The following is a 72,089-nucleotide window of genomic DNA, read 5'->3' as shown; positions in this document are numbered from 1 at the left end:
CACAGTAGTGGCTTCCGTGGTACGTATGTTTATCTGAAATACCATGCTGGTGCCATTAGCGGAGTAGGCGTTGGCATCCATGTCCGCCAGGTGGACAGCCCACTTGCTTGGAAGTTGAGGGTTCCAGGACATGCCGTTGAGGTCTGTGGTCCCATGGCATGACATGTGTGCAGATAGTAGGGGTGTGACGTGTGCAGGATGTGTGCTACATGTACAATGTATGTAATGGAATCCTAGATCTGTTGTCCTTCAGTACGTGAGTGTGGCACTTACTCACACCGCGTTTCTCTCTATTTCAGCTTTGGCAGAGGGCACTGACCCACAGACGACGGAGATGACTGGTGGCAATGCTTCCGATTCAGAGGTCACGCACACGCAGGCTGACACTAAAGGGGACAGCCCCGGAGAGGGGGACAGGACCGTCCCTGAGGACTCGCATGTGGAAACACCATCGCCCTCATCCTCAGAAAGTGTTGGTGAGTCCGCACTGTTGGCACAGACAGGGAGTGGGCAATCGACACCTTCAGTCGGGACACAGCACACAGGGCCCACACTGCCACCCACTGCAACATGTACTGCTCGTGCTCGCCAGAGGAGGGGGAGCAGAGTTGCCTTCGGTGCAGGAACCACCGCCCCTGCCCCAGTGACACAAAGTGCACTTTGTGCAGAGATTGTTGCTCTGCTGCGACAGCTGTGTGTAGGGCAGACCAACATGATCAATGCATTCCAAACCACGATAGGAAGTTGGGGCAGGTGGTGGCATTCATGGAGGGTATGCATGGCGATGTTGCTGGTCTCCACAGAACAGTTCAATCATTAGCAATCACTGTGTCCTCAGCCATTGTACAGTCGCATAGACAGGGTGCTACTTCTGTACAACCATCCACACCACTTGATGTTACAGGGGAGAGTGAGTCTTCGGACCAGGCCTCTTATTCTGGTTATTACACTAGGAGCAGCCACAGGCAGCAAGGCAGGGCACGGAGGGCACAGACACCCTCCCCTAAGCCTGTGATCTCTTTATCCGAAGACGACGTGACCAACATTGGAGTTGACAGACAGGATCATGTAGGGGTGTGTATGGAAATGGATTCACATGCTACACAGCCATCCCCCACCAACGTGACTCCCAAGCCAAGGCCACCTCCCAAGAGCAGGGACACTTCCAAGTGCAGGGACACTCCCAAGAGCAGGGACACTCCCAAGGACAGTACCAAGGAAAGGGTACCTCCCAAGAGCAGGGACACTCCCAAGGACAGTACCAAGGAAAGGGCACCTCCCAAGAGCAGGGACACTCCCAAGGACAAGGACAGTACCAAGGAAAGGGCACCTCCCAAGAGCAGGGACACTCCCAAGGACAAGGACAGTACCAAGGAAAGGGGCACCTCCCAAGAGCAGGGACACTCCCAAGGACAAGGACAGTACCAAGGAAAGGGCACCTCCCAAGAGCAGGGACACTCCCAAGGACAAGGACAGTACCAAGGTAAGGGCACCTCCCAAGAGCAGGGTAGCTTCAATGGAGAGGGACACTACAATGGACATGTCTGCACCCAGGGACAGGGCACCGGAAAGGGATCAGGGCCATTCCAGGGACAGGACACCTCCGACATCCAAGGCACATCCCATGGCCAAGGGTTCTCCCATGGACACAAGCACCATCAAGGACAGGCATATTTCACCCCTGGCTGCACTGAGGATGATGTTTAAGGAACGTACAACACATGTATCAGCGGTGGAGTCCCCCCATACCTCTACTCTCATCCACGGCCCGCTAAAGCAGAGGAAGGAGTACACTGTTGTTGCATCCCCCATTACACATGATGCAGAGGGCAGAAGGCAGGCACACAGCAAACGGCAGGCAGGGTCCAGCACGTCCCCAGAGAGCACACCAACACAAGCACATGATGCACCTTTGATGTCTGGTGATGCCACTCCACTTACCAGTCCAGGCATGTCCGGGGTGCCCCTACATTTCACAAAGAAACGGAGACACACACCAGTGAGACCTGAACACCCCAATGTCGCTCCAGTACAGCTGTCCCCAGCTCCCAGGGCCACCCTGCCTCCTGGCCCATACAGCCCTGTGGCTCAACATTTCAGTGGTCCTAGTGGCTCAGCTGCTGTACACTCACATGTGTCAGGTGCAGGCATGGTATTTGTTGGTCAGTGTACAGGGACATGTCCGGCCAGTGTGTCTGGGTCTATGGCACATGTGTCAGTCAGTAGATCGGTGGCTGTGTCTCACACTCCTGTTGCTGGTGCTGGCGGTGTGTCTGGGTCTATGGCACATGTGTCAGTCAGTAGATCGGTGGCTGTGTCTCACACTCCTGTTGCTGGTGCTGGCGGTGTGTCTGGGTCTATGGCACATGTGTCAGTCAGTAGATCGGTGGCTGTGTCTCACACTCCTGTTGCTGGTGCTGGCGGTGTGTCTGGGTCTATGGCACATGTGTCAGTCACCACAGCTATGGCTGGGTCTCACACTCCTGTTTCTGGTGCTGGCGGCGTGTCTGGGTCTAGGGCTCATGTGTCAGTCAGTAGATCGGTGGCTGTGTCTCACATTCCTGTTGCTGGTGCTGGCGGTGTGTCCGAGGCGAGTTGTTCAAGCAGTCCACCAGATTCTGTGGTGTGAGGTCTAGTTGCCATCAGTCACATCTCATTTAAGTTTGTGTGTAGATTGACGTATGTAACCACCTATGTTTTATTAGTCTCCTTGTGACGGGTCGCTTGACACACATACTTGGCTAGCCAATGATGTACCTGCTGTGTTGTCCACACTGCCCTGTTGCTGTTCTGATACTGCATTCTGCCCTCTCATATGCTGCCAATGATGTACCTGCTCTGTTGGGCACAATGCCCTGTTGCTGTTCTGATAATGCATTCTGCCCTCTCACGTGCTGCCAATGATGTACCTGCTGTGTTGTCCACACTGCCCTGTTGCTGTTCTGATAATGCATTCTGCCCTCTCACGTGCTGCCAATGATGTACCTGCTGTGTTGTCCACACTGCCCTGTTGCTGTTCTGATACTGCATTCTGCCCTCTCATATGCTGCCAATGATGTACCTGCTCTGTTGGGCACAATGCCCTGTTGCTGTTCTGATACTGCATTCTGCCCTCTCATATGCTGCCAATGATGTACCTCCTGTGTTGGGCACAATGCCCTGTTGCTGTTCTGATACTGCATTCTGCCCTCTCATATGCTGCCAATGATGTACCTGCTCTGTTGGGCACAATGCCCTGTTGCTGTTCTGAAACTGCATTCTGCTCTCTCATATGCTGCCAATGATGTACCTGCTCTGTTGGGCACAATGCCCTGTTGCTGTTCTGATAATGCATTCTGCCCTCTCACGTGCTGCCAATGATGTACCTGCTGTGTTGTCCACACTGCCCTGTTGCTGTTCTGATACTGCATTCTGCCCTCTCACGTGCTGCCAATGATGTACCTGCTCCGTTGGGCACAATGCCCATGCTCTTTGATTTTCTGATATTATGCACCTATTATGTTGAATAAAGCTAATGTATCATGTTTAGTGGTTTGTCGCTGTCATTCCTGGTTGTGTACTTCAATTGTGTATATTTTGGTGCGTTCGTCAATGTATTTCCTGTGACATGACACTCCCCCTCCCAACGTCACAGCCCTGCCAGGTACTCCCCTTCCGGAAGTAAATGGTGTGTAGCGTACCTGCGTCGTCGTCGATGATGGTCCATGACTTTCTGGTGGAGGATCGCGAAGAGTATCGGAAAAGCGTGTAGCGCTGGGTCCATGTGGGCGAGCTGCTTGTGGTGGTGGGTATCTTCGCAATGTGTGGTTTGTTAGCTGTGGGGAATCCGCCATGTTCAGGCAGGTTGTTTTTCCGCAGCGGTTTTATGTGTGTTTCCCGCCATCGTGATTTGGGACACGGTCGGAGACGTCATTCCGTACGGCGGTGTCTCTGGATTGGTTACGTCCGCCGCGGGGTCGGGTGTAATTCCGCGGCGGTGCGTTCTCTTCCGCCGCGTACAGAGTTTTGACAGTTTTTCCCATCCTAATATGGCGGTCGGACTGTCCGCGGCCTACTCCTGGACGGCGGACGGCCTTCCGTCCGCCATCCTAATGAGCCCCTTTGTTTTTTATTTATTTTTTGGGCCAGATTTGTGCACCCAGCGTGAATACTGATGAAAATATAAAAAATAAATGCTTTTTTTGGCAGGCGTAGAGGGTCAGGGTGTTTCTACCCTGTCCCCTTTTCTTTTTCTAAAAAAAATGTTCTTACCTTTTTGCTTGTGACTCAGTTCAACCGAGCCATAAGATGGCTGCCAACACTTCAAGGTTTGAAGTGTTGGCAGCCAGTCAGAATCAAGCTCATGCTCTGGAGGGTTCGTGGATCCACCATGGTCACCAAATATATAATTTTTTTTAAATATGAATATTTCAGGAGCTACTGAACGGATTTACACCATTTTAAAAAAGATAACCCTTTCTGAACAAACAGCTAACTTTTTGTCAAATTTGGTGTAATTCCGTTCAGCAGTTCGGGCTGTAGCTTTGTCTAAAGTTTCCTATGGAAATTAACTTTGAAAACAGGAGCTGACCGGAGCGCCCCATTAGTTTTGAAATTTTCGCAAAGATTCATCAACTGGCGCCCAGAATATTGGCAAACAGAAAAAACACTTTTCCTATGGAAACTAGGTCCTTACTATAACTACCTACTGGCGAGCGGCAGTAGGTAATATGTATATATATTACCTACTGGCGGCAACATTCTATTGGTAATAACTTTGGCGCCAGTTGATGAATCATCTGGAATTTCTCAAAGAAGATGACCCGCTCCGCTCCGCTCCTTCCCTGAAAGTTTTGGGGTGATTCGTCAAGTGGGGGCTGAGAAAAAAGGGGGGTCCCAAAATGTGTTTTTCCCCATAGGACGATTAGACACGGCTAAAGCCCGAACGGCTGAACGGAATTACAAGAAATTTGGCAAAATGGTAGAGTCTGATTCGCAGATCACGCTTTTGCTCAAATGGTGTAAATCCTTTCAGTAGTTCCTGAGAAAATCAAAAGAAAAAAATATATATATCTACAAGCGCGCACCGTGCGCGCACGAGAGCGGAATTCTGATTTGCTGTTAGACGTCTGTCAACATTCCAATCGGTCAAAATCAGGAAGTGTTGGCCGCCATTTTGTGTCCGAGGCAGAAGAGAGCGCAAAAGATAAGTGGAGAATGTGAAAAGGGGCAGGGTAGAGATTCCCTGACCCACTAGGCCTTCTCAGGGGGTCCCTGAAGGACCCCGAAGACCCAAAAAAACTATTTTATTTTTTTTCAAATCGCTGGGTGCGCGCAAGTTGCATGCACCCCTGCGGCAGACGAGAGCCGTAAACAAAAGTGGAGAATGTAAAAACGGGGCAGGGTAGAGACTCCCTGACCTCTTAGGCCTTCTCAGGTGGTCCCTGAAGGACCCCGAAAGGCAAAAAAACATTTTTTTTTAAATCGTGAGGTGAGGGCACGTTGCGCGCACGTTGGAAAAAAACCCCCAAAAAAAGTTAATTAACAAATTTGACTATTTATATGTTGATTGAAGATTTAGACTATATTGTTCAACTTTATCCAAATCATAAAAACTAGCTGTGCCGTTGCATATTACAGGATACAGTCAATGTATTACAATATACAAAGGCAGTTTGTGGAAAAATAAATATATAAAAAATATAAAAATTGATACAGAAATTAGCATTTTAAAAACCTTTGAAATTCACTTAAAAAACCATAGGTTTCACACACGTTATAGTTAGGAATTAGCATTGAAAAAACCTTAGAAATTCTCTGAAAAACCGATAGGTTTCAAACACACGTTATAGTTCGGAATTAGCATTTAAAAAACTTTGTAAAATCACTGAAAAAACCAAAGACTTCACACACGTTATAGTTAGGAATTAGCATTGAAAAATACCTTAGAAATTCACTGAAAAAACCATAGTTTTCACACACGTTATAGTTAGGAGTTAGCATTTAAAAAACCTTGCAAATTCACTGAAAAAACCATAGGTTTCACCCATGTTATAGTTAGCTGGACATTTCTCTCATACAAAACCATTGAAATTCCCCTGTTATAGTTAGTTCAGCTAACTATAAATTGCGCGCCCGCAATGCACTGCTGATGACGTCACATATTACATCAATCATGACATGGTCAGTGACATCACTCATGACAACACTGATGACATCTCAAATCACATCCCTGATGACATCACTGTTGACATCATCCTTGTGGCAGAACTCCTCTCACTGTTATATAACCTTTGATACACACGATCAAAAATAGAAACTAAAATAAAAAAAAATGGAATACCAATTCCAGTTAGAACAACCTATTCAGTAATTTCAAAATCTACATACACATCCAGTCATTCACTAACAGTTCTATATAGGCACTCATACATGTACTCACTCATCATATGTACTCATAAGCCTGTATATCCTGTTATACACCGACACTCATCTATAGAGTTTCTCACACACAAAGTCACACATGCAAATAAACGATCAAACATCCATTTACTTGCATATACAGCTGTACACCCACCACTACACTAATTTCTACAGAATCGTACACATACTTACTCTCTTAAACAATCACTTATAGAAACGCATACTTATTTATAGAGGAACTCTTACAATCTCTCGCTCTCACATATACTCATTTATATACATCAATACTCACATATACTAGTTTAAAACATATGTAGTTACTCATAAAGATACTATTGAGACAGTCTATCACTCACTAACACACCCATACACACACTCATCCACCCATACAGTCCTGCACACATGATGTCTTCAAAACACATACAAACAGTGAGTCAGTCATTCATGCATCTGTGCGCTAAGTAATACGCAAGTGGAGGCAGAATTATGACCCCGAATCCAAAGCTACTTACAAAACTGCCTTGAGGAAATTTCTTAAACTAAAAAAAGTCACCATGAGAGATTATTTCTCACTTCAAATCTCTAAAGCTAAGAACTCCTCCAAAACCATTTTTAATATTGTTAAAGAGTTTGTAAACCCTCCCGCCAGGGCTTCGCAGAACCCCTCTAGCCAGGCTCTATGTGATGGATTGTCTGATTATTTTCTAGAGAAAATCGATAAAATTAGTACCTCTTTCCCTGCTGAGGAACACTTCCCGGTTCCTCCTGACCTGGCTCCGGAATCGGCTTCCCTACAGTCTTTTAATGAGCTGTCTCACGAGACCGCACTCAGGTTATTCACCCAGTGCAGTTCAGGTTCGCCTTCTGACCTTATTCCTGCCAAGGTCCTGGGTGACCTAGCCCCTATACTGGCTTGCCCCTTTCTTTCTATTTGGAATGCCTCCCTCCATCATGGCATATTTCCATCTATTTGGAAGGAAGCCCTCTTAGTCCCCATTTTGAAAAAGCCTGATGCCGACCCTACAAAATTTAACAACTTTCGCCCCATCTCCCTCCTTCCCAAACCCGCAAAAATTCTGGAGAAGGCTGTCCAGCTGCAACTGACTGAATATCTTGAAAACAACTCTTTTCTACACGACTATCAATCTGGCTTTAGAGCGGGCTTCAGCACCGAAACTGCTCTCTTGGAAGTAGCTGAGACCGTCCGTGAGTGTGTGGATAGGGGCGAGGAGGCCATGTTGGTTCTCCTCGACCTATCCGCCGCTTTTGATATGGTTTCACATAAAATCCTTCTTAACCGTCTAAGGCAGGCTGGAATTGGCGGCTCTGCATTAGCCTGGGTTGAGTCATTCCTCACTGGCAGTACGCAGAGGGTGGCGCTCGGACCTTTTAAATCAGAGGGTAAACCCCTGCTGTGTGGTGTTCCGCAGGGCTCTGCCCTGAGCCCTCTGCTTTTTAATGTCTATCTCGCTCCCTTGGCTACAGTGGTGGAGTCCTGTGGGGTCAGGGTGGTCTCTTATGCTGACGATACTCAGCTGATATTCTCTTTTAGAGACCACTCTGACTCCACCTTTGCCAACTTCCGCCACTGTTTGGAAAACATCTGTGCCTGGATGACCATCAACCACCTTAGGCTTAATACTGATAAGACAGAGGTCTTATTTTTTAACCAGAAAGTTCCAATATCCCCCAGCCTGTGGTGGCCCACAGCGCTTAACCCCCCGCCCTCCCCTGTCCAATCAGCACGTAACCTTGGCTTTCAGTTCGATGACTCACTCTCCTGTAAAACGCAAATTAACAAGGTCACCTCAGCCTGCTTTGCGAAACTTCGCATGATTAAAAAGATTTTTCCTTACCTCCCTTTAGACGTCCGTAGAACTATCACTCAGGCCCTCATCACATCCCATTTAGATTACGCCAACAGCTTATACGCTGGTGCCCCTCAATGATTGATCGTCTCCAGATCGTGCAGAATGCGGCAGCTAGACTGATTGGAAATATCCCTTACCGTCAGTCGGTTGCTTTTTATTGCAAAGAGCTACACTGTCTCCCCATTGCAAGCCGCATTCAATTCAAGATTCTCACCCTCGCCTTTCGTGCCATCAACGGTCTAGGGCCAGGATATCTGAAAAAGCGAGTGGTAATATCTCAATCAGTGAGAACTCTGAGATCCAATAATCTACGTCTCCTGACTGTACCTCGCTTCCGACGATCTAGAATGGGCGGCAGAGGGTTCAGCGTGACGACCGCTAAACTATGGAACTGCCTCCCACTTGACCTCAGGTTTTGCCCTTCAGAATCCCTTTTCCGCAGTAAATTAAAAACGTGGCTCTTCTCCAGAACATGATTCCAGTCCTTCATTCCTCCTGCTTCCCCTCTTTAGTCGTGAGTTCCTGTTTTTAGCGCCGGGACACCCCTTCGGGGGTAGCTGCGCGCTGTATAAGCTACTTAAATAAATAAATAAATAAATAGGAAATATTCATTTGGTAATTACACCATGATTAGGCATATGCAGCGCAAGCATCCCAGGAACTATGCTGCTGCAGAGATGAGAGAAATGGCCAGTAACCTTCCCCAATCTTCATCCAGCACCTCCAAAAGAAAGCAACCCACTCCATCGGGACCAGACACAAGGGAGACGATGCCAATCATCCAACCACGGTTTGGTGAATTCAGGGTCACTTGTATTTTTTGTGGTAAGACCATCAGCTATGGTGAGCAGAGCGTAAAGCTCATCGTTCTTGCTGGTGACAACCACAATTGCCCCAAAAAACCCTAATTTTTTCCTGATTTCTTTTTTGCTCCAGTTGAGCCGTTTACAATTCCCTGTTTTTTGTTTCTCCCCATAAAAAATACAAAAAAAATTAAAAGTGTTCAGAAAAGCCAAAAAAAGTAAAAAATGTTCAAAAAAACACTAAAAAAATATAAAACAACAAAAAGAATAAAAAAACAGTTCTTTTTAGAACTACCTCCAATTTATAAAAAAATGCTACATTTTTAAAAAACTCTGTCGTTCTTTTTTTTCCATTGTACGCTCCCCGGTACGCTCCCCGGTGCGCATACCGGGCGCTACCCCCGCGAAAAAGCCCTTTTATGGCCCCCACATCAAAATTAGGGGGTCAGGAGGGGTCTACCCTGCCCCCTTATGGTCATTTCCCCCTTTGTTTTTGCCACCACTTGTGTCTCGATCCTACCGAGACACAAGATGGCAGCCGCTCCGGACTGTTTCGAATGTTGACAGACACCCGAGAGCCAATCAGCTTTCCGCGCGCGAACTCGTGGTGCGCGCCGGGTGCGCTCCCCGGTGCGCTCCCCGGTGCGCGCCTATGGATATATATATTTTTTTAACCTAAATTACTCAAAATCCACTGGATCACATATCTTGAGACATAGCAAAGGCACATCGGGCTACCAGTCCCTACAATTTTGCCAAGTTTCGTGGGAATCCATTCAGCCGTTCGGGCTAAAAGTGAGTCCAACCGCCCAATGGAAATTAACATGGGAAAAACACGTTTTGGGACCCCCCTTTTGTCTCGTCCCCCGCTTGACGAATCCCCCCAAACTTTAAGGGAAGGAGCGGACCACCGCGAGGCAAATTTGAGGAAAATTACAGGCAGATCCCTCAATCTGCGCCAAAGTTATTCCCAATAGAATGTTGCGGATTCCCTATGGAAAACAATCCTAACTATAACTACCTACTGGCGACCGCCAGTAGGTAATATATATATATATATATTCACTGAAAAAACCATAGGTTATAGACCATATATAGTTAGGAATTAGCATTTAAAAAACCTTATTTTACTCACACAAAACCATTGAAATTCCATATATAGTTAGTTGCACTAACTATATATTGCGCACCCGCAATCCACTGCTGATGATGTCACATATTACATCATTCATGACATGGTCAGTGACATCACTGATGACATCACTGATGACATCTCAAATGACATCACTGATGACATCACTGATGACATCTCATTTGACATCAATGATCACATCACTGATGATATCATTCATGTGATAATACAATGCATCTCCTCACACTCTAATATAACCTCCGTTACACCCAGTGTTAAATACAGAGTATAATTTTTGAAACCATTGACACACCAATACTAGTTACTACATACGCACTCACTGATTCCTATGTCTACACACACATTCACTCATTCACCCATACAATCATTCATACATACAATCACTCATCTTTAAAACACTATCATATGCACTCATACACCTATACAGACACTCACACTCTGCCACTCATCCATGGAGTTACTCACACACCTAGTCAGTCCTGAAAAGAATCAATCACACTTCCATTTTCTCATCTATACAGTTAAACACAGAACACCTTACATTTTTGAAACATATACTAACACATACTTACTCTCTTATACAATCACTGATACAAGTACACATTGATCTGCACAGAGTCACACACCTCCCAGCCAGCCATACACACACTCAGTCTCCCATACAAATACTTGTGCAACCAATCAATAACCCATATAGCCACTCATATAGCTACTGATCAACACATGCAGCAGCTTGCACAACAACAGACATACTGATGCACACTTTCAGACAGTTTAGTCACTAACCCGTGCATTCAGTAGGACGCATTTAATCAGTCACTCATACAGTCAATCACGCACCTACTAAAACCTTCATTCAGACACTTATACATCCACTCATTCTTCAATATGTAAAACATATTTAAACTTTACAGAAACACATAATCACTGGATGATGTCATCAGTGATGTCATCAGTGATGTCATTTGAGATGTCATCAGTGATGTCATCAGTGATGTCACTGACCATGTCATGAATGATGTAATATGTGACATCATCAGCAGTGGATTGCGGGTGCGCAATATATAGTTAGTGCAACTAACTATATATGGAATTTCAATGGTTTTGTGTGAGTAAAATAAGGTTTTTTAAATGCTAATTCCTAACTATATATGGTCTATAACCTATGGTTTTTTCAGTGAATTTTCAAGGTTTTGTAAATGCTAATTCCTAACTATATATGGTCTATAACCTATGGTTTTTTCAGTGAATTTCAATGGTTTTTTAATAGCAAATATCATAAGCTGTCGAATGTCAAGTACGTGGTAAGTGAAAACATTTTCGTGTTTATGCACACTGATCTGCTTTGAATGGTGCCCCCCCCCCTCATTTCTATTAGGAGTACTCTCTCTTTGCAGATAGTGAAAGGTAGTTAACGCAGGTCTTTGCCCCCATTGTAATCCGTCGTGCCTGCTTCTCTCTCCATTTGATTCATTGTTATCCAAGTATTTACTGTTTTAGAATTAGTTCTCTTTGGTTCATTCTCTATTTACAAACAAACACAGAGTCGCAATACTCTGTTTAGTCTTTGCAGATAACGAAAAATCGTGTAAAAAAAAAGAAAAGGAATCGAGCAAAATCAGTAGGCCACTAATGGGATCTCTTTTTGACCTCGCTAAAATAGAAACATTAGGAACAACCCCTCATGACAAATACAAAACTAGTGAGATGAACTGAACTCCACACAATGATGGCTGCAAAACAGCTCGGCTCCGCCACCCACCCCGCCCAAAATAACGATAAAGAACGGCTGCCATGATTGGTTGCGGAATTACCACGACGGAGCTACGAAATGGTGCTGCTCTCATGCTAACCCCAGCTTCAGTCTGAAACATCCAGAAACACTGTAGACTACCAATTCGATCAGTTCCGGTAGCGCCCCAATGTAACCCGGTAGAGAAGAACTAGCCCTCCCCTCTTTGACTGATGGTTCTTGTTGCCTGTCCCTTCTGTTGTCATTTAACAGAACTATTTAGCCTGCTGAAAGGGGTTGTGTTCCGACCGCTGGTTGGTGGAGACATTTTGACTATATTCTGTACCTGCGTTGTCGCGTAATGCGTCATATGACGCGCCGCGTTAGCGCATCCGGAAGTCATCCGGGGCGCGCAGCGCGTAACGTAAGCATAACAAGTCATGTGACTTGTTAATAAAACTTTTCATTGGTTCATTTTACTTTTCTTATTGTAATGATGAAAGGCTTGGTCATATGACCTAAAAATTACGCTTTTCATTACTTCCGAACATTATTTTTTCTTAAATATATGTTATAATGTTCCAGGCTAATGTACTTTCCCGGAAATTTTACAACTGTCCTGCAAGTAAAATATATTCTTTTTTCGAGAAAAAGAGCGTTTCTTCGTCCCATGACGGAGCCGTTGAGCAAAAGAGGGTCGACCTGCTGTCTTAGTCGCCGATACGCCTGAATATGAGATTCTTATCGATCACTTTATGTTGCAGGAATAGAAAACACAACAGCCCTTGACCATTTATCTTTACTGCGTTCCTTCGTATTATACCTTTTACCCTTCATGTAATTGGTCTGCTTTATTTCACTTGCCTTTTAATGATTCTAAAACAGTGACTATTATTAAAAACTTTACCAATGTATATACTACTACCATGTTTTCTTTTAAAAACCTTTATTGGGAAAATTTCATTATACAAATACGAGCCTATAACCACGTGGGCCGGCCACGGAGCAAACTGTAATCGTATATGATGAATAGACATTTACACAAAGTAAAGTAAAGTACACTGTAGAGGAACGTAACGGGCGGGCCATTAGGTTGCAAGAACTAAGGTGTCTAACAGTTACGGAATCGGTGGACGTACATTTTATAATTAAAATACGACAGGGCCAGTTACAATAAAATTATCTAGATATACATTTGCGGGCAAGTACCATGGGTGACGTTAATTCGAACTTTCAACAGTACAGTAATCAATAACACATCAGAACTTAATATCAATAAGGATGTCGAAATATTCAATCAATTCTCGTCCCCGCCCGCCATGTGCTTCAAAACTGCATACGTATCTCGTGATTTCAAGGTTCTGCAACCAGTACACAACAAGGAGTTACGAGTCCCATTTATTCTGGCGCCATTTTGGGCGAGGACGGGCAGGTCCAGGATATAGTCAAAATGTCTCTACCAACCATCGACTATGATGATGTTCATATGCTGTATTTATTAGAGTAACACTCATCTGTCCACATGAAATTAATTTGCCACAATCTAAACATGTCATTTTAATCTTTCCAAAGTTCTTCTAAATATTTGGGACCGTTTCCCTTGCCTCTGAAGCTCTCAGTGCCACTTCTTTGATGAATGTACTAGCAGGTCAGGGGTTCTCCTCCAAATCTCTCTTTTATGCAGCACTATAATTAATTGGTGCCACCTCTCCATATGACGATGCATGGTATAGTTACCACAACTATATTTTTTTTCGGTTCCTCTGGAGAGTTCATCGTGGCAGATGAAGCGTGTAACGTACCGGGCATTTACCTTTTTTTGCATGTACAGGAAAGGAAAAAAAAATCGAGCGTCCGAGTTCTAAGGTGTCCCAGGGCCATTTTGGTGGACCAGGCCCAAATCCAAAGAACAGCTATCTCACAGGCTAATGGGGCGACCCACGCCGAGTTTCAGCATTGTAGGATGACCACACAAGTACAGCAACTTGCTAGACATCACCTCGGTGCCATCCGGATCTCGGCGCCCCACTGCAGATGAAGTGCCTCTCAACTATGAAACCACCACGGTGACATCCGGATCTTGGCGCGTTGTGCTGCCTTCGGCCTATTCGCACATCGGTCCGCTACTGACGCCATCTCACAGGCTAATGGGGCGACCCACGCCGAGTTTCAGCATTGTAGGATGACCACACCAGTACAGCAACTTGCTAGACATCACCTCGGTGCCATCCGGATCTCGGCGCCCCACTGCAGATGAAGTGCCTCTCAACTATGAAACCACCACGGTGACATCCGGATCTTGGCGCGTTGTGCTGCCTTCGGCCTATTCGCACATCGGTCCGCTACTGACGCCATCTCACAGGCTAATGGGGCGACCCACGCCGAGTTTCAGCATTGTAGGATGACCACACCAGTACAGCAACTTGCTAGACATCACCTCGGTGCCATCCGGATCTCGGCGCCCCACTGCAGATGAAGTGCCTCTCAACTATGAAACCACCACGGTGACATCCGGATCTTGGCGCGTTGTGCTGCCTTCGGCCTATTCGCACATCGGTCCGCTACTGACGCCATCTCACAGGCTAATGGGGTGACCCACGCCGAGTTTCAGCATTGTAGGATGACCACACCAACTTGCTAGACATCACCTCAGTGCCATCCGAATCTTGGCATCTCAACGCCTAGTGGTATCTTCCATACAAAAAATATTGTTACGCTGCCTTTGGCCCCATTCGCACATCAGTCCGCAACTTAGACATCACCTCGGTGCCATCCGGATCTTGGCATCTCAGCGCCTTGTGGTGTCAGTCAGAAAATATTGTTGTGCTGCCTTCGGCCTATTCGCACATCGGTCCGCTACTGACGCCATCTCACAGGCCAACGGGGCGCCCCACGCCGACTTTCAGCATTGTAGGATGGCCACACCAGTGCGGCAACTTGCTACACACCACCTCGGTGCCATCCGGATCTTGGCATCTCAGCGCCTTGTGGTGTCTTCTACACCGGAAATATAGTAGAAAATATTGTTGCGCTGCCTTTGGCCCCATTCACACATCAGTCCGCTACTGACACCATCTCACAGGCCAACGGGGCGCCCCACGCCGACTTTCAACATTGTAGGATGGCCACAGAAGTGCGACAACTTACTAGACACCACCTCGGTGCCATCCGGATCTTGGCGCGTTGTGCTGCCTTCGGCCTATTCGCACATCGGTCCGCTACTGACGCAAACTCACAGGCCAACGGGGCGCCCCACGCCGACTTTCAGCATTGTAGGATGGCCACACCAGTGCGGCAACTTCCTACACACCACCTCGGTGCCATCCGGATCTTGGCGCGTAGTGAAGCTGCAGCAGCTGCAAATAAGCTTCAGACAGTGTTACAACCGCTGCTCAGAACTCTCAACTATGACACCACCTCGGTGCCATCCGGATCTTGGCGCGTTGTATTGCCTTCGGCCTATTCGCACATCGGTCCGCTACTGACGCCGCCTCACGTGCCAACGTATTTTCTCCGCATTTTATACCCTATGCCGCATAACAGGTCATGTGACTTGTTTATAAAACTTTTCATTGGTTCATTTTACTTTTGGTTTCCTAATGATGGAAGGCTTGATCATATGACCTAAAAACAACACTTTTCATTGGATGAAAACTTTTTTTTTCCCCCAAACGATGAAAGCCCCACCTTGTTTCTGGATGTTTCAGACTGAAGCTGGCGTCAGCATGAAAGCACCACCATCTCGTAGCTCAGTCGTGGTCATTCCGCGAGCAATCATGGCAGCCGCTCCCCACCAGAAGCCTGCAGGAGTCGGAGCCCCCAAAACTTTTGATGAATTCTCAAGGCGGAGGGGACGCTTTCGAGAATGGGGTCCAAGACCTAGCAGACAAGCGTCCGATTTCCAAGGTGTCCCAGGGCCATTTCAGTGGACCAGGCCCAAAAAGGAAACAGCCTGCCGCCATTTTGAGAGTCCTGTGACAGCCGCCTATCGCTGCACCGCAAGAGTGGGCGCAACTCAGCTGAATGGCGGATTTTGACACAGTGGACCAAAAGCGGACGGAATGGCAACTGAAACGGTAAAGGGGCGCCCCACTAAAACAGATGAGACTCCACCTGGAGAGGCCCGTTCACGCCGCCTCCCCCGGGGCGCTCCACGCCGTTATTCGGAGCAGCATTGTAGGATACCAAAACCAGTGCGGCAACTTACTGGACATCACCTTGGTGCCATCGTTCTGCTGCCTTGGAACTATTCGCACAACAGTTTGCTACTGATGACCCACCCCCCGCGACGCCCCACGCCGTTATTTGCTGGGTGGCAACTTACTAGACATCACTTTCGTGTCATCTAGATTTCGGCGCGTTCTGCTGCCTTGGAACTATTCGCACAACAGTTTGCTACTGATGACCCACCCCCCGCGACGCCCCACGCCGGAAATCTGGACGTTGTGCTGCGTTGGGACTATTCGCACAGCCGACCGCTACTTCGTTGTTTTTCTCTAAAAATGTTTATATGTTATTACTATTTTTGTTTTCTTGTATATATTTATAAATTATTAAAGTTTTATAATCTTACTACTTTGTCGGAGTGCTATATATTTTTAATGTGACACATAATTGTAAAAACTTTGATGTACAAAGAGTCATCCCTGGAATCTTCCGCTTCACGCTCGGTCCCCTCCCCAATCACAATACAGGATGGTTTTCAGATAATAGCAACGCTTCTGCTGTGACGGATCTCATCGAGTGTGGGCCTTGATCTACTATAACTCCTTTGAAGACGGGTGATTCTTTACAGCTGTGGCCATAAACTACATCTGCAGGGCTAGCTGATAGCCTAGGACCGGCCTGGACAATCGGACACAGAGGAAAAGGAGTGTCAGAGGGTGCGGTAGTGAATAGGGCGAAAGGGAGGTGTCGGGCGGGCACAGGGTGTGATTCTCAGGGAAGAACAGCGCAGATGGGGGGAGGTTTATTACCCATGCATAAAACAGAGAGCGGGGGTGACCACTGCCTGGGGGAGATGCTTGCGAGGGTGGGGAGCCATGCTAAGGATCGACAGCGTGCACAGAGTGGATCTGGTCAAGGCATCTAAAATGGCTGCCGTGCACGACAAAAGTGTGGCATTTGAAAAAAGACAAGATGGCGCACACAATGTTTTTCAACAATTCCTGATTTCCTTCGAATCGAACGTTAACAGACGTTGGGGCATATTACCAAAGTTAAGCGATATTTATCCCTAACGATGCATTGCAAAGATTTTTTTACCGTCAGAAATTATCGCAGATAAACCTTGCTATTATCAAGGTTTATCGCAAATACGATAAAAAACGAGCGCAATGCATTAATATCGCTGAAAACTCCGCGATATTCATGCATTACCGAGCTAATGCTCTTAGCCATGTTATCCACCTCCCATTGGATAACATGGCTAAGAACTGCTCAGGGCAGCTGTTACTTTTTGGAGATATTCGCGCTTATCTCGAATATTTCCAAAAGTTGATAATAGGAGATAGCGATGTTAGCGACTGTTTCCAGTCGCTAACATCTTGGCATGCCCACTTTGCATGTCATTAGTGATAAATATCACTCACATGCAAAGTGGGACCCAAGATGGTCGCTATCTCCTACTAGCCGTCGCTAACTGGTGTTAGCAACAGCTAGGTAATACAGATATAATTTTATCTCCGCGAAGCGGAGCGCTGTTACAGATATATATCTTGTTTTTGAACGTTAATTTCTCAAAATGCACTGAAGCACATATATTGAGACATAGCAAAGGCACATCGGGCTACCAGTCCCTAATATTTTACCAAGTTTCGTGCAAATCCATTCAGCCGTTCGATTATTATTATTATTTTTTTTTTTTGCCCCGCGGGGCCCTTTTAAAACCTCCACATCAAACCTAGGGGGTCAGCGAGGATCTACTATGCCCCCTTATGGTCATCAGCCGTTCGATTATTATTATTATTTTTTTTTTTTGCCCCGCGGGGCCCTTTTAAAACCTCCACATCAAACCTAGGGGGTCAGCGAGGATCTACTATGCCCCCTTATGGTCATTTGCCCCTTCGCTTTGGCCTCCTCTTGTCTCTCGATCCTACCGAGAGACAAGATGGCGGCCGCTACGTACTGTTTGGAATGTTTACAGACACCGGAGAGCCAATCAGCTTCGCTTCGCAAAGCTCCGTAACGCGAAAAGTACGCGAAGCGGTGCGCTGTTACAGATATATATCTTTTTTTGAACGTTAATTTCTCAAAATCCACTGAAGCACATATATTGAGACCTAGCAAAGGCACATCGGGCTACCAGTCCCTACAATTTTGCCAAGTTTCGTGCAAATCCATTCAGCCGTTCGATTATTATTATTATTATTTTTTTTTGCCCCGCGGGGCCCTTTTAAAACCTCCACATCAAACCTAGGGGGTCAGCGAGGATCTACTATGCCCCCTTATAGTTATTTCCCCCTTTGTTTTGACCTCCTCTTGTCTCTCGATCCTACCGAGAGACAAGATGGCGGCCGCTACGGACTGTTTGGAATGTTGACAGACGCCGGAGAACCAATCAGCTTCGCTTCACAAAGCTCCGTTGCGCGAAAAGTCCGCGAACCAGAGCGCTAACCGGTCCGCTGTTACAGATATATATCTTTTTTTAAACGTTAATTTCTCAAAATCCACTGGAGCACATATATTGAGACCTACAAAAGGCACATCGGGCTACCAGTCCCTACAATTTTGCCAAGTTTCGTGCAAATCCATTCAGCCGTTCGGGCTAAAAGTGAGGCCAACCGCCCTATGGAAAACTCAATGTTAAAAACACGTTTTGGGACCCCCCTTTTTTCTCGGCCCCCACTGGACGAACCCCCCCCAAATTTTCAAGGGCTGCTCAGAAACAAAATGTGCCATTTTCCTGAAAATTGCAGCCGATTCCGTCCACAAACGCCAAAGTTATTAGACATAGAATTTTCAAAAAACCCATAGAGAAAAAATCCTAACTATATATACCTACTGGCGACCGCCAGTAGGTAATATATATATATATATATATATATATATATATATATATATATAAATATATGTATATATATATATATATATATATATATATATGGATGTTATAGTTAAGCACAGATTTCCCTCATACAAAACCAGTGAAATTCAGTAGTTATAGTTACCTGAGCTAAATATAACTAATGCCCTCTCAATGTACTGTTTATGACCTCACAAATTACGTGACTCATGACATATTCAGTGACATCAATGATGACATCACCGATGATATCACTGCTGACATCTCAAATGACATCACTGATGACATCATCCTGTGAGTGTAAGGGTTTTTAAAAGTTCATGGGTATATAAACTCTGGGTACTCTGATACTATTTCTAAAAGATATTATGTGAGTGGCTGTGTGAATGTATCCTTGTGTGTATGGGTGTGTAAGTGGCTGTATGGGTGTATAAGTGGATGTATGCGTAACTCTGTGGTTGAGTGAGATGCTGTGTGAGTGGCTGGCTGTTTTAGTGGGTGTTTGGTTAAGTGAGTTGGTGTGTAACTGTTTTTTATTGGAAAGTACGTTTCTGAGTGAATGGCTGTATGGGTGAGTGGAACTATGAGTGCTTGAATGGATGTGAGAATGGGTACGTAAGTGGTTGTACAGGTGTGTGAGTGCTTCTATGGGTGAGTAAGTGGCTGTGTTCAAAGGCTCCATGGGTCAGTGAGTGGGTGTGCAAGTGATTTGGTAGGTAAATAAGTGGGTGTGTGAGTAGCTGTATGGATGAGTATGTGGCTGTTTGAGCAGCTGTATGGGTGAGTGAATTGTTGTGTAAGTAGCTGCAAGAATGAGTGAGTGAGTGGGTACCTCTGTGGAAAAGTGAATGGTTATGTGTGTACTGGTATGGGTCTATAAATGGATATGTGAGTGGTTATATAGGTTTGTGAGTGGGTGAACAAGAGGTTGTATGGGCTGTGAGTGGGTATGTAGATGATGTCAACTGGGATATCATTAGTGATGTAATTTGATATGTCATCAGTGATGTCACTGACCATGTCATGAGTGATGTAATGTGTCAGGTAATAAGCAGTGCATTGCCAGGGCATAAGTTATACTTAGCTCAGGTAACTATAACTGCTGAATTTCACTGATTTTGTATGAGGGAAATCTGAGCCTAACTAGCACGTTTCTGTAACCTTTGTATTTTTCTGAGCCATCACCAAAAAGCATGCATTTTTCTGAAAATTTCTATGGTTTTTAACATTTTATTTCCTAACTATAATGTCCCTGTAACCTTTGTTTTTTTCAGTGAATATCTAAAGTTTTTTAGACTCTATTTCCTAACTATAACGTCCCTATAACCTTTGTTTTTTTAAGTGAATTTTGATGGTTTTTCTTAACTAGTAGTCGTATTTGCAGGTGGAGAAAGGGGTCAGGGCCTCTGACCAGCTCTCAGGAGTCCGCTGCAAGCAACTTATTGGAGGCAAAAGGAGGGCTCTTGGCCCCCAAGGGCCCTAAGCATCCAAGAGGACTTCATCCCCCAACCAGCATGGCCCCAGAAAGTGCATTTGCAGAGTTGGTGATATAGTGGGTGTTAGAACTGGCTATTTCTGGTAGGCTAAGGCTGACGCCAAAGCAAGGCAGAAACCACCATTCTAGTCAGGGCGAGGGAGTCACACGCCAAGATAACCCCTACTCACCCCCTTGGTAGCTTGGCACGAGCAGTGAGGCTAAACTCGGAGGCAATGTGTAAAGCATTTGCGCCAGCGCACAACAGCAACAACATCCTAGGCACACCACAAAAGGAACTCCACACAAGGTTATATAAAAATAACTTCTGTATTGTCAAAACCACATCAGATAGAAATCACACATGTACATTGTGCCAACTGGCATGGGCAATATTCACAAGGGATTATTTTCAAGACAGGGCCACATAGGCCACTGTCATAATCAGCACTTAGTAGAAATAGAAATATTGTCAGAAATTAGAATAAAAGAATATAAAATAACAGTTATAAATCACATCCAGTAACTACTGGGAACAGGTAAGTACCACCTACGCAACCCTAAACACCTTAGGCGAATGTAACGCAGGGGACCAGGACCTCACCAGGACCACCTGTACTAAAAAGAACAACCACCTAAGTATCACACAGCATTTAGGGGTCTAGGAAAGAACACATTACCCATGATGCATAAATATACATTCAGAGGAGTAGTAAAGGGAAACACATGATGCATAAACCTACACATTCAGCGGTGTTAAGAACAAAGCACATGATGCAATAAAAATACATTCAGAGGTACCAGAACAATACAATAGCGCAAAAATCACATGATGTCTAAAAACATTCAGAGGTGCAGAAATAACACATGATGTAAGAAAACACATTCAGAGGTGCAATAACCCTACAATTGCGAAAGCTTACTGTAACAAATTGAAGTCTTTAAGTCCAGTATATGAAACAGATTAGGTTTATTGAAGATAAGATTCAGGTTAGGTAGATAAAATAGAATAAAGTAGATCCAATAATAGAAACCCCACCAGGAGCAGATGGACTCCAGCTCAGCCTCAGATATAACTGTCCCTGCTTTCAAGCATACACAATTGGAACACTATGTGACATCATAGATGCCAGCTGAGCAAGTAATGACAAACACTAAAGAAGGACAGAGAAGAAATTAAAGCAGGATGCAACACTTACAAAGCCACCACCTGTGGCAGTCCCTAGGCCAACTGGCCTTGTTGGGGCTAAGACACCCTGTGTCCAAATGTCAGGGCACGCCGCCATGCAGCGCCAGTCCAAGCACAAGCCTAAACGTAGCAGCTGCCCACAAAGTGCTGGGCAGCTGAGGACTCAAATCTGTAGCCTGGGCTTTCAGTAGCCCTTGAAAATACAACTGCGCCACTCTGAGCCACACAGGCTCTGAACAAATATGCCCCCTGAGCCTAGCAGGCTCCGTAAACAACTGAGGGGGGGTCGTTAGAGCCCCCCTCGGGGGCTCGACATCAAGGAAATGCCGCCACGAGCCTTCTCTCAAGCTCAAGAACCCAACATCTCGCAGGCAGGAGGGGGCGGGCACCGACAATGTGCCCCGACGCCCCCTTCTAGCTAAAAATGGCCCCCAGAGCCTTCTCAGGGTTGTACAACAAATGTTGGGGCCTTCGGTGGAGCCCCCCCGGGAGACTCGAAGAACAAATGCCCCCGGAGCACTCGCAGGGCTCTAGACCAATATTGCGGGCATGGAGCCTCTCAGGGCTCTTCAGGGACCACTCTCGCCAGGCTGGAGCGGCCCGCTATCAAGTGGGGCTGCTCAGGGTGAAGGCACCGGCAAAGTGCCTCCTCACTCCCTCTCCCTCCCAGCCGGCTTCAACTCACCGGCTTCCATTGTAGTGTAGTTCCTATCATCCCAATAGGCTCTGCGCATTGGAATAATACCTACAGCAGTAAAGGCCTAGGCCAGACGTTAACTAGGTCTACTACTGTCGATACTAGACTTAAAGTTTTGGGTTTGCCAGCTTAGCTCAGAGTTCACTAGAAACTTTCTCGAATGTTCAGGAAAGAATTAACTCCCCTGATTAGACAAGAAGGGATTTAGTTTCTGACAACCATAGAACATGACAACTTTGCTCTCCCCTAATCAAGAGTATATCTCGAGAGTCGTGTGAACAAAAGGCAATTTATTTTACTCAGTCAGTACGTGCATTCTTAGTCTCATCAGAATGTAGAGAAAAGGAAGAGACGGGCGTGTTCAATAAAAAGGTGTTATTTATTGATCAGTCTCTTTTCTCATACAAGAGAAATGGATCGATATTATTGCAATACTTATAGCTAAGTAAAGTGCATACATTAAAAGCAATAGTATAAAATAATACTGTAAAAACATTGATATGGTTTCTAAGCCATAAGATGTTTTAAAATGAATAAAATATATTACATACACATATACATTTGACTAAACGTACTCAACTGGTGTTTCTAGATACGCCTACCCCGTGTACCTGACCTAGGTCTAATACGTGGGCGGGAATAGAAAGTTACAGTTTAAGTTAAGTTTGTTTTCGCCAAGTGAATAACTAAAGAATTCTCTGTGAGGGGTCATTCAGTTCTGTACCTGGAAGTTAGGATGAATGAGGAATGGTATCTCTCTCTCTGGTCTCGATATTCCAGGCTGCCTGCGAGGGCTACCCAGAAACGCCGGTGCTGGATTCTCGGCAGGATAAAGCAGCGCGTCTCTCAGCGCGTCAGGAAGGCGGGGCTGCTGCCAGCGGGGTCTGCTCTGCTCTTGGCTTCGGCAAGTATGGCTGCTCCGTCTCGTCACCACGCGTGTGTTTGCATAGGGCAAGATCGGTAATATTTATACCTTTAAGGTGCCGAGATTGACGTAAGGATGGACATAGATACGTCAATAAGGATGTCATACGACTTGCTCGTTAGCACATTCTTTTACTGAAGTTCTCGGTGAAATCAAAACAATGGCCGCAGGGTTTTGCCCAGGTTGTCATAGGTTTGATTTGTTATGAGAACTCCGTATGCCTTATCAGGGGCTGGAGGAATATCGCTTGTCTAATTAGATCGCAAGCGTTATGACCTAATCAGATAACACGTTCCTGTGCCGTAGTGTGACTGCGTCAGATAACGGTATCTGCATCATGGGGGTTTTCTGCCTCATGGGCTGACTGCTAGTTAACTTGTTGGTTTGTTTAACTAGAATAGGGTCAGGAATAGGGGGATCGATTCAGAACCTATAGGAATACATGACACCATGGGGGGGAAATCCTCTCGTTGCTCCGATCCCGCTCTCTCTCTCTCCGGGGCTCCCTCAGCACACAGGAGCCCCAGCAGCAGGCCACGCTTCCTCCTCTCTTCCCGGGGCTCCCTCCAGATCACGGAGCCCCGGGCGGCCATCACCACTCTCCGGCTCTTCTGCCCCGGCCACACTTCCTCTCTATGGCAGGCCCCGCCTTCATCACGGCCGGGCCTGCCTGACTTCCTGTTTTCGAGGGCCGCCAATGGCAGCACGGCCCTCGCTGGGGAGGCGGGCGCATCGCCTCGGATCTCCGGGCCGGTGTTGGCGGTGATTCCACGAGGGCAATGCCGGGTGGGCACCGGCTTCAAATACGAAAGAAAAACGGGCAAATAAGCGGCAAGTCCGCGGCAGCACTAAATGCAGGGTGGGCACCTGCCTGGATCACCAAAGCGCTCCCCAGCGCTATGACAGCAGGAAGCGCTCCCAAGCGCTAGACAAGAATAAAGCGCTTTTCAGCGCTAAGGCACAAATTACAGCGCCTCCAAGCGCTGAGGGGCACAGACAGCACGAGGCTCCTCAGGAATGGCCCCCCTCAGAGACCAGGGACTCAGCAACAAGGCCCTACTAGGAGCAGAGTGCAGGAGGGTCAAGAAAAGGAAGTCCTTCAACCCCCCCAAGCAAAGCAGAGGGGTCCATAAAAACAAGTCCATCCAGCATCCAGGGCCATCAGGCATCCAGGGGCTGGGCAGGACCCAGGGATTCCCCTGGGCCCAAGCAGCAGCACGCCCCTGGCAAGATTCAAGTCCAAATACAAGAACATTTTGGAAGGGGACACAGCCCCGTCTTATACACAGAAAAGTCTTTGAAGTCTTTGTGCAGGCAGGGTGAGAACCAGCTAGGACTGGTTATAGGGAAGTCCTTTCAGTATCAGGGACAGAGGTGACAGTCGCCCAGCGGGGAGGTGGAGCCAGCATTGTGGCAGGCAGGCACAGTCTCATTCACAGTCAGGTGCTATCTCCACCCACTTCCTTGGCAGCAGATGCTGCCTTTCATCCACGGGCTGACTCAGACAACCTCCTGGGGGCTCTGCAGCCCCTGTCACCCTCAGGCCAGACAGTCAATCCACAAGCAGGCCCAGGCACTCTGGGCCAGGCTCACCAGCCAATCACACGCCAGGCACAAATTGCACAAATATGCCAACTTCTCAAAGTGGCACTTCTAGACTAGACACAACCATGCCGCATACACCATTACGCAGCATTCAATCTCACGAGTTCGCACATATCAAACTCGACCCTGCACTCCCCACACATCAGGAACTACCATGGCCATACATATTCCCCATTCATTCCTATGGGAGGGCAGGTCACTTACCACACATACACAGAGAGCACACGCACTTTACACTGTACCACAGTGAAAAAGTGCGCAGAGGTCTAAAATCACCAACACCAGGTCACAGAAACAGGCTAGGAAAAAGCAAAAAGTTTCGGGGTGAACCTGCCAAAAGGGCCAGGTCCAACAGTGGGCATAGGTCCAAAGTCCTCACACCAATCGCGCTATGTGGAAACTACTGGAGTTAATAGGAGAGGTAGTTGGCCCCTAAGGACCCTCTGGAGGCAAAAGGACGTTATCCCACAACCAGCAGTGGGCTAGGAGGTGCGTTTGCAGAGTGGTGGAGCAAGGGGGCATGGCTTCCAACAACCTCTCAGCAATCTCACTTTGTGGGACTTAATGGAGGTAACAGGAGGGGTAGTTGGCCCCCAAGGAGCCTCTGTACCTAAGGGAACTTCATCCCCCAACAGTATTCCGCCAGGTGGTATGATGCAGAGTGGTAGCATCCTCTCAGGAATCCCACAGTGTGGTACTTACTGGAGGTAACAGAACACCTTTGTAGTGTAGTACCTATATTCACAATAGGCTCTGCGTATTGGAATAATATATCCTATATATTTGACGTAGGACTGAGGTCTAATTGGTCTCTATCGAATATACTAGACTTAATTGTGAGTGCCAGCTAGCTCAGAGATCACTAGAAACTTTCTCGAATACACAAGAAGGGATTAGTTTCTGATAAACCGCATAAACATGACAACTTTGTTTCCCAAGAATAAGAAATCTATCTCTAGAGTCGCGGAAACAATAGATAGTTATTTCACTCAGTCAATCGTGCATGCTTTGTTTCACCAGAGGTGCAGAGACATAAAGAGACGGGCGTTTTCAATAAAAGGATTTATTGAACAGTCTTCTTTGTCATGCAGAGGACATGAACTGCTACAATCGTAATACTGGTTTCAAAGTACAATGCGTACAGTACGAAGAGTATTATAAAAGAATACTGTAAAAGCATGATATGGTTTCTAAGCCGTAAAATACATAGAATACATACATCAATAAATAAAGACTAAAAGTACTCAACTGATGCTTCTAAAATAAGCCTACCCCGATGTACCTAACGTAGGTCTAGTACAAGGGAAGAAGTGAGTGAGGTGTAGCTTAGTTTAAGTATTCTTTACCAAGAATCTATCCAAGAATTCTACAAGGGTCTAATCAGCTCCTCTCTCTCAGGACTCAATTTCCCAGCAACCTGCAAGGGTAGCCTGGAAACACTGGAGCTGGATTTCTCGGCCAGAGAAAAGACAGCATCTCTCAGTGCGTCTGCTGGAGGGTTGGCTTCCTTCGGCACTTGCTGCAGCAAAGAGTCGGGCAAGTATATAGTCGAACTGCTCCAAACCACTGTGTGTTTGCCTGGGCATGTGTTGGCATATTTACACCTTGAAGGTGCCTTCTTTGACGTAAGGTTGGACATAACAATGTCATCAAACACTCAGTTCTTTGAAAACTCCATGAGTTCTTGGATAAATCAATATTCAAGCAAGGGGAAGTCCCTGACTGCTGAAGGCGGGATTTTCCAAGAAATCATTGTGGATTTTCGGAACTAGTGGAAGTAGCCCTGCCGTATTTGGACTGCATAGGCTAAGACTAAATATGGTTAGGATTTCTATGCCTATATAAGGATAGGGTGATTTATACTTATATATGGGCATGAAACAGGAAAATTTCACTAGGATCCATATATTCGTATACAACACCAACTCCACTTTACTATGTATAACTTTACTAAATTATAAGCACTTAAACATATCTAAAGCATGTGTTTACAATCCCACCTAAAATACAAAAATGCATTTGATAAGGTTTGCACACGAAAAAATGAGCATTTGACTGTACGCATTTAAGAACAGTGTTTTCTTTCGTATGAAGTATAAAGCATGGAAGCATTAATACTAACTAAATCAATAATGAAATGTACATTCATGAAATGGCTCTTGATAACAGAAAAAAAGTCGAGACCATCCCATAGCAGAATAATATACCGTTTTCGTTTTCGAGGACAAGGTCAAATATTGTCTCTAGGAAGTATTCAAGAGCAAATTTCTCGTTCTCTAAGAATAGTTCTACTTTAAGCAGATTACTTTTTGCCAAAAAAAACATTTATTTTTAGTTCTTTGGGAAAAGTCAAAATTAGCTGTAAAAAAAAATAGAGTACGAAAGCTGTTGGAAGGAGTGTTATGAAAAGTGAAGGCCAAATGCAGAGTTCATGGAACGCTGTGTGCAGATTTTCAAAAGTTATTCTCGGTGTCAGAAGAAAACATCAAATCGTCTAAGCTGGCAAAGAAATCGTCTACCACAGTAGGTGAAAGGCATCACCGTCAGCGTGAGTGTCAGCCGCGTTAGCAATGTTCAAATCAGATGGTACCTCTGTGCCTGTTGTTCCTCGTACCTCACTTCCAATTTGATTTGCTGGTGAGATCTCAATGAACGCCGTCATCAAGATTGGTAGCCGTTTGGGCAACACAACACGTGAGCCGTTACCAGACCCAGTAATGCGCCTGCATCCGTTGGCGCAACCGATGCTAGTGTTAGACAAACATCTAACATGCATTCTTCTCCACAAAGCAGGCATCGTAGCACAGGTAAGATAGAATCTTGCCAGATTGGTCTGAACGAGAGAAACCATGTGGTATTCAGATCTCTTAAACGAGCCAAGCCAAGAATCTGTGTAATTCTGTCACAGTACCGCATGGCTAGGAGAGCGATCTCCATGGTATTCTGGGTATCGTCGGTGACTGGACTTGCCATATCTGAGCAGAAGAAACAAAAATAGAATTCCTGCTACGAGTCCCAAAATGAAAAGCAGGCCGCCGAACACCAGAGTGCACGAAATTTGGAAAAATGCCTAGGACTGCTTCAAATGGTGCTAACAGCCCCCAAAAAATCATCTTAAATACATGTGCAATACTGCTGGTATCAGACATGTTTAAGATTTGACCTAACATTTCTGTGAAATGTACTGGGCAGTTTGTTGATAATAATGCATGTATCTCTGCAGAAGTCCTTGCAACTTGCAGATCATACTGTTCTCTAGACGAGGTTAGTGGCACAGTTTTTTGCAAAAGAATGGCTTTCATTTTGCCTAAAGTATCAATTTGTGTGGAAGAGATTTTCAGTGAAGGCCATAAGGCCGACTCCCTGTCTGCCTTGCTCTTTGGAAGCAATACTTGCATACAACAAGTGACCCTGGCTGACACTTTAACTAGATATGCTTTTCCTGGCAACATGCCACAACAGCTGTGATCATTGAGCATAACGTAGCTGCCATTGGAAAGCTGCCTGAAAATGGGTTCTATCACTGCTGCTGGTGAACCGTGCAGGTGGCAAGAAAGGTTATTTGAAGAACCCTCGCATGCTCGGTGTAAATTAATACATTCGCATAAAAGTGCGCCGCCTAGTGAGTTCTTACAATTTTCTCCACTAAGAAACACTTCCATTCCCCACTCCAACATTTGTGTGTGTATGGTAAATTCCAGGTTGACTTAATGTATTCTTTACCCAACCTTTCATACAGGCCCACTGGTATGTGTTTTAGGCAAAACTGAAACTGGAAAATCGTCACTGGTATCGTGATGGTGCCATGTATTATCCATTCCAAGACAGGTTTCTCAGAAACGGTTAATGGTAATCTTTCCAATTTTTCTATGCTCAGTACCGTATAGTCTGCTCCTCTTTGTGCCAACAAGATTTGTTTATCTGTAAGGTTAAACACAGTAAACACAGGAATATCTTGGGTCTGGCCCAGTTACTTCGAACCCTTGTGTTTTGTTCAGGAATCTATCTTGACAGTTATTCGTGTCTGTTGGCCAGATGAACCATTTTTTTCATTCAGGATTAGTTCTGTTCTGTTGTAAAATCTGTTTTATGTCTACCTCCTCATCTGCAGTGCCATTACTGTCAGGTGTGGCTTTAGGTATGGACGGTTTGTTTAAATCTTTTATCTTAGCTAAGCCAAGACATGATGTTTGTTGAACAGTGTCATTTAAAACATAATTTTTCTAGGATAATGCAGGCTCTGAACAAGGCTTCTAAACCCTGCACCTGCCAGTCTTTTGTGCCCCAGACAGTTTTTGTCTCAATGTTGTCTTTCCAAAAGTTAAACCCTAATGTAGACAGCTGAGCATAAAAGTTTGCAGAATAAATTTGTTTAGTATTGGTCAACATTGTTGTCATTCCTGTCTTATTCTCATTTTTTAAATAAAATGTTTCTGGATTTGTAACATTAAACCCTGAGAAGTACGGAAACTTTTCATAAAATGATTTTGAGCTGCCCTTTGGCGGCGTTGGACAATGTTCCCATTGATTATAAGTAAAAACATTTCTAGGGTTTGCAGATTTGTGCAAGTAATGGTGACCATAATGATTAAAACAATACATTTGTTCATAATCTGATGAACCTTCTAAGTATTCATGTGAATTTAGCTGACGTTTCTAATTCTGTCATCATGTTATTAACAGTTTCAAAGTTCCAATCATCAGAAAATGTGCTGGGTGAGACAAAGTCACTCAAAGAAACCTTAAACTGGTGTGGAATCTTCAACAGTTTCACCGGGCCATAAACGTCATAATCAGTTGAGTCCCATGCAATACCACCAGGTATAGGAATGGCTGTGATGTTCACTGATGACAGGTCTCTTCGCTCACGATGAGATGATTTGTGAGGTTTCAGGAGCCAGTTGATGTTCTTACTTGCTGTGTCCATTGTACTGTATTTTCCATCTATCATTTTTCCCAAGCTTAAAACAAGAATGAGCCAGAGCAGTAGAAAAAGTAAACCTAACACAATCCAAAATTCAACCCATGGTGAAACCAGGTATGTATTTTGAAGTTGATAAAAGAGTTATGTTATCTTTTCTTTGAAAGTTTTATTAACTGGAGTAGTTTCAGGTCCACTGGGATCCTCAGAAAATGTATCAAAGTTGAGGAAATAGCCAGAGGCAGTTCTGTCAATTGTTGGGATTGCATCCGGATTTGTCTGAATCGCTGGAGCTGTTTCTTCCTTTGTCATATTAGTATAGTCGGAGGCTATATCATTGTATACAAGTGTTTCTTGACGAACTGTTATTTGGGTTTCAAGAGGCACAAGTTCAATGGCTTTGTTGCATAGTCCTTCTTTTCTTACTGTAGGTTTATCAAAGGTGATAAGTCTTTCAGTTTGAACCTCTTGGATTGGATTGTAGCAAGATTTGACCGTCTGCTACATCCTGGGAGTCCACTGGGCCTACTACTTATTATCGGCCACATGATGTGGTTTCACCAGGTCGATTGATACAACTCTGTTCTCCCTTTTACCAGCAAGTGGCGTTAGTAACACTGATCTTGTGGATGGCTAAGACAGGTACTGCTTTTCTGTAAGAAGGCCCAAATTCCTTCTTCACCGCAATCTTTTCCCCGACTAGAGCCCCAATCTTTGAAATCTAAACAGGTCTTGCTGGGACAGGTGGTTTTTCTTCAGTGGTCATTGGCTTCTGTATCGTGTTACTCAGACTTCTTCTTGTTTTATTTAAGTCCTGCAAAACAGCCAAACGGTTATTGATATCAATGAGTTTTTGTTCCACCACTGAAGTTTGACAATCGAGGTCTTCGATAATCATTCTTGTACCAAATAGTAATTCATAAGGAGTGATTCCCCCCAGAGAATTTCTTGGCAGATTATTAAGACTACGTTGGACACTTACTAGATGTTTGACCCACCCGTCACCCGAACCTAATACCCTAGCTGTTATAGATTGCTTTATGTCACGGTTTTTTCTTTCCACTACCGCATTTCCCTCAGGATGGAATGGACTTGACTACCGCAATGCAATGCCCAAGCTAGCCATGGCCTCCTTGTAAGCTCGAGAGCAAAACGCAGGACCGTGGTCAGAATTTAGCATTCCGATTGCATATGTGCAATAAAGACTCACAAATCTTGTATAACAGTTCAGGCATCAGCCGAGTGCTGAGGCCGCATCCAAATGAATCTTGTCCTAATAGTTGTGGGACCGCCTTCGTTCATGGTGACGTCTGCATGTAGAAAGTCTAATGCTGTCTAACAATGGTGTCTGAACTGGGCTGGCTACACTGTAGTCATGTACCTGGTGGCTTTTAAAGATGTCATCTCTGTAACAGGTATCACAGTTAATTCTGAATTTCTAAACTTCGACGCTCATTCCTGGCCACCATTACATCTCTTCTAATTCTATTAGAGATTTTAAGATCCCTTGATGAGTCAGACCCTCTCCCATATGTGCTTCGTGAACCAAAGCACCTCTCCGGTTCCAGTTTCGAATTACTCTGTCCTCCACTCCAGGGATTCGAGCAAAAGGAACGGAGTTTGCATCAATTATGTATGTATACGTGAGTGGATAGTTTAGAGGTAACGCTGCATAGCTACCTTCCATTGAGGCTTTGACTGCTAGCAATATTTCACTGTCTATTTCTGTTTTTGAATCAGTAATTGTAGCTACGGAAGCCGTTTGCACAGCTGCCTTCGCGGCTTCATCAGCCAATGAATTCCCTGCAACATGAACGCCATCAGGCTGATGACTCAGTGTATGAATCACATGAGTCTTTTGTAGTTCTTTTTGTAATAGAACTACTTGTTCCCAAAGCGTTTTATGCTTAATTTTGCCACCTTTTGCGTTTTTGGAACCATTTTGAACCCAACTCTGCAAGTGTTTGTTGTAAGATTCAACGCAGAAATACGAATCGCACACTATGAGTGTGGGGAATACGCGATCTGTATTTTCAAGTGCCATCTTGAAAGCCTGTAGTTCAGCTCGCTGAGCTGTACAGTCTCCGAATGATTGAGATTTAGTGACCATTGGTCTAAATTTACCTTCGCGCCAGCGACCTTTAACTATCGCGCACGCAGCACTATAGGCTAGTTTACCCCCAATTGCGGGCTGTGTTGATCCATCTGTATAAATTATACATCCGTAATGTTCTAGAGGCAGAATTTCGGTCGGCAGAGGACATTCGTGTTCATATTGTAGAAATTCTTGTGTCTTCAAGTATGGGTCCAAAACTTATTCAACGTCTGTTGCAGCAAGAGAGTTAACCCATTGTATCCATCTTGGATGTAAAGCCTTAGCATTTGGATTGCTCGCTTTTGTCACTGCCTCTAAAGCAGGTGTAGGTGTAACGATCATTATGCGTTTACCCTGCGGGAGAGCTCTCTCTTTTGCTACTGCATTTTGAACCGCTGTCAGAATCTTTTCCGTAGAAGTGAATTTCATTTCAGATTGTGTGTACAAGTGTGATTTGTAATCTATTGGTACCTTTTCACCTTCATTAAAGGTTAGGTATGTGAATCCGCATCTCCCTGGGATGATTCGGATTACAAGATTGTGCACGTTGTCGCGTGTCTGTAATTGTGTTTTTGCTAACATGTCTGTTTGTACTGAACGCAAAATTTCTCTGTGTTCTTAAGTCCAATTAGTTGATTTGAAATCAGGTTTTATTAGTTCGTAGAGAGGTTTAACCCTTTCTGCGTAATTTAGAACATAAGTTCTTCCAAAATTCAGGAAACCTAGAATTGACTGTAAGTTTTCAGCGTCTTTGGAGGTTGAAGCAGCGCACATTTCTATAGAAAGTTGGCTGCCAGGAATTTGCCTTCACTTGATAACTCATATCCTAAGAATAGGACGTTGAGGTGAGCAATTCGTGATTTCTTAAAATTTAATTTATACCCTTCAGAAGCGAACCCAAGTATTATGGTGTTCACTCTTTTCAAGTGCATGTCCAAATCATCATCTGTAAGATGTCATCGACATAAGATAATGCCTCATCATCATACGTTTGTAGTAATTCTGTTACTCTGGCTGAGAATAAACCTGGACTATTCTTGAATCCCTGGGGGAGACAACAAAATTGTCGCTATGTCCCCATTATTGAGAAAGCGGTCAAATACCTGCTTTCTGGTGCAATGTTTTGACAGAAGAAACCATTAGATATATCTAATGTAGTTTTATATTTTTTCCACACGATGTTATTCATTCATTGATTATTCATCAGTGCTGCACTGTGTTCATTTTGTACTGCAAAAGTTTTGCAACAAGAGTTTATGTGTCTGTAGTCCAAAACTAGACTATATGCATTGTCTGGCTTGGAGACAGGAAACAAAGGATTGTTCATAGATGAAGTGCATGTTTCAATCACCCCCTGATATTCAAGTTGATCTAAGATCTCCCTGACTTGTGTTTTAGCTTCTTGCTTACCTGGATACTGCCATTGTGCTGAAGGTTGATTTTTTAACTGGATTTTTTGGTGAGGAGAGTTCTCATCCCATCCTACATGATTTTTATATAATGCTACAGCCTTTTTTCTGGCATAAGTATATTTTTTATTAATTGGAATGTGATTAGAGAAGGCTGGCATAATTATCTCTTCACCATGTGGGCACTCCCCGACAAATTCAGGTGGCCAGTCTTGTTCAGCTAGAAGAATGTCATAACCCTTAGATAGCTTCTCCCAAAAGAGTGTCTTTATTTTCCTAGTTATATCCCCCTCCATCCGGAGTGTTACTTCATATAACTTTTGGGGTACACTAACCCTAGTGTCGGCAGTTTCAACTTGAATGCATTCATTCAAGTCCACTGTCTCCAGAAGATCCATCAAGATCTTGCGAGCTATGGTTACCTCTGCTGCGCTGTCTAGCATTGTCTGGGCCCAGTCCCCCTTCTTGAGTTGTGTTCTCAAGATCCTCGGCATGTCTGATCTTTAGACTTGCTACCTTCTTTTTGGTGAATTGAGTTTTCTTATTTTTTGGAAAGTGCTGTTTGTCTTTGGACTTCATGCGTTCTTCTTTTTGTTCTGCTCGTCCTGTTCTCTCGGATTTCTGCAAGGAAGTCTGAAAGGTACGAGAGGAACGAGTATCAGTATCTTGATTCTATCAGGTTTTCTCAAATTATCCCTATTCCTGAGGTTATACCTCTTTTCAGAGGGCTCCTGTTGAGGAGACCTTCCTCTGGACTGTGAACGCTTCTCTTTAGGAAGTGTCTGTTTGCTGTTTTCCCACTTCTTTTTAGGAGTAGTGAGATTATTTTTAATAAAAACTTTTTCAGGATTTTCAGTTACTACTGGTTTCCCACCCAAACTATCTCTACCTAGTTCTTCATAGGATTTTTCAATATTTCTGGCAAGCTGAAATGGTTGTTCTGTTATATCAGTTTCTTTTAGTTTTTGGCAGATTGCCACAGATGCTGCTTCACCTTTAATGTTGGCTAATAGTATAGCTGAGACCTGTTTGAAATCTTTCAATAATTTCATACCAAGATTTAAGGCTGGTTCTGGACCGTATTCATTTTGAATCTGTCTTAGAACGTCTGGTATTACCTCCATAGAAGGGACACCATGTATTTTTGTGGAGATTGAAGCAAAGACTATACCCCAAGTGTCACAGTCCTCTACGTGTGGTGCAATCCCCATTGGTAAACAGATTGTCAGAATCCTGTGTTTCTCAAGGTGTACTATCAGGGAATACTGCTTCTATTTGAGTAAATTTTTGAGCTAACCAGAACGGAATTTGTTCCCGTTTTGCGGGCAATTTACCAATGACTGACTGTATAGTCTGTGGTGTTATTTTGATTGTGTTCCCCTGATGAGGGGTGTGCTGTGGAATTCTTATAGTAGGTTGGACTGTTAAAGTCCGCATGACATATTGAACCAATTGTCTGTGTATTTTTATCAACTGTTTTAGCTGAGCTAATAGTTCTGGACCTGTCATTCTTTCAATGTCAGGATGTGGTGTATAGCTGGCTAGTACCGGCCATGTTGCTCCTGGTCTACCTAGAGGACCGAGCCTGGTAATGTGTTTTTGATGTTGTAGGGCACCATTAAACCAGAGCTGATGCTCTTGGTAAGTTAGTGGAATTTCAACGTCCTCGAAAGGAACGTATTCCACTGGAGGTTCCTCTACTTTGTAGTAGTGGAACACATGTGTTACTGGATTTGCTGCAGAAAACAGAATCCATGAATAGAATACCTCTGTCTGCCGATATTTATGTGTCTCTATAACAAATATTACTTTACCACCTCTCGATGATACTCCATTTTCTATAAGTTTTATAGTGATGGTTTTCCTTATATTTACCGGGATGAGTATAACATCCGGGTTATTTTGTTGGAGATTTGTGTCTTCTAAAACTGCCTGAGCTGCTACTGCAGCTCTGTCCCTTTCGTCGTCACTCATTTTGTTGACCGAAAGTTTACGGAGCAAGTTTCAAGGAAACAAAGATTAGGTGCACAATATTTTGGAACACTGTATCCTTCAACGTTGAACAAGCCAAAAACTAATACATAGGATTAATGTCCTACTTAGTTATGGCAGATATTATATCCTTTTTACCCACTCCAGACGTCTTTTGGAGTATTTTACGGAAAAAAGGGGTCTGTGTGAAAAGCACGACCGAGATACTCTAGTATCTAGCGTTAAATTATCGCATTACCAAACGTTGGGCCCCATGTAGTGTAGCTCCTATATTCCCAATAGGCTCTGCGCATTGTAATAATATATCCTATAGATTTGACGTAGGACTGAGGTCTACTAGGTCTCTATCGAATATACTAGAATTAATTGTGAGTGCCAGCTAGCTCAGAGATCACTAGAAACTTTCTCGAATACATAAGAAGGGATTTGTTTCTGATAACCGCATAAACATGACAACTTTGTTACCCAAGAATAAGAAATCTATCTCTAGAGTCGCGGAAACAATAGATAGTTATTTCACTCAGTCAATCGTGCATGCTTCGTTTCAACAGAGGTGCAGAGACATAGAGAGTTTGGCGTTTTCAATAAAAGGATTTAATGAACAGTCTTCTTTCTCATGCAGAGGAAATTTACTGCTAAAATTGTAATACTGGTTGCGAAGTACAATGCGTACAGTACGAAGAGTATTATAAAATAATACTGTAAAAGCATGATATGGTTTCTAAGCCATAAAATACATAGAATACATACATCAATAAATAAAGACTAAAAGTACTCAACTGGTGCTTCTGAAATACGCCTACCCCGATGTACCTAACCTAGGTCTAGTACAAGGGAAGAAGTAAGTGAGGTGTAGTTTAGTTTAAGTATTCTTTGCCAAGAATCTATCCAAGAATTCTCCAAGGGTCTAATCAGCTCTGTACCTTGGTTTCAGAATGAAGGAGGTCTTGTATCTCTCTCTCAGGACTCGATTTCCCAGCAACTCGCAAGGGTAGCCTGGAAACACTGGAGCTGGATTTGTCGGCCATAGAAAAGACAGCGTCTCTCAGTGCATCTGCTGGAAAGTCGGCTTCCTTCGGCACTTGCTGCAGCAGAGCGTCGGGCAAGTAGACAGTCGAACTGCTCTAAACCACCGTGTGTTTGCCTGGGCACGTGTGGGCATATTTATACCTTGAAGGTTGGACATAATAACGTCATCAAAGACTCAGTTCTTTGAAAACTCCATGAGTTCTTGGATAAATCAATATTCAAGCATGGAGAAGTCCCTGACTGCTGAAGGCGGGTTTTTCCAAGAAATCATTGTGGATTTTCGGAACTAGTGGAAATAGCCCTGCCGTATTTGGACAGCATGGGCTGAGTCTAAATAAGGTTAGGATTTCTATGCCTATATAAGGATAGGGTGATTTATACCTATATATGGGCATGAATCAGGAACATTACACTAGGATCCCAAATTCGTATACAACACCTTGTTGGCCCCCAAGGATGCTTCGGAGCCAAGGGGACTTCATCCCCCAATCAGCAGTGCACCAGTAGGCACGTTTGCAGAGTGGTGGAGAAAGGGGGCATGACTTCCAACAACCTCTCAGCAATCTCGCTGTGTTGGGGAACTTACTGGAGGTAACAGGAGGGGTAGTTGGCCCCCAAGGAGCCTCTGGACCTAAGGGGACTTCATCCCCCATCAGAATTGCGGCAGGAGGCATGATACAGAGTGGTGGCAACCTCTCAGCAATCCCACAGTGTGGGACTTACTGGAAGTAACAGATCACCTTTTGGCCCCAAAGGATGCTCTGGGGCCAAGGGGACTTACACCCCAATCAGCAGTGTGCCAGTAGGCATGCTTGCAGTGTGGTGGAGAAAGGGGGCAATCAGGCTGTGTGGGACTTAGTTGAGGTCACAGGAGGACTTGTTGGCCCCCAAGGACCCTCGGTCTCCAAGGGGATTTCATACCTAAACCAGCAGTGCACCAGGAGGTGCATTTGCAGAGTGGGGGAGAAGGGGGCGTGGCTACTGAAGACCTCTTAGCAATCCAACTGTGTGGGAGTTACTGGAGGTAACAGAAGGGCTTATTGGTCCTCAAGGAACCTCTGGACATGAGGGGACTTCATCTCCCAAAAGGCAATGCACCAGGAGTCGTGTTTGCAGCAGAGTGGTGAAGAAAGGGGTTGGGGCCTCCAGCGACATGAATGACAATTAAAAAAATATATTTTCTCTTTTTGGGGAGAGGGGTCCGGTGGCCCCCCTCCCAGGTCAATTCAGGCCATGGGGATCCCATCCCCTGGTGTCCAGCCTTTTTTTAAAAATAAAATTAAAAAATAATAAGGGGGTGGGAGGCAATGCAGCCCCCTTCCAGGGCCTATTTGGGCCCCAGAGACCCCATCCTTGGGGTTTGGCCTGTGGGTGTCCTGGGCCTACCCAGAGTACCCACTCATTGAGGGACTGCGGGGGGAGCCTCAAGGCTCCCGCGGTCCCTGCCAGCTCCCCGCTTCCTGCAGGTGTGAGCATTGCATTGACACAGTGGGAGCTGCTTACATGCAGCTCCCTCTGTGTCAAAGCACTTGTGCTCACTTAGAGCAAGTGAGAGCATCTCATTGATAGTGATTGCTGAAAGTGAGCACAGTTTGCTATGGCTTGATGGTAGCAGTATAGCTGCTGTCAAGCCATAACAAACAGCTATGTCCCAGGGGGAGGGGGGCACCCCGGGATATAGCAGGAGCTGACCCTGGGGGGTGGCAGTCCCCAGGGCCATTTTTGGCTCCAGGAGGGGGTCACACTGCCCTCCTCCAATCTTCACTTAGCCACTGAGAGGTGGTGGTCCCGTGGGCTGGCGCTCCATAACAGACCCCCTGCATTATAATATTTGAGCCCTGGGGAGGCGGCGATCTCCAGGACTGCGGGGCAGCTAACGCCCCCTGTATTTCTATTATTCATTGCCCTGGGGAGGTGCCGGTCCTCGAGGAGGCGGGGGTCCATGCGTGTTCCCCGCATTTCTATTATTTTCTGCCCCAGGTAGGTGGCTTTTTCTGGGACTGCAGCGGGCCTATCAGCCTCCACATTTCTAATATTGATTGTCCCTGTGAGGTTGCGTCCCTGGGTCTGCGGAGCAGGCCATGCAGGCAACCCACATTTGTGTTATACATTGCCCCGGAGAGGTAGCAGACACTATGGCTGCAGGGGGGTCTAGCGGGCCCAGCTTTAATACATTTACCCTGGGGAGGTGGTGGTCATCTGGGCACGGGGAGGGTGCAGTCTTTGGGGCTGTGGGGGAGGCCAGTACTAATTTACACATAGCCCTAGGGAAGTGGCAGTCTCTGGGACTGCGGGACGCTGTGTGGGCTCCTGCATCAATATATTGTATGACCCAGGGAGGTGGCGGTCCCCAGGGCCCTGGTAATGCTGCATGGGCACACTTACATAATAAATAAACACTGCCCCTGGGATTCGGCCCACACAAGCGCTTCATAAAATAGAGAAGTGCAAGCCTACATGACTTTTTAATTCTTTTCTACTGCAGATCCTCAGACCCACCTGCCGATTTGTGGCAAAATTAAATTAATAAAATACTTTGAACCCCTAACAGGATCCCTGTGGGACCCCCGCAACATATCTGAGGGGTTAGGATATTCCTACCCTGCCCCCTTTTATTTAATAATCCTTTTTTTGTGGGACTCAGCTTCAAGCCGAGTCCAAACTAGATGGCTGCCCACACTTCCTGGCAATCAATCAAGTTTTAGTAGGACCTGCAAGTCCACTGCAAGGACTCGAATCCCCAGATATCTATGTTGTTTAAACCTAAATATCTCTGAAACTGCTGAACAGATTTACACCAAATTACAAAATGCACACTTTCTGCACCAACATCTGGCTTTCTGCCAAATTTGGTGTAATTCTGTTGAGCAGTTTAGACTTTGTTCTCTGCCCCTGCCTAGTGGATTACCCTGAAACTTTCAACAAAGCAGCTGAACCAAAATGGGGACGGTTTTTGAACATTTCATGAAGATTCATCAAGTGGTGCCAAAGTTATTGCCAAAACAAAAAACGCTTTTCCTATGGAAACTTTGGTCCTAACTATAACTACCTACTGGTGACCGCCAGCAAGTCATATAAATATTTATATTATGTAAAAAACCCTTAAGGCCATATTACGATACCGAGTGGATGAGCATACGACTGGCATTATATTGAAACAGGACTGCTCGACAAGGAGTCGGTGGTTTAGGATACGTCCGCAGTCACCGTGGTCGCAAAATTTATTTTTCCTATTGCGGCTTTTGATGTGGGCTGCAGCACAAGCCACATTAGGAACAAAACGCTTTTGAAACATCCATGCATCGTGTGGCAGGCACCATGTGTGTCTGCCACACAATGCATAGATGTTTAGGGGGCACCACAAGAGCAGCCCAAGGCCCATAGGGGAGCGCCACAAGGGACAGGGACCCTGCTAGGGGACCCCAAAACCCCTTTCCGCTAGACTTTTCATGGCGGGAGAACCACCATGAAAAGGCTGGTGGACAGGTATACCATAATCCCCATGGTAGTGCCTGAGCTAGCACCGCCTCCATTTTAGGGATTACAATCAGCCCGATTGGCTCATTGAACCTACTGGAGGTGGAGCGGATTCCCCCAACAGGCATCTGTTGGGCCACCTTTATCCTAATACAGCAGTTGGAAAGATGCTGCAGATGTCTGGTAGACCGCCACTGATGAGCTGTCGGATGCCCTTTCAACTGGCATCGTAATGAGGCCCTAAATAGTTTACTAAAAACAATTAATACTTAAATATACTTATCTTTAAAACTTTTACTACAAATATGCATTTACCACTCATGCCTTTACATCGAATTCACTGTAAAGGAATGCTTGGTAAAGGTATATCAGTTGTAAAATCCTGAGTGTTAAAGACTTGTGTGGTAGTGTAGCATGCATGGTAAAGCCGGCATGGTAAAGGTATGCTAGGTTCTAGCTTCATTGTAAAGGCTGTTTCCAGAGGCCCAGTGGCTCGAGGGACTCACAGAACCCTGATTATTGCTGTATTTCACAGTTCAAAGAGCAGCCAGAGGGCCCATTTCCTTACTTACCCATGACACACTGCCTGTGACACAATGACTACACCATTGGCTGCTCCAGGATGTCCCAGCTAGAATGTTAGGAATTCAAGGGAATATGACTGTATTTTCTTAACCTGATGCGTGCGTGCGGAATTCCGCCCGTACGCTGGGAATCTGTAAAGTGCATGTTACATGACGAGCTGGGCTCGTCATGAGCGTGCGAGGAGGCTACCTCATGACGAGCCCAGCTCGTCATGAGCGTCGAAGGGGTTAATTTCCTGCAGCCAGTTTTGCAATGAGCCTATGTTACAGGACATTCTGTTATGCTAGTCTTGGCTTCCCATGATCACAAACACATTCAGTTGTGGACATGGTCAGTGAATCTAGAGCAGAGGTCTTCAAACATTTCGATGCTGAGACCCACCTGTCAACATTCTCAGGCGTAAGAACCCCTCTTGACAAATAAATTCTAAACATGTAGGCAGGGCTACTGGAATTATGAGGCAGGTGAGGACCAAATTACGTGTAAGGCTTGACTAAATTATCCAGTAAGAAAATGTAAATAATGCTATGTGATGTCACGTATTTTGGGATAGCATTGCTTCATTATTTTGACATTTTTTACACACAGTAACACTGAGGAAAGATTTCAACTCATCATTACCAGTTTACAACCAAAATACAGCAATTACCATCAGAAAGATGTCTAGTCAACCTTTGTGAAGGGCCTTCTACTCCACAGAAATACATGCTGCCACATTAGAAGCTCACCTGGCCCAGGCCGGGAGCTACAGGGGTCCCTTAAAACCCTGGCGGTCTTGTGCAGAGTTAAGCAGTTTACCCACGCCGCTTCCCTCTTACTCCCTCTCTTCCATCCCCTCTCTCAACCCTGGATCCCTGTCTCACTTTGCAGGCCATTTTCGTTCACCTCTTTTTACACCTTCTGAACTCTCCCCATTCAACCTCTCACTTCACCTTTAATCACCTCTTGCCATTCTGTCTTTTCACTGCCGTCATTTCTAACAGTCTCTCGCATTTATCTCATGGTGTCTTTGGCCCCTTTGCTTCTTTTGCCCCTCAGCACTTCTCATTCACCTCAAGTCTCCCTTCAAATTTCTGTCTATTTGTATCTTACACATCTCCAGTCCTCCATTCATCTTTCCACTTTGTTCGTACACACCTTCTTGAACCAACATTCCTCTCCCCTGTTACCTCAGCACCAGTGCTCAATTTAGCAGGTGGTTTCCGGTGCTCTGCACTGGCACCTAATTGTGCACACTGACACTATGACAGTCTGCACATGGTGGATCTGTCGGTGTAATTTAGAGATGAGCAGAACAACAGCTGTTTATTAATTCAATATACATTAGAAATGATAAACTCCTGACACCCATGCCATTCTTATAGCTGTGTGGGCTTGAAATAGTCTGAATGGTCATACTTGTTCGAGTGTTATGATTGGTAGTTGCATTGGTATTGTCATTGGCCGTGCGGGCAAGGCAATGGGTGGGTGGTTAAAGTTGCAGTGGCATACTGGTGAGGGCCCTGGTGTTGTGTGGCATTGTAGACTCTGAGTAAATTTTCCCGATTCACATTGCCCTAATATAGGCATAAAAATCAAGTCCTTATTTAGACATAGCCCATGCAGACCAAATACAGGCATGGCTACTTCCACCCTTCTTTCTTGGTAAATCGGCTTAAGCAGTTAGGGAACTTCCTTTGCTTGAATATTGATTTGTCCAAGAACTCATGTACTTTGCAAAGAACGACTGTTCCCTAGGGATCTTTCCTGATATTATTATGTCTGACTTTACGTCAAACTATGGCATTCCTAGGCACCTTCAAGGTATAAATATACCTTCCCTTGCTCTAGCAAGACACAGTGGTTCGGAGCAGTTCTACTATCTACTTGCCCGATGAAGTTCGCTACAGCAAGTGCCGAAGGAAGCCGACTCTCCAGCTGACGCACTGATCAAGAGGCTGCCTTTCGCTCACGGAGAATCCAGCTCCAGTGTTTCCAAGCTCCCCTTGCGGGGTGTTGGGAAATCAATTCCCGAGACAGAGATACCAGACCTCCTTCATTCTAACTAAGGTATGGAGCTGATTAGAACATAGAGAAATCTTGGATAGATTCTTGGCAAAGAAAACTAAACCTATGCTACATAATACTTACTTCTTCCCGTGTACTAGACTTAGATTAGGTACTTTGGGGTAGCCATATTTTAGAAGCACCAGTTGAGTATTTTTAGTCATTGTTATTTATGTATGTAAATTTTATATGGCTTAGAAACCATAAAATGCTCTTACAGTATTATTTTATAGCATTGTTCTCTCTGTACGCATTATACTTTGCAGTCTGCATTACGATTGTAGCAGTTCACTTTTCTTGCATGAGAAAGAAGACTGTTCAATAAGCCTTTTATTGAAAACGCACGTCTCTCTATTTCTCTGCAACTCTGTAGAAACGAAGCATGAACGATTGACTGAGTGAAATACTTATTTATTGTTTCTGCGACTCTACAGATATATTTCTTATTCTTGGGAAACAAAGTTGTCATGTTTAAGCGGTTGTCAGAAACTAATCCCTTCTTGTGAATTTGAGAAAGTTTCTAGTGACCTCTGAGATAGCTGGCACTCACTATTAAGTTTAACATATTCAATAGAGACCCAGTCGACCTTAGTCCTAAGTCTAATCTATAGGAAATATTATTCCAATGTGCAGAGCCGATTGGGAATATAGGAACTACACTACACTGGCACATGTTTTTTTTACAAATTAAGCACTGAGCAGATCCCCACCACATACGCCCTCTCTTCTCCTATCGCATTTCCTCACTTCCCTTTGGCACTTCATATTTCTCCTCATTCCTGACCTCTTCAATCGAATTCTCTCACTTCCTTGCTGTCCTCTCTCATCCTCTCAACTCTCCTCAATGAGCATATGGGTCGGCTTATAGTATAAACTGACATATATGCTCCTGTGCCAATCTGCTTTTTGTTCCCTAATTCAGGAAGGCACGAATTGTCAGTCTCGCTGTTTTTGTGCAGGCCGCACAGTTATGGAACTTGCACCATCCTTTGCTTTTCTCCACCAAGAATCTATTGCCCTTTAGGAAGATATAAAAACCTGGCTCTACGCTCTGTAGGTTACCCCATTTGGCTGATTCTCCTTCACCTTATGTGTGTTTCTCATTTGCCATTTGAGGCAGCAGATGGCTATTAGCCCCAGGACACCTTTTGGTAACAGTAGAAATGGGATCCCTGGCTAGCCAGGGCTTGCGCCAAAGTCAGTCAGAGACCACCACTTCCACGTCAGGGCAAGGGAGTTACATGCCAAGATAACCCCTGCTCACCCCCTTTGTAATGTAGCACGAGCAGTAAGGCTAAACTCGGAGGCAATGTGAGTTAAGTGTTTGCGTGCGCACCCAGCAACAACACCCAAGGCCCAACACAAAGGAAACTCCACACAAGGTTATATATAAAAATAGCTTTTGTATTATACCAAAACACATTAGATGAAAGCACACACTTTACAATGTGCCAACAGGCACGGGCAGAATTTACAGGGGGTATGCACAAGACAGGGCCACCTGGACCACTGTCAGGAATAGACACTTTTAGCACTATGATACTTGTTAGGATTAGCACTTAGAACATAGAATATAAATCACTGAGGCACAAAATAGAACATAAAACACATAACCAGTAACAACTGGTAAAGGTTAAGTACCACCTACGCAACCCTAACCACCTTAGGAGAATATTACGCAGTGAACCAGGACCTCACTAGCAACACCTGTACCAGGAGAAAATCAACCACCTACGTATCACCATACATTTAGGGGTATAGGCATGGGAAAAAACACATGATGCATAAACATACATTCAGCGATGTAAGAACAAGGCACATGATGCATCAAAACACATTCAGAGGTGCAGCACAGGAGAGCACATGATGCTAAACAACACATTCAGAGGTGTAGGGAAGGAAAACACATGAGGCAGAAATATACCGTCAGCGGTGCAGCAAGGAACAATTGCGCAGAAATCACATAAGGTCACAACCTGTGACTGTCCCAAATGTAGGGGGCCTAAACGGAGCAGCTGCCCACTAAGTGCTGGGCAGCTGGGGAGACAATGGGGCCAACACTGGAGCCTCGTGGCCCTAAACAAATACAATGTCCCTGAGCCTCTCTGGGCTCTAAACACAATGTGGGCGGTGAGCCTCTCTGGGCTCTAAATACAAAATGCCCTCAAGAGCCTCTCTGGGCTCCAAGTAAAGGAATGCGGCGTCGAACTCGCAATTGCCCCCAGGAGCCTCGGGGCTCTGAATCACAAAAAGAATGCCGCCTTCGGGGCTCCAAATCAATGCTGCCCATTGTTGGAGTCCCTCACGGGGGACTCAAACTCACAATGGCCCCTAGAGCCCTCTCAGGGCTCTAAAACAAGCAATTCCCCTGGAGCCTCTCAGGGCTCTCCACCAATGCCCCACTCGTTGGGAAGAAAGAAAAGACTGCCGCTCTCTTCCCTCAGGCTGTGCGGGGCTCCTCTTCAACACCGGAGCCCCACCTGCACTCCCAGCCATTCTCCTTCCGCGTTGGGGCTCTCCTCTCACTGGGGGAGCCTCGTGGACAGACGCAGCTTCTTTGCCGGGCAGGAGCGCGGGGTGGCCTCCCGTCCGCTTCCTGGTTCTCTTGCTCCTCCCCCGATGACGCGACGGGATGCTCGGACGGCTGGGCCAATCCCAGCGCGGCCTGCAGAGGGATGCCGGTGGCTGCCTCTCTTCCAGGGGAAACTCGGCCTCGGCGCCGTGGCGGTGAAACCACAGGGCTGATGAGGGGTAGGCTCCCTCTTTAAGAATCAATATTTGTCTGCAGGGTCCCTGGCGGGGTGGGCACCCGTCAGAGGACTAAAAACGGACCATCAAGCGCCCCCAGGCGCTGGAGAGAGAAAGTAGCGCTCCCAAGCGCTATCACAGCAATATAAGCGCTTCCAGGCGCTAGAAGCAAAGTAAAGCGCTATTAAGCGCTGGGGGCCAAAATAAAGCACTCCCAGGCGCTAGTTGGCCCAAAAGACAGCAAAAGTCCTCCAGGAAATGCAGCAAGGCAGGGGGGGTGGCAAGCTCACTGGGCCTCCAGGCAGGGAGGCAGTCCAAGTGGTGGTCCTCCTAGCGCCCAGCAGCCCCCCTCAGAAAGTATCCTGGAAGAGAACAGTTTGTAAGGGGACACAGCCCCTTTTTATACACAGTATTCCTTTGTCTTTGCTCAGGGTGGGGGGAAAAATCAGTCGCAGCTGGTTTATGAGCACTCTTGATGTGCTCAGCCCCTCACTCTATTCACTGGCAGGGCTAGTGACAATAGACGCACCACAGGGGGCGCAGTCAGTATGTGTGGGGAAAGCCCAGCCCTATTCAGGACTCAGGTGCACCACTCCCTCACATCACACATGCTAATCTCAACACTCACCACTGGGCAGACCCATCATGACTCATGGTGCCTGGCACCCCAGCCAGCTCCAGCCAATCACACACCAGCACCTTTACAGCACACGCACAGCCATGTCTAGAAGTGGCACTTCCACACTAGACACATACACGCCGCATACATCATTGCACAGCATTCAATCACACGAGTCCGCACATACCACACTCAAGCCTGCACACCCCATGCATCAGGAACTACCAGGGACACATACATTCCCCATGCATTCCTATGGGAGGGCAGGCCTATCTCACCACATGCACTCAGAGTGCACACGCACTTTTCACTGGGACACAGTGAAAGTGCGCAGAAACCAAAAATCACCACCACCAGGTCACCATTAAAATCAAAAATGTTTAGGGGTGAACCTGCCAGAAGGGCCAAGTCCAACAGTAGCGCACTACAAATGTAAATATTGTTAATAGGAAGAAGTGCTTTCTGGTGTAGTGATGGTGATATTGCCTGGAAAAAGTCTTCTCATCCATCTAGAAAGAGTTGTAATGTACAACACCAGTGGATTTTGCAGCAATAATTATGATTTTAGTAACCCCTTGACACAGAGGCAGATGCTTTATTTAAGTGTTCCTTTTTGCTCAAGATGTAGAAGTATACTGAGATGTATTTTTGCAAAGCTGCATTTTTTGCACTCAAAGTTAGATCATTTTATTCACCAGCACTGAAATTGCATTTTCCGCAATGTGGATGCACTTTCATTGCAGAGATCCCTGCCAGACAGGGTGAGATCTCTATATGTGATGAGCAGGTTTCTGCAAGGGAGGCGGAGTAGAGGGTCTCTGCCGTCATGGTGGGCTGCCGGCATATCTGTACATGAACCTCTAATTGTAATAAAGTGTACTAGGGTACACCATGATAAAAACTTGTGGTTGATATATGTGTACATTATTGACATCACTTCATGTACTGTAGTGGTACAAACACATGGCAGAGAGTAGACTGGGCAGGTTGCTGCTGTAGTCTAGTTTCAAAACTGACACTGTACCTCATTTCACACATGAACGTGGAAAGCACAATGACCACATGATTTTGCATAGAAAATACGTTTTTTGCTCCATCTGCCTAAAAGGTTGGTACTGTTATTTAATGACAAATGTTTATCATGTTATGTTATGTAATGTTATGTTTATTTGTAAAGAAGATTATCACCCGTAAGGGTATTCTGGTGCTGAGCAGGTGTTTGTGTCAAGCCCTATCAATGGTAGACTGGTTCATTGAAAATCCAGGTCTTCAGTTTCTTGTAGAATTCAAAAGGAGAGGAGGAGACTACGATGTGGAGAGGGAGGATGTTCTGGGCTTTAGGAGTGATGTAAGAGAAAGCTCATCCTCCTGATCTGGTACTGTGTATACATGAGGTGTTGGCAAGTACTAGTCCTGTGGAGTTTCAATTGAGCATGTTTGTGTATTGGACGCCATTGTAGTTCCCTGATGTGTGATGTAATGTGAGTACTATGTAAGAGGTTGAAGATGAGTCCTACTGGTGAGTTCTGGAAGGTCTTGTGAGTTGCTTGGTGATCCCGCTTTAGGGGGTTTTCCCATAGTCCAACTTGCTGGGTAACAGTTTTTCTTGTGTTGCTTGGGAGCCATTTGAAGATCTTCCTCAGCATCTTCAGTGTGTTGAAGCAGGATGCAGTGATGGCCTGGACTTGTGTGGTCATGAACAGTTTGCTACTGATGATTATTCCAAGATTTCTGGTTTTGGTACCTGGTGTGGGTCCTAGTTCAACTGGCCCCCAGTTGAAGTCAATGGTGAGGTGTTCTTGCTGAAGTACATTGCTTCTGTCTTGTCAGCGTTGCACTTGAGACAGTTGGTTTTCTTCCAGTTAGCGACTTCAGTCATTCAGGCAGTGAACTTGTTTCTTGAATTGGGGGTCTTGTCCAAGACGGAGAGTATGCGTTGTGTGTTTTTCTGCATAGTAGAGGATATTGATGTGTGTGTTTGTATATTTATATAGCGCACTCCTACCCAGAGGTCTCGTAGCGCTGTATTCATACCGCTGTGGAACCCATCCTGGCTTTCCTGTGAAATGTCCACTCCTGGGCACCCCCAAGTTGAAGCCAGGCTTCCAAGCGCTGCTTGGGCCGTTGTGGAGATTAAGCAAGCTATTGCCCAGAGTCACAGAGTGGGACCCATGATTAGACTAGGCAGCGAGGCGAGAGTTATCAGGTCCGGGGAAATTGAGTCCAAGACCCGCCGAGGCGGGAATTGAACCATGGTCCCGGGCCAGACCTTTGCATCAGGGTCTGCCGCTCTAACCATTGATTTACAAAAAACAGCAGTCCCTACATGTGGACAAGATAACATACAAAAATCATTAATCATACACCTGATAAGTAGTATGTCTTTTGTCCAGCCGGACAAGAAAATTTATTTTAAATGTTCTGGTTGATAAAGTGAATTTTAAGAACCAAAAAAGATAACAAGTGGGCACAGCCGTGACCCACAACAATGAAGACAAAACAACAAAGAAATGGCCAAAAGGGCAAAGCGAAAATCTGTCTGTATACTTGTGGTCAGTGCTACAGACTCAGGGGTCGATTCCGATTCGGGAAAAAAAACGTCCGTACGATTTGTATCCGGAGCCCTCTCCGTACGAATCGTTCCTGTCCGTCCGAGTCGCGAAGTACGATCCGTATTCCGTGAATCCGTCCGAATCGTCGCGATCCGTACGTATTGCAAGGCTGAAACCGTGAACCGTACGACTCGTACACATACCGTACGACTCGTACACATGCCGTACGACCCGGCGAGTACGATCCGGTCCGGGGTATGAGGACACGATTCGTACGGTCCACGTCAGGTAAGGGCGAGTCGTACGGAAAAGCACACAAACACATACACATCGTACGTTCCGTACACCCCATAATCGCAGGGGTACTCACCGTACCCCTGCGATCATGGGGTGTACGAGCCGTACCCCCATTGTACGATCGGTGTACGAGCCGTACCCCCATTGTACGATCGGTGTACGAGCCGTACCCCATGTACGATCGGTGTACGAGCCGTACCCCCATTGTACGATCGGTGTACGAGCCGTACCCCATGTACGATCGGTGTACGAGCCGTACCCCATGTACGATCGGTGTACGAGCCGTACACCCATCGTACAATGGGGGTACGGCTCGTACACCCCATGATCGCAGGGGTACGGAACGTACTCCTGCGATCATGGGGTAGAAAAAGGGTTGTACGGTGCGTACCCGACACGTATCGTACTTGCTGGGTCGTAAAAACCAGCCGCGAACCGTACAGATGTCGCGTACAGCGGGTTCCGAGAGAGAATCGTACGGAGATTAGAGTCGTACAGTGTCTTGTACGACTCGTACGGAGTACGGCTCCTGGTACGAATCGTACTCCGTCGTACGTACGGGACGTTTACAGGAACGATTCGTATGGGGAAAAAACGCTCCGTACGACGATTCGGAGGGCTTTTTACCGGATCGGAATCGACCCCTCAATCTCTTAAACATAACCATACCATTGCATCAAATAATATAGCATTATCATATTGCATATGGGGTTTTTTAGTCGATGACGTTTCGATGCCTTTTTACATTTGTGACATCATCATCAGGACAAGAATTATCAACATTATTGTTTTGTACAACAGTTATTAACACAATGCATGTTGATTTCCTCGTAGGTTCAGAAATACTGATGAGTAAACGCTGATAGATGTGCTTTCTTTCACATCAAGTCCAGGGCTTCCATCAGGTTTGTATGGATTTGCCAGGAAAGGAGCGTGATGGCTCAATTTGTGATGGCCGGAGCGCTATGGCGAATACGGCAGTCCGATGGGATCGATCTTAGAAGATCGATCTTAGAAGATCGATCCCATCGGACTGCCGTATTCGCCATAGCGCTCCGGCCATCACAAATTGAGCCATCACGCTCCTTTCCTGGCAAATCCATACAAACCTGATGGTAGCGCTATGGCGAATACGGCAGTCCGATGGGATAGATCTTAGAAGATCGATCCCATCGGACTGCCGTATTCGCCATAGCGCTCCGGCCATCACAAATTGAGCCATCACGCTCCTTTCCTGGCAAATCCATACAAACCTGATGGAAGCCCTGGACTTGATGTGAAAGAAAGCACATCTATCAGCGTTTACTCATCAGTATTCCTGAACCTACGAGGAAACCAACATGCATTGTGTTAATAACTGTTGTACAAAACAATAATGTTGCTAATTCTTGTCCTGATGATGATGTCACAAATGTAAAAAGGCTTCGAAACGTCGTCGACTAAAAAACCCCATATGCAATATGATAATGCTATATTATTTGATGCAATGGTATGGGTATGTTTAAGAGATTGAGTCTGTAGCACTGACCACAAGTATACAGACAGATTTTCGCTTTGCCCTTTTGGCCATTTCTTTGTTGTTTTGTCTTGATTGTTGTGGGTCACGGCTGTGCCCACTTGTTATCTTTTTTGGTTCTTAAAATTCACTTTATCAACCAGAACATTTAAAATAAATGTTCTTGTCCGGCTGGACAAAAGACATACTACTTATCAGGTGTATGATTAATGATTTTTGTATGTTATCTTGTCCACATGTAGGGACCACTGTTTTTTGTAAATTGATACTGCCCAAGGTCCCTATGGCATACCTTTCGGGTTCCCTTGTCTTTGTGAAAACACAGCTCTAACCATTGAGCCACGCTTCTCCATTGATGTTGGATGACATTGGCCAGAGGGATCATGTATGTGTTGAAAAGGGTGGGGCTGAGCGTTGACCCTTGGGGGACTATGAATATGAGTTTTTAGGCTTCGCAGGAGTAAGGTGCCAAGCTGACAGCTTGTTTTCTGTCCGCTAAGAATGATAGATCCAATCGAGAGTGGTCCTTGGATGCCAATCTCATGCAGGCACTGGATGAGGATAGGGTGAGGGACCATGTCAAATGCTGAATAGAGGTCTAGGAGAATGAGGGCGGCTGTGTCTTCTCTGTCAAGGATCATGTGGATGTCATCTGTGATGGCAATGAGTGCTGTTTCCGTACATTGGTTGGGATTGAATCCTGACTACATGGCATTTGAGGAGCCAGTGGCTGATGGGGTGTTTCGTGAGGCGTCATTTGATTAGTTTCTCTAATACCTTAGAGAAGTATGATAGAGGGAGATAGGTCTGTAGTTGGAAAGTGTGGCTGAGACAGCAGATGATTTCACCAGCAGGGGCATGATAGTGGCTTGTTTCGAGATGTGTGGAAATGTGGCTGAGTCCAGGGAGGAATAAAAGAAGGGTGTTGGTGCTTCACTAATTGGTAGGAGTTCTTTGGTGAAAGCATGGTGGGTGTAAGGTCAGATGGAGTCCCGAGTGGATGATCTTCATGTTAGCATTGATTTCAACAGTGGTGATTTTTTATTTATTTATTCTATGATTTATAGAGCGCCTGGTGACCCGAGGGCATCCCCGCGCTATAGGGTAGTGAAATCCGGTAAGGGGAGATCAGGAACTATTTGGGTAAAAGGAAGGTTTTAAGTTTCCTACGGAAGAGGGCGTGACTAGGTTCGAGTCGCAGCACGCGAGGAAGAGCGTTCCAATTGGCCGAGGCCTTAACCGAGAAGCGGCGGCCACCGGTACGAGACTTCTTAAATCTTGGAACTATGGCCAGATGTTCATTGTCAGAGCGGAGGTTTCTAGGGGCTTTATAGGGGGTGATCATGTCCTTGAGAGCGGCAGGTCCAGCCCCATTGATGAGTTTGTGTGTAGTGCACATGGCCTTGAACTCCACTCGCTGGCGGACGGGAAGCCAGTGCAGAGATTTAAGGGCCGGTTTGGTCGGGGCTCTGGGAGGAAGGTTCAGAATGAGTCTCGCCGCGGCATTTTGTGCTTGTTGGAGTTTGGTCAGGGTTGTTTCAGGCGCGCCGAGGTAAGCGGCGTTGCCATAGTCCAAACGTGCTAGGATAAGCCCTTGGACTAGGAGTTTCCTGGACAAGGGGGGGAGGAGGGGAAGGATCTTGCGAGTTGATCTGAGAAGGCCAAAGCAAGTCCCGGCGGTCTTGGCTGCCTGGGTCTTCAAGGAGAGGTCCTGCTCCAGCCAAAAACCCAACGTTTTGATTTCTGTCTTGGGAGTGGGGATATCGCCGAAAGTATCCGGCCAGACTGTTGGAGGGATGGAGGACCATTTATTGCCCAAAAGCATGATTTCTGATTTTGTCCCGTTCAGCTTCAGAGAGGATTCGCACATCCAGGTATATATATCTTGAAGGCAGTTAAGTAGGATTTCTGGATTGTTGTCCAGATGGGAAAGAGAGACGACGAGTTGGGTGTCGTCTGCATAGTTGACTATTTTTATCCCGTAGGGGGTCACAACATCTTCTAACGGGGCCATGTAGACATTAAACAGGGTGGGACTAAGCGAAGACCCCTGGGGCACTCCGCATGAGAGAGGGTGAGGGTCTGAGCGGGAGTTGCCGTCCCACACCTGAAATGAGCGACCCGAAAGGAAGGATTTGATCCAAGCATGAGCGGTTCCCACAATTCCTGCCTTAGTCAGGCGATGGAGGAGGACACGGTGATCCACCGTGTCGAAGGCAGCGCTAAGGTCCAGGAGGATCACTGCCACTGATCCTCCTGAATCCAGTATGCATCTTGCCTCCTCGATGACGGAGAGGAGTGCAGTGTCTGTGCCTTGACCCGGCCGGAATCCGGTTTGGGACTGACGTAGGATTTTATTGGTCTCAAGAAATTGGGAGAGTTGCATGTTGACTAATTTCTCAGCCAGCTTGCTGAAGCAAGGGAGGAGCGATATGGGTCTATAGTTGGCCATATCGTCCGGATTCAGATGGGGCTTTTTCAGCAAGGCCTTGACGACTGCGCCCTTCCATGTGGAAGGCACTATGCCTTGGGCAAGGGAGGTGTTAATCAGGTCCCTAATGGTGGGAGATATGCTGAGAGACACAGTTTTTAAGAATCTAACAGGTGCCGGGTCCAAAGGGGATCCGCTTCTCATTTTTGCCAGCACGGTGGTGACCTCATCGAGGGAGACTCCTCTGAAGATGGCAGGCACAAGGTCAAGGTTCATTTATTGATCGTGATGGGAAGTTGAGTTGCAACAGTAACGGGGTCCGTTGAGGGTTGGTTCCTCTATATGGAGGTAATTATGTTACAGTTGTTAAAGGGTGATGTCTCAGGAGTCGGCAGGAGGTCTGTTGAAATCTTTGATAATGGTGAAGATTTCTTTACTTTTGTTAGTGCTGGTATCGATACAATCTGCAAGAACAATGCGCTTGGTTTTCTGTATTTGCTGGTGGTAGCATCTTAGGGCAGATTTGAAGATGTCTTTATCTGCAGTGGCTTGCCTTGTTCTCCATTTGCACTCCAGTAACTTGCAGCAGCATGTAATCATCCTGGGTTCCTCAGTGTACCAGCTGGTCTGTGGTTGAATTGAGAAATTGAGTTGCGCCAAGGTGCCAGCGGCACATGCAATGATCCAGCTGTTTTTTGGTGGCTTTCAGCAATTCACTGGTGTGCTCCGGCCGATGTTCGGAGAAGGTAGAAGACCACTCCTTTTCTGGGATGCTTTTCTAAGTCCAGCGGGTGGTTCCTGTCATGGTAGGTCTGTGATGGTGCGGTATGGATATACTGAAAGTGACAAGGGTGCCGTCTGTCCAAGCCGTAGTTGCAGCCTTGTCGACTGTGATGTTGCTGATTTAGGAGCATATCAGGTCCAATGGCTGTCAGGTGGTGAGGGTGGGTTATGTAGTGTGTTAGGTGAGGGCAAGGTATGTAAGCTTTTCTAGAAAGGCCATACAGTTTGATTTGGTGTGGTCTTTTATATGCAAGTTAGGGTCTATGAGGAGGATGAAGGCACTGGCTTTGATGAGGCGGGGTGCTCTGAAGTCTGTGATGTCGCTGACAACATTGTTGCAGGCTCTAGTTGGTCTGTATATGAGAGTTTCACCTAGGCAGTAGTTGGCTGTGATGTGTATCTTGAGCGTGAGGTGTTCAATGTAGCTGGTGGGGGTTTCTGTGTAGGTGGTGTAGCTGGTAGCATTTTTGAGTATGATGGAGACTCCACATCCAAACGGGGTTGACAGTCATGCCTAAAGATCTTGTAGCCAGCAGGGATGGTAGTAGCAATGTTTGATGCAGCTGTTTGGTTTAGCCTTGTTTCTGTGAGAAAGAGCAGGTCTGGAGGAGCATAGTCATGCAGTAGGTCCCATATCTATATGACAGGTTTGGTGATCTAGCAATCACAGCCCTTACCTCGGCGCGAGATTAGTGTCGCCCCGAGGTTGCACACAGGCTCGTCAGGTCCACAGCGCTTTAGTTTCCCACGCGCTGACACATCACTCCACCCACCTCAGCAGCCATCTTGAGCCAGGTAAGGGTGGCGGTGTAGTGGTTGGACCCCTCCTGCCCTCCTAGATTATTTAAGGGGCGGAGACTCCTTTCCATGCAAAATCATTTGTTTCACACTCTCCCCTGAGGCGGAAAGCCGGGGGCTCCTTGCTATACCCTTTGTGCTCTGATTGCGTGCTATCGATTAAAAATAGCGTATTTTTAAAAGTTGTATATATTTTAAATAGCTCGTTCTTACAATCACAGCCCTTACCTCGGCGCGAGATTAGCGTCGCCCCGAGGTTGCACACAGGCTCGTCAGGTCCACAGCACTTTAGTTTCCCACGCGCTGACACATCACTCCACCCACCTCAGCAGCCATCTTGAGCGAGGTAAGGGTGGCGGTGTAGTGGTTGGACCCATCCCGCCCTCCTAGATTATTTAAGGGGCGGAGACTCCTTTCCATGCAAAATCATTTGTTTCACACTCTCCCCTGAGGCGGAAAGCCGGGGGCTCCTTGCTATACCCTTTGTGCTCTGATTGCGCGCTATCGAATAAAAATAGCGTATTTTTAAAAGTTGTATATATTTTAAATAGCTCGTTCTTACAATCACAGCCCTTACCTCGGCGCGAGATTAACGTCGCCCCGAGGTTGCACACAGGCTCGTCAGGTCCACAGCGCTTTAGTTTCCCACGCGCTGACACATCACTCCACCCACCTCAGCAGCCATCTTGAGCAAGGTAAGGGTGGCGGTGTAGTGGTTGGACCCCTCCCGCCCTCCTAGATTATTTAAGGGGCGGAGACTCCTTTCCATGCAAAATCATTTGTTTCACACTCTCCCCTGAGGCGGAAAGCCGGGGACTCCTTGCTATACCCTTTGTGCTCTGATTGCGCGCTATCGATTAAAAATAGCGTATTTTTTAAAGTTATATATATTTTAAATAGCTCGTTCTTACAATCACAGCCCTTACCTCGGCTCGAGATTAGCGTCGCCCCGAGGTTGCACACAGGCTCGTCAGGTCCACAGCGCTTTAGTTTCCCACGCGCTGACACATCACTCCACCCACCTCAGCAGCCATCTTGAGCGAGGTAAGGGTGTGTAGTGGTTGGACCCCTCCCACCCTCCCCTCTCTCTCCTATGTATAAAGGTACTAGACCATCCCGTCCGCGCACCCACCACCTTTCTTACTCGCGTACGACCTTATTAGAACTTAGATCATCGCCTGATCCAAGCTGCCCAAGATAGATCCCTCTACGGTTCTATATGATCTCAGTGCGCCCTGCCCATACTGCAAAAGTTCTATTCCTTTATACACTGCTCCCGCTCACCCCAATCAGTTGACTACTATCAAAGACGAATCCTTTTTAATAGCACTTAATAATGCCCGCTCACTATGCAAACATAGCCAGGAAGTAGCTGACCTTATTACTGATAATAAACTTGATATTCTTTTTGTTACCGAAACCTGGACTGACGCGTCATCAGAGCCAGATTTGGTTACCGCAGTACCCATCGGTTATAAAGCCTACCGGCAGGATAGAGTCAGGAAAAAAGGAGGTGGCCTAGCCATTATAGCCAGAGATTGCTTCACTGTTAGAACCACCCCTATCCCATCCACCTCTTGCGAAGCTCTGCAGTTTGGAATAAAGCTCTGCTCACTTTTTAATTTTAAGGGAATACTGATATACCGACCTCCAGGGACAAAGACCGGTTTCCTCGCTAACATCAGCACAATGTTGGAAACTTTAGCCATAGAAAACACATTTACTGTTCTAGGTGATCTGAATTTTCACCTAGACCAAGTTAACCAAGTTGACACGTCTTCCCTTATATCAGATATGGAAACACTGGGGTTAAAACAATTAGTCGCCTCTGCCACGCACTCAGCAGGCCACACTTTAGATGCCATATTCTCAAACGTAGACGATCTCCAAATAATGACCATTTTACCAATGCCGTGGACCGATCATTACGCCATATTCGGTAAAATCACAACTAAGATTTACCGAAATAAGAAATCTACCATAACCAACCAAAGTTCTTTCAAAGATTGGAAGAACATAAACCAAATGGAGCTGAAAACACAGTTGGACAATACGTGTCCTACGGTGTCCACTGATCCCAATGCGGCAACATTACAATTCCAGACCTGGCTTGCTCATGCAACTGAGCATACAGTCTCCACTAAATCCTTGTCTGGGAATAGATCTAAACCGACTGCTCCATGGTACTCTGATGACCTAAACCAGCAAAAACAAAGTAATAGGACCCTGGAAAGGCGTTGGAGAAAAACTTATGACATGGCTAGTAAGAAAGTTTATAAAGAATCTTTGGCACTTTATAAATCTATGCTCATTAATGCAAAAAAATTATTTTATACAAACCAAATTGATCAAGCTAAAAACTCTAGCAAGCGACTGTACGAAATCACCAAAACACTGGCTGGTAACGCCCCTGACCTCAGTCCCCCTCCGTGATGCCTTGGCGAATTTTTTTTTCACCAAGGTGGACGATATTTATCAAGCCTTTGCTTCCAAACCACCCACTATGAACACGGCCCCACCTTGCCCACCTTCAGCCAATGTTTTTACCAGTTTTCACACACTTACAGGCGACCATATAAGGACCATCGTCTCAACTATCAAAACAGGTTCCGCTCTTGACCCTTGCCCGTTCTCAGTCCTACCACTAGTTATGGAGTCCATTATACCAGTGTTGACACAAGTCTGTAATTCTATTCTGTCTTCAGGGACATACCCGACTTTGTTAAAAAACACCTTATTGAAACCTCTATTGAAAAAACCCTGCCTAGATAAAAACGAACTGAAAAATTATAGGCCAATTGCGAGTCTTCCTTTTTTAGCCAAAGTGGCTGAAAAGGCCATGAACTCCCAACTTTCAGACTACATCGAGAGACACCGACTGCTGGATGACTCACAATTTGGCTTTCGGAGATATCATGGGACAGAAACTGCCCTTATTAAGGCAGCTGACGACGTCAGGGCCATCCGGGACCAAGGTGGGACTGCAATTTTAGTACTGCTGGATTTATCAGCAGCCTTCGACACGGTCGACCATAACATCTTGGTCGACCGTGTCGGAAAGCTGGGCATTTGTCATTCTGCCAGAGGCCTGCTCGCCTCCTTTCTCGCTGACAGAACTCAAGCGGTCACCCTTGGACCTTTCCAATCTGCGCAACTCTCGCTGCCATGCGGGGTTCCTCAAGGTTCATCCCTTAGTCCGACACTATTTAATATCTATGTGTCGGACCTTGCTAATGTCATCAGAGCTTATGGGATGAGCCTAACATCTTATGCGGACGATACGCAGTTGGTACTGGCCATCAAGGGTGACGGAAAACAAGTGGCACAAAATTTTAAAAATGGATTGCTGCAAATAGGAGAATGGGTGGCCACAAACTGCCTCAAGCTCAACTCCGAAAAAACGGAGGTAGTTATTTTTGGACCACTTCTTCCATCATGGCCATCATGTTGGTGGCCAGCAGCCTTTGGTTTACCTCCTACTCCGACAGCTAAAGTCAGGAATCTAGGAGTCATTTTTGACGAAGGCCTCAGTTTTATGGACCATGCAAACAAAGTTGCAACCACAGCCCATCACAAACTGAAAATGATTAGAAAGATTCGCCCCTTTCTTCCGGAGGCACTAATCAAAACATTGGTTAGCTCTTTAGTTTTATCTTCTTTAGACTACTGTAACGGTCTATTTCTTAATGCTCAGGTCAGGGTCACAAAAAAGTTACAGTCAATACAGAATGCGGCTGCACGCTTGCTGTCTGGAACTTTTAAGTTCGAATCCATATCAGAAACAATAAGGCAGTTTCATTGGCTAACGATCCAAAACAGAATAAAGTTTAAGTCCTTATGTATAGTTTACAAGGCACTTAACAACCAAGGACCGCATTCTCTAAAGGACCAATTGAAACCTTATATGTTAATATGTTAATAAAAAAATTTCTTGAGCGCACATACACCCTTGGGTTTCTTGGCGCTATAGAATAAGAGTAACCAACACAATTCTTAAGCATAAGCCTGTTGAAAAAGCCACGTTTTTAAGGACTTTCGGAATGCCAGTAAATCCTTGCTCTGTCTGATAAAGAGTGGAAGAGCATTCCAGAAGGAAGCGGCCAGATGATGAAAGCAGCTACCGCCCTGACGTTTTTTTTTTAATGAGGAGACATTTGCAAAGTTTAAATGTGTGGAGCGTAGGTTGCGTGAGGGGGTATAGTTAGTAATGGATTGCCTAATGAATATAGGGCCATTTCCATGGAGCGCCCTAAAGGTGATGCACCCTGTCTTAAAGGCAATTCGCTGGGCCACTGGCAGCCAATGAAGTTTTTCCAACCCAGGTCTAATTGATTGCCACTTCGGTTGCTTCCAGATCAGCCTTGCTGCCTGGTTTTGAATCATCTGAAGGCGTTTTAGCAGGCCAATCGGGAGGCCCAAGTAAATGCTATTAGAAAAATCTAGCCGGGCGATCACCACTTAAATAAGTGCTGAGTGAGTTAAGAGGTGGGCAATTTTCCTGATCTTCCTGAGCTGAAAGAAGCTAGAGGAGACCACCATTCCCACCTGCCCTTTCAGGGACAAGTCCTCATTAAGTGTTATCCCCAGGCTTTTGACCGATTGGGTCTTTATAGGGGGAGTTCCTATATCTATTGGCCAACACAGTCGCCCCCAGCTTAGACCACTTTCCCCAGGCAAGATCAGTTCTGTCTTGCAGACAGCTTCGCTCCTCCACCTTACACCAATTAGCAATCCCATGATCAAAAACAGTGTCCTGGGGTGACCGCCGCTTCCAGTGGCGCGCCCAAACTATGGAATACTCTTCCGCAAAACATCAGGACGAGTTCCTCACTCCACCAGTTCCGAAAACTTTTAAAGACACGGCTGTTTAACCAATGAGACTTTAGTTATGAGTAGGAAACAGATGAATTGTTAGCGCCGAGATCCCTGAGGGTATTCGCCGCGCTCTACAAATGTCAAAAATAAATAAATAAATAAATAAATAAATAAATGCGCCTCCGGGCGCGGGAAAGTGGCACTGCTGTGGGCGTCCCGTCCTCCCAGCAAGGGACGCCGGGAAATGTAGTGCTTTGCTCGCTTCCCCCTCTCGGTGGCCGCGTTGACAGCTGCGGCGGCGGGGGAGAGCGGTAGGGTGCTGGCGCGGGGCCGAAGTTCAGCAAGCCTGCTTGGTAGAGTGAGTATCAGCCACAGCCCCCAGTTGAGTAAGTCCCCGAATTGAGGTGTCATTAGCCCAAACACCAGGCCTCAACACAGATACCCATCATAACTCTCTTAGTTCAGCATAAGCAGAAAAGGATTCATTTTTGGCACCGGGTCCCATAAGTAATTTTTCGATCTCACTGACGTCTCTACATGTAAAACAAGACTCTATTGCCACAGACATATAATGGCAATCACAGAAAATAGACCTTTAGATTGACTTAATTCAAACTTTGGCCTCAACCTTAGCCGATCTGGGCTCCAGGCTTAGGTCAATCAAAGGACTATTAGGCTTTTAGATGGCATTGACACATGTTCTTGCTTCCACTAATTAACAAACTTTAATCCCTCCCAGAAATTCTGCGCTCGCTTCTGGACAGCCTGATGTCCCACACTCATAGTTGTGTCAAATTCACCCAAAATGTTGAAATTGGGTCCCCCTCTAAACAGTTATTGTGCTCCGTAATTCATGACATGTCGCATCTCCCAGAGGAACCACCTCTCTCCCTCAGGAACCAGGACTCAAAAAATCAACCTCCTCCAGTTTTCAGACAACGGGCTGGATTTACCCCACTTAGTACTCACAGCCCAATTTTGATTTCATCGGCCATTACTCAGCCCGGATATGTTGACCCAGCTCACCTACCCACCTCCCAATAAAATCATCAACCTCTAGAAGAGATAAAAAGAAACTCAGAAAACAAACCAAAAAACAACATCTAGCAAAATGGAGATCTGGGCTTGTAGGGGTAGGGGTGTTCGCTAAGCCATCCTCAGAAGAGAGGCGGTCAGTTCACTTTCCTATTTGTAATCAGGTCTCAATACTAAAAACTGAAACCGAAACCTCCGACTTCAAGAAGGTTCTCACTGACAACATCGTTCCCAGCTAAAACCTTTTGACAATCACTCAGGACGTTCCCAAGGTGAAAGCCATCGACCCCAGTGCCCTAGAATTGTAATCTACTATTGCCAAGCCCTGTACCTTACCCACTCAATTCATGGGGGTGTTGAAGATTGCAGGGATCTGTTAGCATGAGCTGAAAGCCATTTTATACTTGGCAGCCAGTTTAGTTAGCCATGTGCTCGTGGTGTGCTTTCTCCCTCTTCCAGAGCCTTGCACATGCTCAGAGGGGCCAAGCCCCTGCACCTAGTACAGAACTGTCAGGTTAGTCTTACTAATGTGCTCAGTTTGAACTCTCCTCCCACTTTGTTGAACAAGCAAATCTTGTATGCCCATATTAATCATTTTGCATGCTTACATGTGCCAGGACCTCCCCTTGGTTTTATGCTGACTAATATAACCTAAGCATATTTAAAGCTCCTGTTTTCTGTACTCCTTAGAATGCCTCCTACAGTTCCTGAGGGTACTGTGTGACATAGTCTCCCTCATCTGAGGTGAACAAAAGATGTCTTTTATATATATATGCTTGATTCCAGTCTGGGAAAGACATGGCTTGGTAGTTCGGACTGGACTGTTCCCATGAGGCACAGGGTCAGAGCTGATTTGCATATAGCCAGTGTCTAACCCAGGGTGGTGTGGAGTGCAAAGAAACGATGGATTTAGGCCTAGATCCTTGTACTGGGATGAATGTATGACATTGTTCTACATTCTGTCCATCAACTGTGTTTTTTGCGGTCTTTTATATTACAGCTCCTGTGCCAATCTATTTTCTGTTGGTTTAAGGAACCAGGTGTATCAGTGAGACCCTAGGAGAAGGTTTCTATTTTGTACAGGGGTACCCCCATAATTTCGAAGCTCGGTCCCTCGTGACACCATCATACAGTCTCTTGAGGGTGTCTCAAATACACTGGTGGTACCAACAATTGTATGGGAAATGCAAGTAATAACACTACTGCTCCACACGTCATAACTGCCAGCGGCCTGCTGGGCCCTTTCTTGCCACAGCCAATAGGCAACTTGACTAAAGTCCTTCCGGCCCATCCACCACAAAAGTCTCCGTCCAAACAGCCGCAAATACTGCAGGCCACGGTTAGGCAAAGACAACTAAAGGAAAATCATGTTCCACTTGATGTCACATCTTTTCACTTTAAGGCCCCTCTGCTACCCTTTGATGACTTTGGGGGGCAGACTCAGCAAGGCCCTGATAATCATGTAGAACTTGTTTTTATTCTGCACTATGCCAATAAGGGCCCACACAATATTTTCAACAGAAAAAGTCTTCTACGTCTATTCAAGCATGTCCCGGCCCTCATGAGGATAACCTCCTCTGACTTCACAGCAGTAAAGTTTGCCTTAATACCGGGCAAAGGGGCTTTGGAAGCAACCGTTACAAAATGGTCACGAGAAACTTTAAGGGACTCTATTCTGGGGGAAGCCAGGTCTTTTGAAGACTGGGGCATTGAACTCTGGTTTCCCCCTCAACAAAAATGCCCATATGTTCTCCTCCAGGAAGACTTAGTGAGGCCTCATATAAGCATCCTCAAAGGGACACAGGGTGGAACCTACTATTGGCTGCCAGGCACTTCAAAAGCTGAAAATTCCATCAAAATTTCATACAACAATAATCACTGTTCGGTGAGATGCAAATCATACTCCACTGTCCTCCATAACAGTCAGAGCCGCCATGTGGTCCCTCATCAAAGCTAGTCAGTGTCCTGCTCCTAGCTCCTAGCAGGATTCTTCCAATCCACCCTCATGGCCCAACTAAGTTGTCAGACCCTAAGCTGACCATTAAATCCTGAAACGTGGTCGGGTTTAAGTTAACACTTTCATCCAAATCCGCAGTGGACTATTTGAGCAAAAGTGACATCATCTGCTTATTAGAGACTTGGTTGCTATCTCCATCAGTTCTCTATGGCTACTATGAACATTTTCATTCGGCATTCCGGCCTAATCTTTTCAGCCAACCTTCTGGGATCTTTCCATTTTTATTAAACATTCTGTACAATAATGGCCACTCCCCTCTACCGAAATTTCCCGGCTGGGCAATGTTTACTAATCTCAGGACTTTCAACCCAAACAATGGACTTCTCCCTTCTCTTAATCAATTGCTACCATAACACAACTAATAGATCATAGCTATCTGCCGCAGCTCTTTTGATTTAGCACCTGGAAGATCTCCTACTTGAATTTACCTCTGCTGAAGTCCTGTTACTAGGTGACTTTAACATCAGGGACTTGGGATCCAATGATCACTTAGCCACCAAAGCTTAAGAGCTAGAAGCTATGAATACACTACTATCCAACTGCAATTTAAATTCTGCGAAGCAAATTATACGGTCTCAAGATCCCAGCGTACATCTCCCTGCAACATTTAGGAATGGTTCAACTATCGATTACATCTTTTTATCAACATCCCTGGCAAGCCAATTAGTCAAACTAGAGATTCTCACCAACACAGAAAGTGACCATAACCCCCTGACTGTAATAATGGACCTACAAGTTCCTGTTGCTGCCAAGGTTACAGAAGAGGGGCACTCAACGTGGACTGAATTCCATAGTTTAGTCAGAAGAATTAAATGGAACTCTTCTTTTGCCGCTAAGGTGGGCAACTGGCTTAAGGAAATAACCCTAAATTTCACTCAGTATCTCCCCACCGACAGCTATAACAGGTGTGATAACCCAATAACCAAATTAAGAGACCTCTTAATATTGACACATCTGTTAGTCTGGCTGAACTAGCCTTTGAATCTTCATCCTTCACATCCACAAGTGGATCCAGGCCACATTTGTCATGTATCTGCTGTGTTTCAACTTTTATAGAGGTTTAGAGTTATGTGGCCTCAGCTACATTGATGCATCAGACACACATTGTATGTTTTACTACGCTCTGTGTGAAAACGGACCTGATTGTGCTCCTGTGAAAACACAACACACAGTTCTTTATACTCATTTAGAAATCATACTCAGTCATAAGTTCAGATGCCCATTACATTGTCCCATTTCCACTCTTTCTTTAATTGATTTCATAACCCCTGCTAGGTGAGTGATCTGTTTGACACTGTTGTTTTGTTAAAGTGACTTTACATGATTGTTCACCTTTTGAAGTCACAAACCAAGCATACACGATCTGTTGTAGTGATATTTTATTTTAAAAAAAACTCACAAGGTGTAATCTTTGGTTGAAAGAAATGTTTGTTACAAGACATTTCTTAGAAGGGATTATGAAAAAAAGTTGCGGATTACGGCATCCCTCCTTGCTATTCCAGCTAAAGATGCTGTGTTGTGTCTTTCATCACCTTCTTTGTCCTGCCCATCCTCCGGATTCTCCTGTTCCTCCTGGTCTACAGGCAGTGGCGTGTTGGTCTGTACACAGATGTTATGCAAAATGCAACACACCAGTATGATTTTTCAGACCAGTTCAGGCCTGTACAGGAGTCTTTCCCCTGAAATGTGAAGGCACTGGAACCTTGATTTCAGGACTCTGAAGGTGTGTTGCACGATGGCCCTTGTGCGTCCCACTGCCACATTGTAGTCTCTCTCAGCCTGTGCATGGGCCACTTTGATGGGGGTCATCAGCCATGGTGACAGTACATATCCTTGATCCCCTGAAACAGAAAATGGAGAGGAGTGTACATTAGTATTTAGGTCTGATGTGCTTGTAGAGTGGTCTTTTTTATTTTATGTCCATTGCGCAGCTTTGTACTTTTAACTTCATCATGCATGGTACATACAATTGACCTGCATCACTGACTTTGAATTGCCTATACTTTACAGCTTACACATCACCATGATACCATTGGCTAGGTCCTTTGTATTAACTTCATGTTGCACTGTCAGGAAGTCGGGGTACCTCAGAACACCTGTGGGGTTATTTACAAGCCCCCTGCCCCACCAGTACGTTACGTTTGCACATATTGTAAATGAGGCACTGGTGGCGCATGGAGCTTGTGAAGAACCCCCCTTCACTTTTGTCACATTACTATGTATATGCGCCAGCAAGATACTTCACTGTGAGTTATTGTACTCAGGGTAGATGGCACCGGAAGTACTTGGATGCTAAATGTTGTACTCATTGTGGGTTAGTTACAGCCCCCTTGCAGCCCAGATGGGTCACTGTTTGATATGCAGTAGCAGTGCTACCTGGTGCACTCGACTTACTAGGACATGTCAAGACAACACATGTCTATTTATGTCCTTGGGCATATGGTAACTTAACTTTGAATCTGCTTGATTGCATGTTGGGGTCAGGCCATGGATATTGTTGTGAGTGTTCCCACTCAACACACATTTATTTGGCTACATTTGTGCATCTGGTATTAATTTTCCAACTGGAAATGCATCAGATTGATACAACTCACCAGGGGAGGCGTAGGGATGTGCAACATGGAGTGAGATTTTCATTTCTTTTGTTTGTGTGCTCTTTTTATGCATGCTACATTCCGCAACGACCCAGAGTAAAGCTAATACCACTTTTGTGATTGTGTGCAATTAGGTGTCCCTTCATGCCAAAATACTTTTCACCCCATGACGCAGGCACCCTTGCACCATGATGCATGGGAGCTTGTGTTTGTGCATGTCAGCTAATTGTGCACCAGTGCAGGGGATATTGTACATATGGCACATGTCTTTGATTTAATATGAATGCAGCACAGTGCAAGCATAGGTCTTGTGGCACACACTGCATTGGTTCCTTGCAATTTTTGTCTGATGAGTTCTGCAAGATCTGTATTCCTAGAGTAACTTAGTGGTTTGTGAGAGTATTTCAAGTCTACTCCCTTGTTTGTCCTACTTAGATATGTGTTGTTTTTTGGCATTAGGTGTTTGTGTAAAGTAGTTGGCCCAGTTGTAATGTATGCAGGATTAAATTTACTACATCTGCATTCTCACATAGTTGAGCTACATGATTGGAGACTTGAGGTGTGTGGTTTGTTCAGTTTTTACTCACCAACGAGTAGTTCATTTCCATAGATGCTATTCTGGAATCACTAATTGATGATAGATTGGCGGAAGATGTATGAGTCATGCACACTGCCTGGAAACTTGGCAATGGCATTAATGAACAGGCCAAGATGGTCCTCAATTGACTGCACATTCATCCAGTATGTGTGCTTTCTGCTGCAGTATATGTGTGAAGTGTCCACAAGAGGTGCAAGTTACACATGGGTGCAGTCAATTGCCCCCAACACATGCGGAAAACCAGCAATGACAGAGAAACCTTGCTTTTTGGCAAGTAGTTCTTGTGCAGTGTTGGGGAAGCATAGGGGCTGTGGCTTCAGGCTTATGATGGCATCCTAGACAGTGGGGAAGATCCTTGAGATGTATGCCTGGGAGATTCTTGCCACTCTGGCAGTTGTTGATTTAAAGGTGCCTGAGTCCAAATGTGCAGTAAGAAAAGAATTTAGTCTGCAGAGGGATGTTAGTGTTGCGCTTGGATGGGGCCTGCAGCCTTGCTGCTATCTTGTTGAGTATGTCCAGGATGGAGGACCTTTAGTTTTTAGACTGCACTGTGCTATCACATCCTCTGGCCAGAGGTGTATGAGGGTGATCCTTTAGCAGTAGACCCGCTCTCTGCGGTGCTGCCTCTGTGGTAGTGCTCTTCTTTGGGCTCCAAGCTGCAAGAGTAGTACCTCCATGGCATTGTTGAGATTGCCAATAGGGGTCTGGGATGGTCTTCCTTATATACAGGTGTATTTGCACCATTTTTAAGACCAGCTAATTTTTCGTTTTAAAAACTGCCGTTAACTGGACTTAGTGGCAGTTTTGGGGTGTTATTGACATACAGGAATTTCATTGTAAATATCACAAAGTGTGGTTAGTGGCAATTTCTTCACGGGAACGCCTACCTTGCATCTTCTTTTTTGTTAAGTCCTGCAGTTAGCGGCACTTTGTAAATAAGGTGATAAAATTAAGCTGCCGTTATGTCAAAAAAGTTAAGGTACGACAGCTTAAGTTCTTGTGAATCTCTGCATCATGTGGGTGTGGATGGGGTCAGGGGAAGCGGAGAGTTAGTTGTGTAGTTATGATTCAAAACCAGATTTTACCCTTTTGCTATGAACCCCAGAAGTTCAGAAGTCATAGCTTTTAAATATTGTCTTCTATGTCATGCGGATCTGTTGTATTTGAAGGAATATGTACTTTGGGGAGTCTGGACCAGAAACTTCATCATGGAAATTTATAATCAAACCAAGATTTTCCAGCTTAATTTTTTATTTTGTAAACTAAGTAACTTAAGCTATTATTAAAGCGCTGTTCAGTTTGTTTTTTGGCTCTATGCAAATGCTCTGCTATACTATTGATTTTGTTGTTGTTACTACTATCATCCCCAGTTCCAGTGTGTTTTAAGAAGGTTAGCAGTGATCATCTGCCTTTTCAGCAAAACATGGGGGCAGGAGGCCACTGTGCCTGGTGAGTTCTAAATGACCACCAAAGACAACTGTTGGCATTCACAGTCATCTTGCCATCCGATAACACTCGCTCCCTCTTTGAAACCCCATCTCTAAAGGTGCTCCAGCTTTTTTATTAACTTTTTATGATCCATTTTAGATCTGGCATTAGACAAGACCTTTTGAATTTACTAAAACAATATTTAACTTATAGGGGCTTCCAACCCGCTTTCGTCATCCATTGGTCTATTATATCCATGATAGAACATGACAAGCACTGACAAAGCCAAACGGCTGGTAGCCAAAGCCAGACCTGTTGCCTGCGCCAATGTTTTTTTTATGTCTGGCTTGACAGTCCAGCTCATTGCCTACCTTTTGTTACCAATTCCGTGAAATACAAATTGAAAAGGCTTTGGCTATGCCCAAAGAAGTATTTTTTTTGTCAACTCATGCTATTTGCTTTTAGAGGTATTCCACCTCATATGGAGTGTTTGTATTGCAAGGAAATATTCTACATCTACATAGTATGATGAATCATGGCATATTTATCCCTAGGCCTTTCCCCCACCCCGTGTTAAGCCTTTTTTTGCTATTTGGGGTAGTTTGCGCTGTAAATAGTTGTCCACATAAGGGGGCCCATTACGGTGTCGGGCGGATTGCCTCCACCAGGCTGGCGGTAGCCACCGCCGGCCTGGCGGAGGCAATCCGCTCGACATCCACACTTGTTTCCCCCCCCCCGCCATATTAATATGGTGGAAGGGAACCTCGGCGGACGGAAAGACCGTCCGACGCTTTTGTGCCCCGGTCGCCTTGCGGCCGGGGTGGAAAAGGAATAATATGGTGGCGGTGTCTATCAGACACCGCCAGACATATTCTGATGGGCATTTTTCAATGCCTTTCCGTGGCGGCAATGCCGCCACGGAAAGGCATGCGGAGAATCCCTGCGGGGGCCCGTTGCGGGCCCCAAGGGACTCCAGGGGGTGGGGGGGCACATGGGGGGTACCTATGGCACCCCCCAGCAGTTCCATGCACAGCATGGCAGGCACCGCGTGGTGCCAGCCATGCTGTGCATGGAAGTGCACAGCATGCTTTCCTGCCATTGTGGCGGGCGGTGCTGAGTGCACCGCCCGCCACAATGGTAGGATTGCAGGATGCGCCCGCCACTGTGGCGGGCACATCCTAATGCTGGTGATGGCACCACCGCCCTTACGGCGGCCGGTCCCTATTACCACGAGGATGGCAGACGGGCAAAGTCCGCCCGCCATCCTAATGACCCCCAAGGTATTTATGTCAAATTTGGATCCTTTTCTTCAACATCCTAAGGATTCTAAAGGAACGCAGGGTTTGTGGATTGCCCCAGAGTGGACCAAGAAATTAGCCAAAATACATCAAAATTTTGGGATTTTAGGACAAATTGGGAAAAAAGGGCTGCAGAAGAATGAGATTTTTTTTCCCTGCATATGGTATCAACAAAGAGTTTATGGTGCTAAAATTACCATTTCTAGCTTTCAAGAACAGGCAGACTTTTGTCAGACAAAAAAAACTTTCAACACAATTTTGGCAGTTTACTGGGGCGTAGACTATTTTTCCTATTTTCGGTGCTTTCAACCTCCTTCCAGTTAGTGGTAGAAATGAGTGTAAAAGTAATAACAGATCCTGGAAAGCTCTTCATTTCTGAAAAAGCAGAGAAAAGTCTTACTTCAACAAGGGGTAATTTGTGTAGATCCTTCAAGGTTTTCTTATAGAAACTAACACTTGAAACAAAAAACATATTGAAATTGAGTTGAAAAAAAAACAGCCAATTGTGCCAACGTTTTCACCTGTACCTTCTTCTAATAATATTAGATTTTTTAAAGGACTATACCGTTATGTCTGCTGAACCCTTCTGGTTGCAGAGATATATAGGACTTGTGGGTTTGATAAGAACCCGAGTTACCCAGAGCCAATAACTGAGCTGCACCTTGCAATGGTTTTTAATTGTGTACAGGTATGTAGCAATTCATTTGGTAAAATATAAAGAGTGAAAAATAGGTATCAAAGAAACCTATTTCTTTCCAAAATGGGAACAAAGCATATAGTTTAGAAGCAGTGGTTATTTGTACATCTCTAAAATTGTGGGTACCTTTAATAGCATGTGAGTTAGAGTACATTTTTCAAAATGACTTCTATTTTACGGATCAGTATCTGTATATCGAGGGACCGAATATCGACTTACCAAATTATCGACTCAAAAATATTGAGGGACAGAATATAGAATGTCTACCTACAAACAGGTAAGTACTATCGATTCCAAAATATAGAAAGTTAAAATATAGTTAACTAAAATATCGATTTTTTTAAATGTATTAAAAATGCTATAAAAGTAAATAAATAATAAACACAATTAAATAAAACATAGTTAAAATAATGTAAAAAAGCTTAAAATGTAAAAATAATAAATGAAATGTAAATTTTTAAAAATATATATTTACTTAATGTTATAAAATAATGTTAATCTTAATTATAAAATATTTAGAACATTAATAAAAATATATTGACAAATATATAAATAAATATATGATAATTAAAATAATTAAAGTCACAATGTTTACGTTAATTAATAATGAGTGCAACAGTAGTGAAAGCATTGGAAAGCATAGGGTTAAAAATTAGTATTACCACTCCAGAGAGTACAACAGTAGGGAAAGTGTTTGATAGCGTAGGGGTAAAAATTACTATTCCAACTCCAAAGAGAGCAACAGTAGGGAAAGCGTTGGATAGCGTTGGGGTAAAAATCACTATTCCCACTCCAGTGAGTGCAACAGTAGGGAAAACGTTGGATAGCGTAGGGGTAAAAATTACTATTCCCACTCCAATGAGTGCAACAGTAGGGAAAGAGATGGATGGCGTAGGGGTAAAAATTACTATTCCCACACCAGAGAGTGCAACAGTAGGGAAAGCGTTGGATGGCGTAGGGATAGAAAAGACTATTCCCACTCCAGAGAGTGCAACAGTAGGGAAAGTGTTGGATAGCGGGAGGGTAAAAATTACTATTCCCACTCCAGAGAGTGTAACAGTAGGGAAAGCGTTGGATAGCGGGAGGGTAAAAATGAATATTCCCACTCCAGAGAGTGCACCAGTAGGGAAAGTAATGATTTAATATTTAAATAGGAAAAAATTAATTATCAATACCAATTTAAAATTAACTAAAATGAATTACCAATTACAAAATATTTAATAATTAATTAATTATAAATACCAATAAATGTTTTGTATTAAAAATTAATCACCTAGTAATTAATTAACAACCAATAACTTTTCAATACCAAAAATGTAATAAGATTGAAAAATATCAATTAATACAAATTAATGACCAATAATTAATTAACAATTAATTAATTATTAATACATATAATTATAATTACATATTTACTTAATTACAATTAAATTACTTCCCACCCTATTCACCTATAACCCAAAACCCACTCCAAGTAATAAATTAAAACAATTAACATCATTATCAATTAATCAATTAATTAAAATAATTGCCAATGAATAATTAATTAACAATTAATTATTGATCAATACATACAAACAAAAATACATATTTACTTAATTACAATTAAATTACTTCCCACCCTATTCCCCTATAAACCAACAACCCGCTACAGAACTAAAACGCAAAATTAAATTAAAAATATTTATTCATTCATAAAAACTAATATTTTATTTACTATAACTGAATTACTTCCCACCCTATTCCCTTATAAACCCACAACCCGCTACAGAATTAAATTACGCCAAAATTGAATAACAAAACATTCATTATTTAAAAAAAATTAAACATACATTATAAATATAAAATATATTTTTAACACATATACTAGCATACATAACTAAAAGTATAATGGAAAACGATATTTTAAATTTGATATTATGGGAATTGATATTTCTTACCTTAATTTCGATATTCTAACCAACTGTATTTTGGTTATTCGATATTCTGTCCATTCTATATTTTTTATTCGATATTCTGGGCAGTCGATATTTCTGAATCGATATTTAGTGTGTTCACCCTTTGTTACACATTGTCTTAGATTTGGAAGGCAAAAATACATAGAAAGTCAATTGGTAATAACACTTGTCCAACTAATCTGCATTTCCCCAAGGCTCCAGATAAAAAATATTACCTCACTTGTGTTGGTAGGCCTAGTGCCCCCCACAGGAAACTGCCGAAAACACAACTTGGGCACATCACATTTTTGTGGTGAAAACTGACCTTTTTTTGCTTTGGAATTTTGATGCTAGCTCAGCTGGTACCAAGGGAAACCTAGCGAACCTTTACATTTTTAAAAACTAGACTCCCTCGGAAATCCAAGATGGTGTGTCTGGTGTGGCTCTCACCAGGTTCTGTTACCCTGAATCTCTTGCAAACCTCAAACTTTGCAAAACAAACACATTCTCCTCACATTTCTTTGATGGAAAGTTCTGGGATCTGTGGGAGGCAACAACCTTTCACCCACCCAGCATTTCCACAAGTCTCTCGATAAAAATGGCACCTCATTTGTATGGTAAGGACTAATGCCCATGACAGGAAACGGCCCAAAACTTAACGTGGGCATATCACATTTTTCCAATGAAAACTCACAATTTTTTTGCAATGTGTCTAACTGTGGATTTTGAATGCTAGCTCTGCTGGCACCTAGGCAAACCTAGCAAACCTGTACATTTTTAAAAACTAGACACCCAGGTAAATCCAGCATGGGGTGACTTGTGTGGCTCTCACCAGGTTTCTGTTACCCAGAATCCTTTGCAAACCTCAAACTTTGTTAAAAAAACACATTTTCTTCAGATTTAATTGATGGAAAGTTCTGGAATCTGCAGGGTGCCACAAAACTTCCACCCATTCATCATTTCCCAAGTCACCCGATAAAAATGGTACCACACTTGTGTGGGTAGGACTAGTGCCCGTGACAGGAAACGTCCCAAAACGCAACATAACATTTTTCCAGTGAAAACGGACACTTTTCTCGCAATGTGCCAAGCCGTGGATTTTATGCCCTAGCTCAGCCAGAACCTAGGGAGATCTAGCAAACCTATATATTTTTGTAAACTAGAAACCAAGGGGAATGTAGGATGGGGTGATGGGTGTGGCTCTCACCAGGTTCTGTTATCCAGAATCCCTTTCAAAACTCAGACTATGTCAAAGAAAACACATTTTCCCCACATTTCTGTGATGGAAAGTTCTAGAATCTGTGGGAAGCCACAAACTTACACCCATCCACCATTCAACCAAGTGTCCCAATAAAATATGGTGCCTCACTTGTGTGAGTAGGCCTAGGGCCCGTGAGGAAAATGGCCCAAACAATACTGTGGAGACTTCAAAATTATTGATCATAAAAAGACCTGGGCAAAAGAAACAATTGATTGACGGAATGCTGGACAATGCAA

The sequence above is a fragment of the Lissotriton helveticus genome, chromosome 3_1, assembly GCF_964261635.1.
Source record: "Lissotriton helveticus chromosome 3_1, aLisHel1.1, whole genome shotgun sequence".
Lineage (NCBI taxonomy): Eukaryota > Metazoa > Chordata > Amphibia > Caudata > Salamandridae > Lissotriton > Lissotriton helveticus.
Note: the sequence above shows the minus strand (reverse complement) of the source record.